We start from the raw sequence: 72089 nt of genomic DNA, 5'->3' as shown, positions 1-72089 counted from the left end.
CATTCAGCATGACCTGTCATGTGGTTTGATGCACCTGAGTCAACATACCACACATCATTGCTTTCTTCTGCACTTGTCACAGAATTTGTCATATGCTGCACCATAAACAAATGCTCATTTCTGTCATCACCCTGTCTACTAGAGGATGCATAATTGCCTTGCTGCAATTTTCCATTCATAATGTCATTCTGCTTTTTGTAGCAATCTTTAGCCATATGCCCCATTTTACCACAGTAGTAGCATTCAACATTGCTGTTTGCATTTTGGCCTCTCTGCCATCCACCACGACCTCTTTGGCTCCCCCTGCCTCTAGAGTTACCATGTCCTCCTGCATAGGACTGGTTTTCTTGCATTTGCTGCATATTCTGATTTCTACCACGGCCTACAGATCGGCCTCCTCTACCTCTGCCTCTACCTCTGCCAGCATTTGAGTAGAAGACAGTTTCTTTTGAAGTTCCTGCTGAAGAAGATGCACCACCATTTCTTTGCTCTTCAGAAATTAGAAGAGCAATCAACTCCTCAAAATCAGGAAATTTTTCACGGACGGCAATGGATGTCCGGAACTGTGCATAATCCTTTCCTAGACCATTCAAGGTCATAGAAACTAAATCGTCATCATCCACTGGCGACCCAATGGAAGCAAGTTCATCCGCAATTTTCTTCACCTTCATGTGGTAGTCATTGATGCTCATATTTTCTCTCTGCACATTGTGCAGCTCCTACTTGAGCTGCATTTTCCTGGCTTGCGTATTTGTGCTATACATTTTTGCCAAAGTATCCCATGCCTCCTTTGGCGTACTTGCATCCTGAATATGCACAATCATGGAGTCCGAAATACTGATAGACAGCCAGTACATAACTTTCCTGGCTCTCTCATGCCATCCTTTAAATGCCTGCATTTTCTGTTGATTGGGAACATTAGGAAGAACAGGTTCTTCTTCATTTCCTGTAATGAACTCCCAATAGCCTTTTCCCATAAGGAAATTCGTCATTCTAAACTTCCATGCCTAGAAGTTGTTCTTGTCAAGCTTTTCAGTGACAGTCTGTGAAAGAGAATCAGATGCCATTACAAAACACCGCAAAATATTCTGTCACTGCAAAAAACACAGCTTTTGCCTCACACGGGCAGATCTGCAAAACTGACGAAAGTGGTATTTCACCACACAGTCACTTCCTAGTGACGATTTTGCATCAGCAGGCAACAAGCATGAATTTGCAACTCCCAATATCTTTGCACACAGGCATACGATGCAATTTCTGCGACAACTTTTCATCGACTAGCCGAGCAGTGGTCGCACAGCCAAAATAGGGCCTTTTTTTGAGTGCTTGCGAAACACTTCCGCCTTCAAAATGGGCCCCGAGATGGCATCGAATCAGAAAAATAAAGTCACTCTCACCACACCGCGAAGGGCGTCTCAATCTGAGACAATGCACTCTTGCACTTCTGGCTGTGCTACTTGCAGAGATTTGCTCCCAAACTCGAAATAGGAAAGCAACACTGGTCCTCTTACCAGGACACCGCGAACTCGGTTTGCTTTACCACGAACAAGGCTCTGATACCATGTGAAGATAGTGGGAGAGAGGGAAGGAGTCTCACTTGAGGCTTTCTCACAAGCACAATGGGGGAATACACACAAAGGTGGAGGCTAAAAACAGTTTTCCTCTTCTTAGTTGTGAAGCCAAAAGAACTCTAGTACAAAGAAAATAGAAGAACCCTATATGTGGGTCTCAAACCAAACTCAACTAACTAAGGTGGCATACTAACTGAGCCACAAACTAGAGTAGATAAGGATAGCTGTCATCCAGCTATTATTCGTGGGCGGTGTACCAACCGCATCTCCAGCTAACAAGTCGGTGACATAAATACACAACAGTCACCCTGGCATATAGCGAGTGGAGCTCGATATCTCAACACAAGCATGCATCTAAGTGTGGTCATCTTCATAACCAGATAGAATACCTCATCAAAGTCCACACCCTTCTCTTTCTTGAACCCTTTAGCGACCAAACGGGCCTTGTACCTAGGCACATCATCACCTGTGACCTTTATCTTGTAGACCCATTCACATGGCAATGCTTTCTTTCCATGTGGCAAAGAAACCAAGTCCCAAGTTTTATTCTTCATGAGTGAACTCATCTCTGATTTCATAGCATACTCCCACTTGCATTGATCCTCGTGCATCATAGCCTCTCTATAGCAAGAAGGCTCCTCGCAATCAGTAAGCATCACATAGTCTACCCCTGGAACAAACCTATCAGGTAGTCTAAACACTCTAGATGATCTTCTCAAAGGCATTTCAACTTTTTGTCCCACCTACATATCAGCCACATTTGGCTCATCATTTCCACCAATAGATGATCCATCATCTACCCTTGATTGTATACTTGTGGGAGTACTTGGTGGTACCATTTCATGCACATTTGGTGCATGGACAGCTTGCTATCTATCAACATATGCAGGTGGATTCACATCCTAGAAAGTGATTCTTCTCATTTCCACATCCCTCATGGGTGCCTTATGCATCTTTTTCTCATTAAAGACTACATCATGGTTGCGTATGATCTTCTTTGCTTCTTGATCCCAGAGACAGCCCATCTCTCCACTTTCACCATAACCTAGAAAGATGCATTTCCTAGACTTAGGATCTAGCTTCTTTCGAAGCTCTTTTGGCACATGTGCATATGCCTCACACCCAAATATATGCAAATGAGAGTAAGAGGGGCTTCTTGCCACTCCATGCCTCTTCAGGAATACCACCATCCAAACTCTTACTAGGTGATCTATTGATCACATGCAATGCAGTCTTCATTGCCTTAGCCCAAAAACCACCAGAAAGACTTGCATTGGAAAGCATGCATTGCAACCTTTCTTGAATGGTACGGTTCATCTTTTCTGCAACTAGATTTTGCTTTGGATTATGAGGGGATGTGAGCTCCATCTTAATCCCCCGTGTATCACAGAATTGCTGAAAGTCTGAGAGAGATACTCTCCACCATTGTCACCATTGTCAGTCTGTAGGCATTTAAGCATTCTACCTGACTGATTCTCAACCAAGCCTAGCTATAGCATAAGCCCACACTTTCCTAGTTGCATCAACAATGAATGTTACATAGTATTCAGCCCCGCCTAATGATCGTGTAGGCATGGGACCACATACGTCTGAATGCATCAAATCAAGCTTTTCAAACTCTTTCTTTCCCCTTCTTTTATGGGTTGATTTAGTCTGCTTCCCATAGAGACAGTGCTCACAAAATTCAAAATCAGAGAAACTCAAATATGGTACATAACCCAAACGGCATAAGAGTTTCATTAATTCTGGCTCATGTGCCCCAACCTGCAATGCCGCAAAGAAGTGCTTAGTTGCTTGGTTATTACAACAACATGATCAAATACCCCTCATACATGTAAGGGATACAAAGTCCCACACTTGGCACCCCTAGCCAAAAGCATAGAGCTCTTCTAAATTTTCCAACTCTGAAAGCCAAAAGTGGTGTGAAAACCAGCATCATCTAGCTGACCCACTGAAATAAGACTCTTGGTCAACTTAGGCACATGTCTCACATGTTTCAAAACAAATGCAGACCCATTTGCAAAAGAAAACTTTATGTTACCTACTCCCACTATGTCACATGCATAGTCATTTCCAAGATGCACACAACCTGTCTTTCCACTGTCATAAGTGGAGAACCATTCCCTATGGGGAGTAACATGGAATGAAGCACTAGAATCCAAAATCCATTCCTGGGAATATGCATCATCTGAAGTGGTAAGCAACTCTGTAGATAAACTAGACATGAAGAGAACGTCATTGTCACTATCATGTGTGACTACATTGATCTCCTCGATCTTCACTTTTCCTTTGTCCTTCCTTGGACTCTCTTCCTTTTGATTTGCACCCGAAGTTGCATTCTTTTTCTTACCCTTTTGCTCTCTTTTCAGCTTGTAGCAATCCTTTTTCATATGGCCCTTCTTGCCACAGTGGTAACACTCAATGTTCTGTGCCCTAGATTTGCTACGAGACTTCCCTCTTTCTTGGGACTTCCCCCTGAACTATGATCTCCCCCTTTGCACATTTAAGGCTACATCCTGCTTGTTGCCATCCATAGATTTCCATCTAATCTCCTCAGCCAACAAGCTACCCACAACATCATCAAATTTCAGTACTCCACCAGGTACAAAGTTACTGACAGCTATACGGAAGGTATCCCATGAGGATGGCAATGAACATAAGAGAAATATTGCCTTAGTCTCCGCATCAAAATTCATCTTCTGAGCCTGAAGCTGGCTGAAAATAATATTGAATTCATTCAAGTAAGAAGTAATGGAGACCCCTTCCTTCATCTGCAACTCAAACAACCTCTTCATGAGGTAAACTTTATTAGAGGCAATTTCCTTCTCATAAGTGGCACACAGTTTCTTCCACAAATCTTTTGTAGTCTGCTCATTTACTACTATGAAATAAACTGACTCTGCAAGATGAAGTCTAATAGTAGACTTTGCTAATGCATCCAACTCATTCCAATCATCCTCAGACATATTTGTAGGCTTAGCTTCAATCCTTGCCAAGGGTTTAATCTACTTCTTTTGAATAAGCACATCCCTTATCTGTTCTTTCCACAAAGAAAAGTTTGTCCCATCAAACTTTTTAATGTTGAAAAACTCCTTTTCAGACATGGAAGAGAATGCCATGATGCAAATAAAGCAAAATCCCAAATGCTAGTGCCTGTAAGAGAGAATCACACCAAATACCAGGTGCACCCAAATGTGTATGCCACAATAGACTGAAATATCACCAAAACTCAAAGCTCAAAGCATCAAAAGATGCAGCTGACTCATGTGCATGTACTATGCATCCATATGAGAAAATCTGGTCCAAAAGAAAATGCCAACTGCAATGGCAATCCAAAATGCCAATAAGTGCCAAATGGCTCGAGCATAAACACCGTCCATGGGCATATGCATCAATAATATCTCATCCAAGAGAGCATAACACTATCATTGCATCACCTGCAATGTGTCAAAGCTGTCCCTCAGCATAAAATAGCATCCATGTGCAAAGTGTCCATAAAAATAGCATCCCAAAAGGCAATCTGGGCTTATTAGTGCATCCAATAAGGATTGCAATGCATCTAAATGGCCTATAAATCATCCATTGCAACCCAATGCACACCACAAAAGAGTGCACATGGCTCAAACTGCAACCAGAGTGATCTGCGTAAGGTATGCTCAAGAAATCATGGTCCCATGGAAAAGACCGCTACTGAAAATAGAACCTAAGATGCCTCAAAACATGGGTGCCATTGCATAATCAGACTTAGAAAGAAAATCTATAAATATCTCTCTTCTACCGAGAAATGGGAGTCAACACTTATCCACTGCCATGTGGCATAAATCTAAGGTTCAAAACCTTAGAATGAAAAATGCATAACAGAGAGACAAAATCGAATACATAGAGATCTATAACTCTGAAAATACTCCAATGAATCGCACAAGAACTGACAAGTAGGGGTTTTTGGGCATCCGAAATGCAATGGGACAGACGGTTTTCGAAATCGTGGTCTCGATCACTGGGTCCAACACACGAACTAAAAAACGTTTTTGGAAACAGAGCTATTTGTAAACTCCACCGGAGTCGAATGATGAGCAACATAGAAGTTTTAGGACCTCCTGAGTCCACCAGAATTGATAGATCTACAAATGAAATTGTTGAGTCGAGGCGGGTTGTTGCGCATGTTGAAGATGCAACTATTTTCATCATGACCACCGACGACGCAAATATGACACCACAACCTTGGCAGTGGATTTGCTTGTGTAGTGATCCTAGCTCTTAGGACTAGGCACTCATTTGCTGTATGATTAGCGATGCAATGTGGACACCAGACATTTTCTCACCGTGGATATGTTTGAGTTGGTGGCTGAGATAAGTGAAGTTTTTATTCCATGGCCTGCATCATGTCTTCTTTCAGTTGCATAGTCATGGCCTCGATTCCAAATTCAAGAATAAAGGTGTTTCCAAGCTCCTGAAGTGAAGTGGACACCAAAAGCAAGCAATAGTTGCCTCTACAAGTCAATACGGAGTCTCTGTCATCGAACAGAACAGGGAAAAGCTTAAAAAACGAATTTTTCTTTGAAAACACTTAACAGGCTCTCAAAACCGCTTCGCAAAGCCAAAGTGACTTTTCCAAAGGTTCCTCCAAGGTCTCTACACACTCGGATGCAAGTAAAGTCACCCACAAAGCTTCCCACAGAGCTTCTCCTTCCTCCCACAGAGCTGCTGAGCTTCCAAGCATTCACGCATGCTCAGCTAGATCACCCGGGCTCTGATACCAGTTGAGAGTACTCTCAACAGAATCAAGAACGGAAGAGGGAGAGAGAGAAATAGAGAGCCACACAAGTTTTCGTGGGTACAGAACACCCTAATCTTCTTTTTCATTCATTTATATATGTGTTTAATTATTGTACATAACTGAGGTAAAGGCATAGTGACCTTTAACCCCCACATGCTTTTCATGCCAATCATTCATTCTTTATCAGATGATCCAATCCTAGAAGGTTATGGTAATGCCACAAAAGACAACACCTTGCTCTTAGCTCCAACTCCACGAACCACTCCCATAAAGCCCTTGCCAAATAAGAGAAAAGAGGAATAGATAAACAACAAGCAAAAGAAGAGGCCAAGGCCAAAAAAAGCAAGACCATGAGGCACTCCAACACCTAAGGGGGTCACTCAAAAAACATGTAACATAGCACATTAGTGCATGGAGGGGTATTTTTAATAGGGAGACTTACGTGCCGTTTACATGCATGAGGGGATTTAGAAAATAGCAAATATGTGTTATTTATATGTGTAGATTTATGCAGGACCTGAGAAAATGTAAAAATACAAGATTAGGGGTATTATTAATACATGCTTGCTTGCAGATGCTATATGATATTTATCCCCCTGGGCTCCAATGGTAGCAACGAGCCCTTAAACAACAATAGGAGGAAGAAAACTACAAGAAGGAAGTAGCATTGGCCTTCGCACTAAGGAGTTCATATCTCTTGTGCTTGCAGCCATGGGCACTACTGTTAAAAAGTTCTAGCAAGAGCGAGCCCTCAAGAAGCTGATGTAGGAGTATGAAAAGTTGATTGACATTACTCTGGAGCAAGGAGGACAGATGCCTCTAACCTAGGATCATCAAAGAAACTATAGCAAGATTGCAAACATAGGAAGAACAGGGCCAGTGATAGCACAACAAACTTGCCACCCCACCTTTTCCCAAGTAATTGAGCACTATACCTCCAATGCCTATAACTTTGCAAAGAGCTATGCTGAACTTATGCGTGACGACAAGTTGGACCCACAAAAGGAGTTATTCTTCATGGAGTCCCTAATGGCCTTGGTAGTGACCGCACATAACCCGTTGGTAAGGAAAATGAATATATAGCCCATTGAACCAAGCATGGTTAAAAATCCAAATGACAAAGGCGGTGCTTCAGAAGGAAAAGGTTAACAGGATGATGGTAGAGGCAAGTGGCCACAAAGCAATGGACATTGGCAAGCAGCTGGAGACAAATATCCAAGAGATAGAGGAAGCCCTTGCCACCACTAAGCACTCCCAAAAGGGTACACTACAGGCCGACTATGATGCTCTCCAAAGGTAGGCCACTCTGGATTAGAAATAGTACACAAGGGCACAGGAGGAAAAGCTAGCCCTGGAAGCTAGAGTGGCTCAGTAAGCCTAATAGATAGAATGACTCCACACCCTCATTCAGTAGAGGCAACAACAGGATGGTCTGCACATCTATCTCTCCTCTGCAAGACCCAAACAACCTCCATGAGCAATCATTTGATGCTTCCACATGCACCTCTTCACTAGCTTTCACTCTCCGCACAGTTGAAGACACCTTCAACTATTTTCTCCACATCATCTCTACTATCTTGCCATCCAACACGATATTAATTTTGAGCACCCACTCTCTGCCCACGACCTCAATACACTTCTTCATCGTAAAACCCTCTTGGCTCATCCTATAATTTATATGGCAAACATGATTCAAACTAGCATTAGCTAGTTTGGTGATTGACCAGTAGCTTACCCAATGGCTCTAGGTGAAGTAGATGTCAATACAACATGGACTCTCATTAACTCTACTCACCCACAACCCTCTCCTTCTAATCTTAACATAGCACCTAATCCTGAGCCCATGTCCATTGTCATTGTTGGTGCCATTGACCCCTCACAACCATCTACCTCATAGCACACCATGGCACCACTCACCATAAACATGCAACAGTAGTAGTCGGTCCAACCGGCGGGTCAAAGACATGGGTACCAACACTTGTATAAGATTCTTAAGCCCATGTTCTTCTCGAATGTCGAAGGTCCATATGAGAAGGTTGAAATGGAGGAAGTCAATGAGCACCCACACAAAGAGGAGGAGAGGAGAAACCTCTAGAGCTAACACCTGACCATGACACTTGGTATGAGGCTATTACATCCTTTAGGGCTATTGAAGATGTGGCCGATGTCAATAGATGGAAGGCTAAGCTTCAAAGCTTTCACCTTACTCTCAAAGACATCATGGAAGTGTAGGCCCTCGCATAGCTGATCTAGAGAATTTTTAGGAACTGGGGGAGGGAGAATCTTATATTGACAAGAGTCAGCTAACAAGAGGCCAACCCTACACATGTACCCACTATAGACATAGCACCAGGTCTTTAACCTCAATGGCACATTCCATTTTTTAAGCACGAAGCTTTTTGGAGAACATACTGCTCTATTAGCATCTACCGACGTGTTGACCCAACTTATATGCCCCTGCGCTGACAATGGAATTTTGAAAAGATGCGAGCCTCAGATTTGAATATTGCATACAGCTTCCCTAAGGTCAACTTTTTGGAAGTGGGATCTTCTTATGCCCTAGCAGCTCAAATGGAGGAGTTCAATACTATCTTCATCTCACCAATAGTCATGGCCACAATGCATTTTTATGGCTGCTCATCATTTTATTGAGGGACATTCCTACTCATGAGCCCATGGTTATAGAAAATCATCAAAGGCTTCGTTCCAAACTTGTCTTCGACCTCAACACTGAGTCCCTATTTCCCAATTTATGCAGCTTTACATCCATGTTTGAAATATTCATGGTCATCATATACAATTCTTTAAAGACATATTTGAAACACACTTTTGAAAGCCTCTCCATCCAATCCACAAAATCTCCCATAGATTATTTCATTGACATCGCATCATGAACACTGCCCTCAAATCAGAAATCATGCACTGGACACAATCCAAGGATGGATTGTGAATAGGAAGGGATTGTGGAGAACTATGAGAAGTAGGAGAGGATGTGAGGAGGACTATATGATATCCACCTTAGAGCCATATGGTCCCAAGTGCTTGTTAAAAGAGAGCAAGAGAGGTGAAAGAGAGTATAGGGGTAGCCCTCCCTTTAAAACATGGATTATATAAATGGCCAAAAGTTTGACTTTGGTCTTCATTGTATACTTGCAAACTTTTGGAATACAATCTCTCTCATTCTCTCCATCCTCTTGTGAGTGAGACTTCTTGCTTTCCATTGTGTGTTGCCTTGTAATTGTTTGCCACACCTCTCCCTTCATGCTTCCCTTCTGTTCTGTAGCCCCTCCCCTCTCCTACCTTCCTATCTTCTCTTCCCCTTCCCTCTTAACTCTCATGGAATCACATTGACACAATCCAGTATTCACTTGAGTGACACAAGTGTTGGTTTCATGCTTGCAAAGCTCCCACAAGGAATTGCTCAGGAGTGGAGTCTCTATCGACATTCCTCCAAGATCCCTACAACATGTGAAGTCACTATCAGGCTACACAAAATATGGCATGAATTTGTAGAAAAATGTATTTACTTTACAAGCACAAAGATTATATATCCAAACCATATGAAATGTATTTACTTTATAAACACAAAGGTTAAATATTCAAACCATCTAAAATGCTTAAATTCAATGCACTTCCAAATTGTTCATATTTTTTTCAAAATTGTGTCAAAGCCATTTTGAAATTTCACAATGGCTACTTATCATGCAAGGTTCTTAAAAGTCAAAATAATAATGATGCCCTCATCTTGACTCGTTCTTGTGTTTTTGATTTAGGACTATGTGTGTAAACACTAATCTCAATAGATTTCTCTATTATTGTAGCTTTATTCCACTAATGTTTCCCTCCTAGCCTTAGTTTTCCTCTACATCTCTTTGCCCTTGAGGATTAACATGGATCCAAATTCTAATTCGGATTTATTGTTCTTGAGACAATTATTAGTCCACACAAGGATGCCTCTAGTTGATGTTGAGGCGACCTTGAATGCTCTTCTTTTTCTAGAGATTAGTTAGTGAGCAAGAGTAATTCACTATGTTCTTCTTATACCTATTCTCCACTAAGACCTCTAGAGGTCCCAATGAAAGGGAGAGAGCTCCATGGAGGAGACTTTTTCTCTTCTTTTTCCAAAGATTAGTTAGTAAGCACCACTTATTCACTATATTTTTCTCATATAGGGCTCCACCAAAACCTCTAGAGGTCCCGATGACAATCAAGGAACTTGAGTCTCCATAGTCCATGGAGACACCCATATTTGCAAAGGGAAACAAGTCCATGGAGGAGACATTTCCCAAGAGATATTGACTGTAAGATGTTGTCAAGACTCTATAGCTTGTGGCAGTGGTCCCCATCACAAATAGACTCTACTAGGGTAGCATTAAATAGTATGTTGTGTACTCAAATTGCACTAAATCCACCTCTCCCATTTCCTACCCAATAGTATAAGACTCCTCCCTCTATGCATGCTTCTAATGTCTGCACAATGTGGGCAGAGGGGGAGGCACATATTCCAAGATCACAAATAGTGTGTTTCATTTGGAATTAAAATTCAACACAATGATTACCACTTAACTAAATTAATATTAATTTTTAGTACAAAGCAATTTAACTCTTTAGGACAATAAGAAATTTGTCATTACCCAATTAGAGAAGGAGTTTGGAGTAAGCTAGAACCATACCATGCTACTCTTGGAGATGCAAGATCTCTTAAAGCATAAACATCAAATTATAGGTACAATTAGTTACACTTGACTTCAATTTGTTCCATTTAGTATACTTTTAAGGAAAGAGAGAGAGAGAGAGAAAGAGAGAGGAAATTAAATGAAAATCTTGTGTTAAAGTCTGTGCAAGACCCACAAGATCCATGATACTCGAAAAAAGGCAAGTACAAAATATAGGGTGCAAGGAGCTTTAGACACAACTCTATTGAACAAGGAAAAGCACTGACAAATTGCACGAGGGTGAGTAAACCTACCCAACTTAGTCTAGAGTTATTAAGGTGATGAAATAAAATTACAAAAATGTAGAACTAAAAAAGATGACAAAACTAGTACTAGAGAGCATGGATGTATGTGGTCCTAGAGAGGGTTACATATCCACTAGTCCCCATAGTGGTTAGTACTTGCTCCTAGATGCTAGATGTGTCTTCCTTTGAATCCCCATCTAGATCAATGTAGCTACAGCCTTTCATGTTGGGAGGGAGAGAAATGTCACCCAGAAGCATATGTTGTGTAGGAGGCAATTGAGGGATCTCATGTACGTCATTTGGAGAATGGCATAGAAATCTTCTTAACTCTACCAGGTGTCATCCTTTGTATACATCTTAAGAATTGTTTCTCCTTTATCTAGGTCAAACAGCCTATGAAATGGATTCCTATGCACCATGGTTCAGCTCAAGGACACTTATGTTGTAATCAAATGACCACTCGAGCTTGCTATTTCATTGAGAATGCCCTTGTCATCTTCTTTAGTAATTGAGCAAAGGCACAACACCGGTGCCTACTTCCATGTCTTTAGATGCCAACCTAGTAGTTTTAACCTCTTGCTTGTCCCCACCAGTATAGAAATCTTATTTAGCTCATCCCCATAGCTTGCTTAGATTAGATGGTGGCCTCTTCTATGATAATTGTAGTATTTCCCTAACCCTTGAGAGAAATCTTTCCCATCTCATTAGTGACCTCAGTGTGTTCCTTGGTTACCTCTTGCTAAGTCTCCACATTTACCTGTTTCTTTGTATTTTATTATGGCTTTAGTGTATCTCAACTAGCCTCTGGTGAGTTCTTGGCCACTTACCACTCGATATCCATGTCACCTTGCCCCATTACTAGTCCAAGGTTGACCTAGCCATCCAAGGTGTGTTCATGTGTACCTTTTTGTAAAGCCTCCACCACTGGTTCATTTCCTAGCTCCTTAGGATTGACTGGAGGATTATTGTCTTAAGACTATATTATTGGGATCTCCCCCTATGGAAGTAATAATGCGAATTGCTCATTTGTACACACTTTCATGTGGCTAAGGTAAATGGAGATTGCACTCTAAAGCATGAAACCAAAGTACTCCTTGCATGAAGCAATGGATCATTGGAGAAGATACACCACCAAATTTAGTGTCCCATGTGACACCTCGGCTAGAAGAAACTCATTGTTACTCTCATAATTATCCTTAGTTATGGTGAGATTAATAGATTCACTACCACATGGCATACATCTAGGCACTTGTGAACTACCAACTATTAATAAAGTCATTGTGGTAGCTCAGTATGGCTTGATTCAACTTCCATTGATCAACGTAGGAATCACCTGACCTTGCAAATCATCCAATTGAGATGTACCATTGCTATGAACACTGCTCAACCTAGATCACCCATTCCATCCAAGTTTGAGATTGGTTCTCAATGGTTCCACCTTTGCATTGTACAATATCATTAACATTCCCTTTTTAAATTCTTTCAAACAATATGCTAGCCATGCCAGACTTTCCTCCTCTTTAGTCTCACCTATTGTGACCATGCAGCTTGAATGTGTAACTCATCTAGTTGATTTATCTATACTTCAATAATCTCTTGATTGCTTCTAGTTCACCAAGATGATGATTAGCGACAACTCATAGACTTAGAACTAGAAACTTGAAAGGGAAAATAGATTCTAACCCAAAGGGCATCCAAAATGGAGTCGAATTTGTAGTGAATTTATAACCTATTTGGTAAGCCCATATGCGGTAGGAATCTTCATCCCAATCTCTTTGGTGTGTACTCACGGTCTTTGTGATTTAAGAGATTTATTTGTGGAATCAGCTTGTCCATCACATCATGGGAAGTAAGTTGTAGCAACTTAATGTACCACCATAAATTCTTTTGTTAATAACTCAAATTCTTCATTTATAAAATGAGTTCCCTAATCACTGACAAATTCATATTTGCATATTATATTCTTAAAAAGGAACTTGGCTATAGTTTGAGATGTGTCCCTTAAGGCTTTAGCCTTGGCCCATTTAGTGACATTACCTATAGCTGCAAGAATGTACATATTCTTTCAAGTGAATGGACCCAATAAAATTGAGGCCCCAATCATGGAATGCTTCCCATAGTTCACTTGATTGCAAATGAATATGATCGGAGGAAGGAAAAGATGAACCATTGAGCACTATGAGGATGGGCATCCTTGAAAGAGTACTTCATCACACCCACAGCTTGTAAACTTTTTGAGTAGTAAGCTTGCAACAAAAGTGACCTCCTACAAAGCTTGTATGAACCTCATTAAGTACTTTATCTCATTCATGTGGCAAAACCCACCTTCATAGAATGCCATCAACACCTTGATGATATAACTACCCACCAATCAAGCTATATTTCCAAGCCTTCAAGGCCACTGCTACCTACACATATCTTTTGGCATGTGCTTGAGAAAAGTCTCATGAGAGAAGTAGTGTAGCCTTTCATCATACTCAGTTTCAATGAAGTTAAGAGCAAACAAATGGTGCCAACACCTTAACGATCATTTGAGGCTAGCAACCTTGATAAAGAATAATCTCTTGCATGTAATTTTCAAGGTTTATGAATAATTTTGAAATTTAATTCCTATGATAATACCATCCATCTGACCAATCTAGCTTGGTTCACTATTTTGCTAATAAGGTATAGCAAAGCCTGATGATCAATATAAAGGATAAACTAATTTTTAAGAAAATAGTACCAAAACTTGTTCGCACTATACACCATGATAAGAGCTTCACACTTTTTCATGCTATAATTGCACTCAACTTGAGTCATGAGTTAGCTTGCATAATAGCATTTGGCTGAGACAATACAATACTAACAGCATATGCATAAGCATCCACATGGAATGAAAGATAAAATCCCACCTCGGTTGTCTAAGGATGGCTATTTCATATGCATGCTTCTTTAATGTATGAAATGCAATAGATAACTCATTTGTCTACTAAAATTTAGTGTCCTTGGCTAGCTCATATAATGGAGTTGCAATTTGGTAAAATCTCTTCTAAACCTTCTATAAACATTGATAAAATGCACAAAAGAACTTAATTGAGTTAGAGTCTCAAGTTTAAGCATATTTTCTATAGCCTAAATTCTACTTGGCTCAACTCTAATTTCTTCTTGAGAAATGACATCACCAAACAAAATACCAACTTGGACACAAATAACACTCTTGGTAGGATTAAAGAAATGCCTACTTGCATGCATATATCAAACACTTTTTCAAGGTAAGTGAGATGCACTGAGACAATAGACTAAACATAGAAGTCATCCAAGTAAATAGCAAGCAACTCGGTCAAATAGTCCCTGAAGATTTCTACCATGAACCTTTGAAAGGTAGGAGGTGCATTTCATAGACCAAATGTGTGTAGTCTCAATGGTGACTCACGTGTCATGGGGATCTTGAAGGAATGCTACCGGAGCCTCCACTCCAAGCTACTCTTTGTGAGAGTAATGCAAAGCATGAGCCATCCATAAGTGTCACTCAAGCAGCTCCCAGATTGTTGTAATGTGTTTCCACAAGAGAAAGAGGGAGAGGGGAGAGGAGAGAGGAGAGAGGGGAGAAGAGAGGGAGAAGGGAGGAGGAGAAGAGGAGAATGAATGGGGATGGAGTGGCAAACACAAAGGCACTACAAAGGAAATAAGGAAACACCCAAAAACACTCTTGAAAGAGAAGAGGGAGCTTGTATTCTAGACTTGTGCATCCAACAATGAAGACCAGTTTTCAATGAAGATCATGCAAGTAGTCTTTCTTGTGCACTGGGTTGAATCTTCTTGTGCTATAATATAGCAGAGGGATGTAGTGGATCCTTGTAATGGAATTGTTGTTGGAAGTATGGATGAGTGATTCTTCTGGAGCTGGTGGCACCTCAAGGTTTGAGTGCGTCGATTTGAGTACTTGTGACCATTCAAAGAAGGAATAAGGAAGAAGAAAAAGAAAAAGAAAAATCTAAGGGGCAATTTATTAGGAAGAAGGTGTTAGTAGGGTTGCTATTAGATCCTAGTGGTGTTAGCATTAGTAGGGCAAGTATATTGTATTCTTATGCTCCTTAAGTCCCATATTTTATTTGAGTGGAACTTTTATTGGATTCTCATCAGACTATGTCTTTTACTTGCCATGCTTGTAAGTCCAAAGTTTTGCATGACATTTTTCCTTGCTTCTCTACTTTGAAGTTCTTTCAAAATCCATTTTATGGATTATATTTCATTGAGGGCTTTGAATGTAATTATTTGAGCCCAATCAGGTTGTGGCACCATCAGGAGCTTTATTTTGTCTGTCATAAAATCTAGAGGAGTTTGATAATACACCATACAAACTCCTAAAATGAGGACTATGGTTGAAGAGGTTTGTAGCATTTGGGATCTAGGAAAGTCTTCCAAGCTAGAAGTAATAAGAAAAAGAGGAAGTCAAAATAGAGAGAAAAGGATGATTCGGAGTTAGATAACTGTGGTGCTAGTAAGGGAATGTTGAAAAAAGCTTTGAGGGTCACAAGAAACTCATCCAAACCCAAGTTGGTGTCATCATCTTCACCCTATAGTTGAATTCATCATCTAGAGCTACTTGTGGAGAACCACTTGTCATTCCATGTGTGAACTCAAATTCAAGACTCGGCTAACTTAGGTGTAAGTTAGTGCCTTGTTCTGTTTTGGCTCTCCTAATGGGGCTTGTTGTTGATGCTGATTGGTGTATTGACTTTCCATAGTGTTTGTAGCTTATCTTCTCAACCAAGGAGTGATTGGACTGATATAGATGTGATTTGCTAAGTGTACTATGCTGAGGACCTAAGGAGGACTAACTGTTTATTTCCACCTCTAGTCATTTTCACATAGGATTTCCTTGAAGCAAGTAAAGAGGCAAGACTCCCACATGTTTTATCTTTATTTCTCTTTATGGACACACCCAGGCCTAGCACTTGGAATTGAGTTCCTATTCCCCTAAATGGCCTTAGTACTTGTGAGTGCATTAGAAGGTAAGTGCAGTGACACATTGACCAATTCCGACCCAGACCTAGCAAGAACATCATTTTGTAGACCACCCAAGGAATATGAATTGTATTGCTATGGGACCTCATGTAAGTTTCATAATCACTTCAAAGGAGAGTCACTAAGACATCAATCAAGATCTTTGCAGGCCAGTAGTTGTCATCCCGTTGGCAACAACATTGCTTGAATTTCTTTGAGATCTTTGATTGCAGTAGCACGTTCTTGTGAAGCTACTCCATTTTTAGGAATAGGTTCTTGAAGATCTACTATTGGCATGTTCCATGTTGTCAATGTTGCACCATTGAATATTGCGGTCTTCAACATGGACCACTTCTATGATACTCATTGTAATAAAGTGATATATGTTCTATGTATCAAATGTGAGTAGGATTGCAATGTCTCAGAGATCTTTTGCTTTTGTTGAGCCCAAGTTTCAACTGAGAAAGTTGTTGGTGATAAAGATAATTTGTTGTTTACATTGGAAGGTTCTTTGTGGACTTCCATTGTGATGGGCATTGCTGGTATGGCCAATTCTTGCATAGCTACCTTGATGATAGATGTCAAATTTCTCAGCACAAAAGGTTCTTATGTGGCTCCCACAGTGGATTCTATTTGTGTTGTGGCAAGTTCTTGTGTTACTATCTCTTTTTTCAAGACAAGTTCTTGTGTGACTACTAGTTGCCCTAAAGATGATGCAATAAATTTACATGCCTTTTGATAGACTTGTGGTTGAGCAAGTGCTTGTGTTATTACCTTCCTTTTTGATACAGCTTCTTGTGTACTACTCAAGAGGAGGTAGATGAAGTCCCTCATGTATGATCCTCTTCCATTGGTGCTTTTCCCTTGTCCTTGCAAGTAGGTTCTCACTATTCTTGGCATCTTTGTAGAGTCCGTTCTTGTATGACTACTACTAGTACATCTGCACTCATTGATGCTTTTGTATTGATAGATTTGGGGCTCTGCTCCTACTATTGCAATGGCGATGTTGTGCATTTAGGCTTAGGGAAAGCATGGATGGGTTGTTGATTGCAACTTGGGTACTCATATATAAGAGTTTCCAAGGTAATATCCTTGGGTCTTGAGTAGTCTTGTGGGAACCCATTGGTAATGTACCTTCCTTGTTGGATGGCGTAGTTTTCTTCTTTGATGTTGAGGTTTGTTTTTACATAAAGGGGTGGCTGGCAATGGTGAGGCTTGATGTTTAGAGGAGGGGGTGGCTTTATATGTTGAGGTTTCTTTGGAATCCAAAAATATAATTCACCCTCAAAGAATCCTTGAGCCTTCAATAGATCCTTTCAGACCCATATTTGCTTGGTTGCCTTTTGTCTTTGTCTTCTTCCTTGGTGGTGTCCTTGTTGAGGTTGAGAAGTGGAAGTGGAAGTGGATGTTGATGTTGATGCTTGAATGTTGGGATGGTTGGTAGTTCTTAGCACATCTTGTTGGGTTGATCACCAAATAATCCTTTGTAAGTGTCTTGCATCCAGCTTTTACCAAGAATAGCAGCTACCATCAAGGAGCTTGTAGGAACTACAAAAAACTTGCAAGGCACAATGTAATTGTCCAAGGAAACATTCAACATTATAAAGAACCAATAACATTAATAGAGGTACCCTCTATGGATTGAATTTCAGAATCACATACTTGAAGGCGTACCTAGCCAAGATATTGAAATGTTTCCCAGGAGATGAGGTTATTGCTTGCTCGCTAATCTACCATGGCTTGTATTTGGCATGTTGCACCTGCTAGTGTCAGCTCTACCCAAAGTTGAGATGGAGTCATATCTATCTCGTTAGGATCAACAACATTATCAATTGTGGGTTCAACTTGATTAGGTAGTACCACTCTTATGGTGTATAAAGGTGTAATGGCAGTAGGTTTATCATTGTCAAGGTGCATTGTCTGAGTGCCTTTAGTAGTTGGTAGATCAATTGCTGCCAGTGCATGCATCCCATTTAGTGGGTCTTCTAGTTTGGGTAAAGGAGAACACCAAGAGTCTTCTAGACCAAAGTATTAGCCCAGTTTGTTGACTAGCACCCTTGGAAGATCTTGAGCTTGATTGGGAGATTCAATATTCTCAGGATTAGTGAACTGGTGTGCCACTATTTAACCATTTATTCAATCTAGGAGGTCTCTCCATAGAGTAGGATTACCCCATAATAGTGTCGCCATGGGCATCTTGATCTCAGTGGACATGAATGAGGCTAATCTTGCGATGTCTTGAGGACCAGTGATAGGTTCCCTACCTATCGATTCTAACTTTTCTAAGCCATATAAGGACATTTTGTCATCCTCCTTTAGTTGTTGCAAGGTGGGATCTTCTTCAAACATCCGTTGCATTAGAGTGGATCCCTCAATTGAAGGGCATGAAACACCTTCTTCATCAACCCTTTCAAGTATTTGTGAGGCTTTTGAGGCTCGAGTGGTTATCTCATGTCTTGGATGAACTGCATCAGTTGCACCTTGCTTTGCCTTGAGCCTTTGCTCACATTCCTCTTGGCACTTGTGTACCAATTTCTACTCTCAGTGAGACATTTTTTCCCCACCCATGGGTTGGGATATTCACCGTGACCCTTAGGTGTTGTGGCTTGGCCATGGATTGAGCCCCTTCTTGTTCTCTCATTTGCCTCATACAAGTGTTTGTTGCTAGTGCCATTTGAGAAAGTACCACCAGAGGAAGATGATGTTACTAGGGAGGCCGTGTCTTCATTTGACCCATCTTGGATGATGACCTTATTGTGTCCCTTCCCAATCTTTATTGTACCCTTGGTGCTTGCTCATGCTAATTCAATTGCCTCCCTAGGCTACGACGTGCTAGCTTTATCCCTTTTAGCTTGTTTGCGAAGTTATTTTTATTAAAGGATTTAGCTTGCAACCTCATGATTACATTCAAAAAAAATACTGATCACACTTGGCGTGTCTCAATGCTTAACAAATTATTGCTTGTGTACTTAGATAGCCTTCTCATCGAGAAATCCTTAAAAATATGGCCCACACCACACACGATGCATAGTGGCAGTGGTATATTAGACACTGGTGCACGTGTGATCGGCTGATTAGTTACTCCCTTGAGGGGACACTCATTGGATTAGTGGGCACCATGACACGTTGAATAAGTGGTTTTTTATCTGGGTTGTTTATATATCCCACTTTTTGGGAGTTGGTGGTAGTTGGTAGACCGGTATTAATTGGTCATCTTGCCTGACATAGCAAATTATAATGCTAGACCGATTTGCACTGTCACCATATTGGGGGTACCCATTTCCACTAAAGTTAGGTTCATGGTTGCCCCAATCACTAGGTATCTCTTCCACCAATATTTGATTTAGGGGAGTAATTCGTGGTGGTGGTGGTTGAGGTCCTAGTACTGGTGGGGGTAATGGAATATTTTGAGCCCTAAATTGCCCTTAACTGGCTGATGCGACTCCTTTAATTGCCAATTTTTCCTAATTGGAAGGATTGCATGGTGCATGCAATGTAAGATGTGGCCTTTGTTGATACATCGGTTGCATAATCACCCTAGGATAATGACATTGGGATATGTCATGATTTCCCCAATGAACACAATGGGCACAGTAGAGTGCTAGCCTTGCACTAAGATGGGGGCACTCATTAGTGTGATGGTTTCCATTGCATACCCCATAGCATACATTATCTCTTTGTGGAAATAGATGGGGGTTTCTAGGAGCCTCTTTCAATGTTTTTTCCTTCTATTGTTGGCCCAATTCATTTAATAGATTAGTGGCCAACTCTTCCATGGTTAGCACCTTGGGCATCATGCTTGCATCCTTAGTTGCTTATGAGGTTGAATCCTTTGTTGTTTGGGACATATAAGAGGAATCTAAGGATTTGCCCTTTTGGGGCTCTCCCTCATGTTATCCCCTAGGCATATTGTTGTCTTGCTACATAGCTCAAATGATGTGGGATTCATAGGGCATGGTAACATGCAATTAATAGAAGGTTTTACCATTATTTAAAATAGGTGTAACGTGTCATGTTTATTTCGATAGTGTAGATAGGTACCATGAGACTTGGTTCCCTGAGTATTGCTTGTGATATCGCTGGTTGGGCTCGCATTTGAGGCTCTATCATTGCCCTAGTCTGTCAAGCAAATGTGTTTAGCAATTCTGCTAGGTCTATCAATCCAAACCTTTCCATGATATTGGAAAAGATTTCCATTAATCTAGTTGTTACTGTAGATGGGGTGGGAGAGTGGAGATCATTGGGGATGTAGTGTAGAGCCACTAAGGTTCTAACATTAGAGGGTTCACCCATGTCTCCGTCATGACTCATAAACTCTTTTGAGCTAGATAATTCGCCTGGTGGTGGATCCTATAAGGAGTGAGAACCGACTTTTGAGATTGCTAACCCTAAGGATGCCAAGCTAGGTATGAAGGTCGACAAGATGGTATTTGAGGCATTGTCTTCAAGCTCAAGGTGAGCTTGTAGGACTCTTCCTGATCTCAACATCATGTGTTCATTGACACAATCATTTTGCAGAGGTGCTAGATTACAATTACATCCCTGCCTAATTTTTGTACTCCTAGAGCTATCCCTCTAGATAGCGGGATATAGCTAAGGCAACAACCGGTGGGATAGAGCTAAGGCACCGACCAATGGGATAGAGCTAAGCCAATGACCGGTGGGATAGAGCTAAGGCAACAATGGGTGAGATAAAGCTAAGGCAACAATTGGTCGGGATAGAGCTAAGGCAATGACCGATGGGATAGCAAGTCGGCGGGATAGAGTTATGGCACTAGGTCAATGCTTGTTTGACTAGTGGGATAATTGATTGACAGTAATTAATTAGCATGGTGGTACTGACATGTGTCAGTCTGAACAAGATAGCATTATGGCACCGGGTGAATACCTGTTTGACCAACAAGAAAGATGCCTAAGGCGACGGGTCATGGGGATAGAAACTTGTTTTTTTTTTGACTAGTTTTTGATGATTTATTATGCTTTTGAAGTTTCTATTCAGGTTTTTCTATGATGAGGGGTGTAAACTACCTACCTACCTACTCAATGCAAAAAACAACAAAAAAGAACAACATTTGAATGCAAAATGAGAGATTTCTTGAAGAGGTGATTGTCAATACTCAAAACCACTTCAATTTTTAGCAAGATTTCTCATTCTTGGTTGGCTTTTGTAAGTCTTGACACCATGCACTCAGCAATCTACTAAAATATCTTCCTACTAACTCAAAACACTAAAAAAGATAAAAACAAGCTTCAAATGATCCAAAATGCTTTCCAAAAAGAAAATGACAGCTTCTTCTTTTTTCTTCCTAAACTCACACTTCTCCACTCATTCCTCTTTTATAACTCCACTAACAATTCTCCAAGTTAAGCTTGAAGCAATGTGCAATGGGTAAATGACAAGAGAAGGCAAGTGCAATGCAAAAGCATACCTTGAACTCCCGGTAGCGGTGCCAAATATGTGTAGTCTCAAAGGTGACTCACATGTCATGGGGATCTTGAAGGAATGTTGATGGATCCTCCACTCCAAGCTACTCCTTGTGATAGCAATGCAAAGCATGAGCTATTTGCTGCAAGTGTCACTCAAGCGGCTCCCAGATTGTTGCAATCTGTTTCCATGAGAGAAAGAGGGAAAGGGGAGAGGGGAGAAGAGAGAGAGAAGGGGAGGAGAAGAGGGGAGAAGAGAGGCAGAAGGGGAGGAGAAGAGGAGAATGAATGGGGATGGAGTGGCAACAAACACAAAGGCACTACAAAGGAAATAAGAGAACACCCAAAAACACTCTTGGAAGAGAAGAGGGAGCTTGTATTCCAAACTTGTAAATCCAACAATGAAGACCACAATCAACCACTTGGCCTTTTATACATGTCACTTGTTGAAGGGAGGGCCAACCCTATTCCCTTTATACCACTCTCTTTCCTCATTCTTTTACAACCATCTTGTGCCTATTTGGATCCTAGCTCATCAATCCTAGCTCTATGGACTTGCCGCTATCCATAAAATGATATCACTAACTAGTGGTGGCATATTGTTAATGAATTAGTTAACAAAATGCCAAAACCATTGGGGCATAATCACTCCACTAAGTAACAAAAGCAGTTTTAGTCTGATCCTTGAGTGCAATAGAAATTTGATCGTAGCCACTATATCCATCCATAAATGAGTACATCTCATGTCTTGCCACTTGGTCAAGAATGCCATCTATAAAAGGAATAGGAAATGGGTCTAGTATGGTCTGGGTAGTCAACTTTCTGTAATCCACACATACTTTGAGTTTGCTATTTTTCTTTGGTACTACTACAATTGGAAACAACTAGTCACTTCTATCAATGGCATAAATGGATCCTTTTTTAATAAGATTATCTAGCTTGGCTTTATCCTGGTTTGCATAATTAGGATTCATTCTATATCTTTGCTATCTGATAGGCTTTGCATATCTAGCAAGTGGAATTCTATGTAGACCATCTCTAGAGGGACCCCTTTTAAATCTGTATAACTCTAAGCAAAGGCATCTTTACATTGCATAAAATAGGTCTTTTACTACTTAAATCTAATCATCAACCACATGGGTGTTGATACTAGTGTTTGTGGTTCCTCTTCTATTCCCAAATTTAATTCTTATGTTGGATTCAGAATCAATTTCTCAAAATTAACCCAAGTAACTATTCTCTTTTAGAACAATTTTAATAGGATTACAATAACAAAAGTAGATTTTGAATTCAACTTTACAAAAAAATTCCATTACTTCGCAAATAAAGAGGGCCAGTTTTATTGGGGGGGGATTTTAGTTAGGGGGATTTTAATATCCCTTGAATGTACATGATATATAAGGTTTCTTATAGTGCACCTCTCAAGCTTCTCCTCGGCTTGTAGCTAGTTACTATAGAAAGAATTCTTTGCAATATGGAGCACTCTTCAATAATTCAGCCCTAGTGATGCTGATCTTCATATTTAGGAATATCTTCCCATGATTTTTCCATATCTGGACTTGAGTCTCCATCATAACTTAATCCATACTATGACTTGCTAGTGGAAGCTTTAGATGATTCATCAAGTCATGGCATCACACTCAAATCAGGAGGCAAGTCTACAGCTTGTGCTTTGCCCTTCAACTCTTGGGATATGTGAGATGCAAATTGCTTCTATGCCTTCTAGCTGATGTCTCTTGATGTCAATGGAGGATCTTTGGGCTTTGTGACCGAGCAACTACATTAGCATCCACCGAGTTTTGGGGTTTGGCAAATATAACTTGGCATCTGGGTCATCTTTCCATATTACTTCAAGATTAATTTTGGATGCTCTTGCCACATTGGGCACTCGGCCTTAGTGTGATTACCATTGTAGAAGTAATGCCAAATTTGTGATGAGGCTTGGTTCTTCTCTTTACCATTCTTACCTTGCTTGGGTTTAGGTGGGAATCCATCCTTTGCCTTAGGCTCAGTTTTCACTTTGTCCATGTCTCTGCAGTCCTCTTCATTGCATATGAGTAGTTACACTCATCATGACCATATTTAGTATAGGTTTCACAATATTTTTTTCAACATTCATTCTCTATATGCTCATTCCTAGAACACTTGTGTCACAATTTTTCATTTGATATTGGTTTCTTTCACACACCATATCCTTCAAGGTTTCTTCATTGTTAACTTTAGCTTGTCTAGTTTTTTGCAAGCATTCTCTTTCACCACTAGCTTCCACCTTTCTCTTTGACTTCTTCTTGTGGTAGGTTTGCTTTTCTCCAATGCAACAGCTCAATTTAGTAACTCCTTGTATGATTTTCTTGGGTTGATAGTTTTTGGAGATCTCATATCAATCTGAGTACAACTTGCAATCAACCATGCATGCAATGATGACTTATCATCTAGTGGTATGTTGATTGATTGATGAGATCTTGCATCCTCAGCACAAAATCTTGAATGGATTCATTCTCCTTTTGTTTCATCTCGCTAATATTTGTGCAAACATTTTCTTCATTAATCTCCTATCTGAACCTTTGAGAAAGCCTCAGACATATGTTTCCAATCCTTGTGTAAATTGGTTAAACCACAACTTCAATAGGCATGGCTGCCTTAATAGATTGCTAACTTGGGGCCCTTGGTATGCTCCTCATCAACCACACAACCTTCCTTGTGATGTGCATCTTTTTGTCAATAATCAGTGTGAAAAAGCTCATGATGATGTCTTCCAACAACCATTGGTCAAGGCACTCATCTTTTAGTCACAAGTACCATGTCTACCATTGGACTTGATCATTGATGTTGAGTATAGCCACACCTTGGTATTGCTATAGGACTCAGTCTCCAGTTATTGATGGTGGTGTAGCAGGACTAGGTGTCTTTTGATTTGATGCTGCTCTATGATGAGAGCCTCTACTAGCTCAATTGAGACCATGGCTTGATTCTTGGTTTGAAACTTAGTCAACTCCATGGCTCCTTCCTTGCTCTACCTCGAACTTGTGGACATATTTCTTTGTATTTCATAGCTTGTTGACACTTTTCTTGCCTTTACATGAGAGTTTTGTCTTCTAATTGGGGATGTGCACTCATCATGGCTCATTCCCTAGGCATACTCATCATTGGCCTCCTCAGAATCTATGCATTTCATTGATGACTACTTGGAATCCTCCTAGCAACAAACAAAATGGAATATTATTTAATCATGGAAATGCCATGTCAGGTGCATCTGTAGGAATCGAAACGAAGCAATTACCGAATCCACCTATCATCGCCAGCGTAACCAAAGGGAGTGTCATTAAAGAAGTGCGATTATTAACACATTATGAGGTTAATGATTTCCACTAGGAATTTAATGCTCGGGTTATGCTAATTCCATACCGAATAGTACTAAGAGTCATGTGCCCATTACTCCAGCTATGGCACCAGAGATTGAATGTGGAGTACCTATATCTTTGTGGTTCATGGAAAACATCCATCTTTGTGCAAAATGGTTCGTTTCTACATAAGTGTTTTTCTCCCTGTGTTCGATATTTATGGAAATTAGGGAGTAAAAGCCTATTGGAGCCATTCCCAAATTGAATTTTCGAGCAAATTTGAAAAAGCTTTGAGAGCGGGGCCTCCTCGAAGCCTAGCCTGACCATACCTTTAGGCTGAAGATTCTAGTTTTCAGCATTTGATGTCGGCTTACTTACCACCAACTCCTTCCCTGGATTAATCGCAGACAGAGGGCCCAAAGGCGGGGCCATGTACGAGGATCGATGGCGCCAGTGACCCGCTCTTCAATCTCCTAGTGGCCTGAAGATGAAGGCTCCCTTGTTTCTGGGCTACAGTGGCCCAAAGACAAAGGCTCCCCTATTTCCTGTGGCAAAGGTGGCCCGAAGGCTCCATCGTTTCTAGGCATAGGTGCTCATATGAGCATGGAACATGGTTCAAATGAGGGATGACGTTTTTTAAGGTATTGTGTACTTGTGCAGCGTAGGCCTCGCCTTTCTCCATCATAGCAGCCAAAAGTGGCAGCTCCTCCTAAAGAACCCTCATCATGAGCCTCTCGATCGACGAAAGATCGGCCATGGTATTTCTCACGAACCGTTTCGTCGAATCTTGCCCTCTGTTATTGTTGCACCTATATGCTGCAGTTTCTTCAATAACATCGGGTCAAAAGCGATGGGATTCTCCAAGAATTCCAAGAAGTCGAGGCTATCCCCATCTTCTAAAGGAACAAGCGGTGCTCTCGGAGTCTCATGCAATGTCGAAGAAGGCAACATGTCGGAGTTGCGGTGCTGGGGAATAGCCAACAATCTTCAGAGTTTTTGACAACATGCAAAAGCCTTCCACATGAGAAAGGTATGAATCGTTCTATCACTGGTCGAGAATCGGGATTGCATTCCATCATGCCGGGGGCAGGGCCACTGGAGGAAGGCCCAACACCGGAACATCAAGAGGGCTTCCGCCTCTCCTAAAGGCTTGTAATTGCCTGAAAATACTGCTTTCGGTTTCCAACAGCAACTAGAACTCGCATTGTGTAGGCTCTATTTGCCCAATTTTCTCGAGAATTTGGAATCCGGAGCTATGAGAGGACTGGCATGCATGTTGGAAGAAGCTTTGGAGGTATTCTATTCGAGAGCTTCGTAATCTGATCGTACACTCTATACATCACACCGTAGCGGAACTCACTCATCGATCGGGAGGTCCATCTCACTCATCCTTTTTATTATGATTTCCATGGAACCAGGTCCCGATGCAATAGTCAGAATCGGGCTAGTAGTGATAAGTGTATTCCCGTATGTCTTCGCACACTACATTTGTCGCTGGACGTCGTTTTGTAAATCCATGCATCATGCAGGAGGAGCCGTATGAGGTGAGAATCTCAAGTACAGTTTTGAAGCGGTAGGTGATTCTATCCATTGAAAGCATTGGCGGAGATGAAATTTTGAGTCCATACTTTTCGAATGTGAACCATTCGGAAAGGGTTGGTAATTGACCAGAAATCCGATGAATCAAAGACAAGTTCTGGATTTCTACCTTTCCTTCTACCACATCGTGCTCAGGGAGTTGAAGAGAGATAGTCCATCAGGCTGATCCTCTTTGCAGGCTTTTTAGAGGACAACAACAATCCGAAAAATTTTGTGACTGCATTGATCTCCTCGATCTTTACTTTTTCTTTGTCCTCCCTTGGACTCTCTTCCTTCTTATTTGCATCCCAGTTTGCATTCTTTTTCTTATCCTTTTACTCTCTTTTCAACTTGTAGCAATCTTTTTTCATGTGGGCCTTCTTGCCACAATAGTAACACTCAATGTTCCGTGACCTGGATCTACTATAAGACTTCTCTCTTTCTTGGGACTTCCCCTTGAACTGTGATCTTCCCCTTTACACATTTAAGGCTGCATCCTACTTGTTGCCATCCATAGTCTTCTGTCTAATCTCCTCGGCAAAACCAAGATACCCACAACATCATCAAACTTTAGTACTCCACCAAGTGCAGAGTTATTGACAGTTGTACGGAAGGTATCCCATGAGGATGGCAATAAATACAAGAGTCTCTGCATCATCAAAATTCAACTTCTGAGGCTAAAGATGGCTGAAAATAATATTAAATTCATTCTCATAAGTGGCACATAGTTTCTTCCACAAAACTTCCGTAGTCTGCTCATTTACTACTCTGAAATAAACTAACTCTGCAAGATAAAGTCTAATAGTAGGTAGACTTTGCTAATGCATCCTCATTTCAATCATCCTCAGACATAGCTGCAGGCTTAGCTGCAATCCCTTCCAAGGGTTTAATGTGCTTCTTTTGAATAAGCATATTCTTTCCACAGAGAAAAGTTTGTTCCATCAAACTTTTTAAAACTCCTTTTCAGACATGGAAGACGGTGCCATGATGCAAATAAAGCAAAACCCCAAATGCTAGTGTCTGCAAGAAAGAATCACACCAAGTACTAGGTGCACCCAAAAATATCTGCAATAATTAAGGGTAATATCACCAAAAACCCCAAGCTCAAAGCATCAAAATGTATCTGACTCGTGTGCATATACTATACATCCATATGAGCGAATTTGGCCCAAAAGAAAATGTCAACCTGCAATGATAAAATAATGATAATTCCAATGCCAATAAGAGCCAAATGCCTCAAGCATAAACACCATCCATGGGCATAAGCATCAATAATGTCTCATCCAAGAGAGCATAGCAATGTGTCAAAGCTGTCCCTCGGCAAAAATTAGGATATGCGTGTTATACATCCATCAATAAAGGCAATCTGGGCCTATCAGCACATCCAACAAGGATTGCAATGAATCCAAATGGCTTGTAAAGCATCCACTATAGCCCAATGCAAACCACAAATGAGCGCATACGGCTCGGACTACAACTAGAGTGATCTGCATAAGGTATATCCAAAAAATCACAATCCCACAACAATGACCGCTAGTGAAAATAGAACCTGGGATGCCTTAAAACATGGGTGTCACTGCATAATCGGACTCAACAAGACAGTCTACAAATATAGCTCTTTTGCTGGAACTCTAAAATCCCAACCAATGGATGCGAAACGGGGAGTCAACCCTTGTAGTTTACCAGCAATTAAAAACCTTACGTAACTTAGACCTTAGCAAAAATGCCAAGTGTCACCTGTGTGTGAGAAAACCTACAACAGGGAAGCGTTGACACAGAGATCTATAACTCGAAGAATCCTTCACCGAATTGACCAAAAATTCGCAGACAACAGTTCTAGCACGTCCCTAATCCATCAGACAGACAGATCTAGAAATGGTGGCCTGTGCGAGAGGGTCCAAACCACGGGAACCCGGACGTAAGAAGAGCTCACAAAAGATCAAAATGTTTGATTTGAGGGATTTTTCCTGCTCCTGCTCCTTCTCACAGGCTGGCAGGAGGCTGAATGGAAACCTGAAAATGATTTGGAAGGCAATGGGTTGGGTAGTTGTAAAGTCGCGAGATGACCGAAGGTGGTTTCATGAAATAGACTCAAAGCTTTCACAAATGCTCATGAAATGAGCAAAATGGTCCAAAAACCAAAGGATGGCACCACCCACAGCAACCACAACTGATTGCCCAAGAAAATCGGCCACCACAACTCAAAACGACTCACTCTGTCTCAAAAATCATCACAAAGCTCCAAAGCCACGTTTTTTGCTCTCAGAAAAATCACCCAAAGCTTGGAAAACCACTCCAGAGACTTCCAAAACCACCAATAGGCTTCCACAAGGTTCAAATACCACCTGGGTAGCTCAACAAGCATCCACAAGCTTGCTCCGTCCTCCCAGAAGCTACTGCAACAGGCTTTGGGCTCCAAGCACATACACGGGCTCTAATATCAATTGAGAGATCTTAACAATGAATAAGGATGAGAAAGAGGGAGAGCCAGAAGAGAAAGCAACACAAGTTTTGGTAGGTGCAGAACACCCTAATCTTCAATGTCATCCATATATATATGTGTTTGAGTATTCTACATAACCGAGGTTAAGGCACAGTGGCCTTTAAAACACCAATTACTTTAGAAGACTTAGATAGACCAAATGTATGGGCTGGAGTGTTGGACAATGCATCAACCACAGCATTCTCTTTACCAAGAAAATGCTGAATTCAAAATTCCAATGTTAATCGGTATAACTAAGACCTTGCAATGCATCCATAAAGAATGATCAAGATTTGCAACGCATACATAAAGGATGATCAAGATTTGCAAGGGATGATCAACAGATGGATCTTCTTACCTTTGATTTGCATCTTATAGAGAAATTCAACCAACCTGAGATGATCTTTCCAAGAAAAGAAATGGATCACAAAATGCAATCCCGATATTTTTGGATGCAAATATCATGCCCACCTTTTCTTCTTTGAAAAGGTGCACATCTTATCCTACCCTGCACATCTTATCCCTTCCCTACACCATCATTTGCCCCTCAATCTGAGCTAAAATTTGCCCCTCAATCTAAGTTTAGCTTGCATGAGTCATGATTTGCAAAACTTTTTTGAGATTTCTTAGTGCACGCATAGATTGATCTTATCCCATGACAAGACCAAATAAATGGCAAGGATTTTATGCTCTCGACATAAAGGCTATCCATGCTCAAGTATTTTGGTGCAAATCTAACTTGGCTTTAAGCCCAGTTTGCTGATTTACTGTTCTAGTATGATAGGAAAAGATCGGCCTTGGAGCCAAAAGGTTTGTTGTGACGTCTTAACATTTTACCTCTTAACATTTTACCTCACCCAATAGAAGTTTGCAAATCTTCATTTTAATTTTAAGGAAAGATTAGCCTTGCAACAAAAGGAAAAACATAAAGGGGGGACTTCGTTGTCATAGCTTACATTTATCTTGCCCAAAAGGAAGTTTGAAAATGTTCGTTTAAAGAGGGACTATTGCAATTACTTTGTGGCCAGTCCCACGTGTACCCAAAAACTTTTCTGCACCTTGCACTTGTATGTGATGATATCTTGAACAGAATCCATACATCCGAAGGAGGGACGTTGGAATCAGTCCATATGACATGCACAAGGTTTATGCAACCATGACCTGATTTTGTGGTATAAAAGATTGTACTGAACGTAAAGCCAAAGATTGTGTGGTATAAAAGATTGCACTGAACGTTAAGCCAACTGGTCTGCCACAGTGCTATCCAGTATCAAATATACAGCCTGCTGACCCTAAAGCTATAAAATGAATTAAAATTTTGTATAAATAATCAGCGATTTGTCATAATAAAAGCCCTCAATAAGGACTTCATAACTTAAAGGAGAGAGTAGAGATATTGCGGAAAAATGAACCAATTTATCTTTGGGTTGACAGGTTTACAGCTAATGTAGCATGAGTTCTTCCAATAACCATTATAAGCTATGCATCTCAGGTAACCAGGTTATATACCAGGAGCTCATATAAAAGCTTTAAGTTGATTTCAATTTCCTTAAAGAAAAGACAAGCTCTTCACACTGCTTGCGGGTGTCATCAGGGCTGGTTACTATAGCAAAAAAAAAAAAGAAGTTTAGTTGTCATAAAACAAATTATTAAATGTTCATAAGGGTTGATTTTCTTTGATTCTGAAATACAACCGCACATTGTTTTTGGGGGGGGGGGTTTGTGGGGGTGAGAGAGAGGGATAGAGGAAAGCATTTTCAAAGAATGCTTTTATACAGTCAAGGGTTTCATCTTAGTGTTTAAAAAAATCCAAAACACTAATACATGTCAACTGTAAAAATATCCGAAATACTAATACATGACAATTGTAAAAATGCATTCAATTAAACAAATATGAAGCATACCAGTATGACCTATTGTCTTGCTTGATGAGAATATCTCATAATCGTTTCCTCCCTGATAACAGCAAAAGAATTTAAAATCTGACATTGGTACATCAACTTTTCATTTCACACCATACGTCAAATAAGACAGCATTATTACAATGCTAGCATGAAATTTACTGAAGAGGGGAGAGGGTGGAAGCTAGAAACCAGTATCCTCCTTTGACAAACCTAACAAAATCCTCTGCCTTTCATGTGAACAAGCACTCAGACAAATGATTGCAGGTGATTGGATGCTTGAGAGAGAGAGAGCGAGAGAGAGATAAGTATGACAATATGCATACACGTGCGTGTGCCTGTATGCGTGTACGTGTGCCCGTATGTGTGTGTGTGTGTGTGTGTGTGTGTAATTTGGCATACTTTCCTTCTTGGGATAGCCAAGCTGTAATATAAAGCATCAAAATTTCCACCTCATTGTTTGAGGTGTTCTACTTCTGCAGAGAGAGTTCCACATCTTCTTTGGTTTTGTCCTCACTCTAGAGCACTCTTGGACAGCATTTCCCACTGTCTTCGCTTCAGATTCCCAGGTCATCGAATTGGGAAGTTTTTCTGGTTATTTGGCAGATTGACTCCGGCACAGGCCCAATATTCTCTCTTTTTTCATTGGGTCAGATTTTGGGTGTTTTGGACTATTTGGAAGCAGAGGAATCAGGTCTTCTTAGGCAATCCATTGCTTCAACCGTATGAGTTTTTTAGAGCATCATTACGGCAATCTCTATATGATGCTTGTCATGAGAATGACTAAGATGTATCTTCTTTATAAATTCAGTGGTTTCACACAAAAAAAGTGTGTCTGTCTGTGTGTAGAGATGGGTGAGCTGCAGGCCGAGCTATGGCATCCTAAGGGGATTGGAAAGATCCTTACCGCTCTGTGGGCATTCCTAACTACTAACCACTAACTGTAGTTAGGGATCCTAACTCTGGTTAGGGGGGAAAACCTCTAAGGAGGGAAAAGTGCCCCTAACTCACTTATTAGTCATACATTCGTCACTGCCATGAATTATGGCGATAATTCGAACAGGCCACTGCATGTTGACTCCATATAGTCCAATCAATTTTGGTTGCCTATATACATGTCTTTTTACCTTTGATGATGTTTGGCAAGAAGGATATTGCATGCTTCATGTCCACTCTTATGGAGACCTAGCGGTCGAAGCATGGCCATAAGAGCATTGGTTACTCTCAATGGAGCACCTCCATTCGCTAAACATATATGACAGTCTAAATATCTTGAGCATTCCAATACACATTTTGGCACATACAGGGAAAATGATGCTGGAATTTATGCAAGGTGACCAGCCTTGGGCTGCTATGATTCATCACTTGCTTTCACATTTGACCACTAGCAGCCCACTCATTGGGATATTCTTCTAGGTATATCGATGGCAAAGTTAGGGGATGCCCCTACGTGGAAGAAATACTCTCTCATCTTAAATGGCACGGTTGCGACTCTCTTGATGGAAATCCTCGCATGCTGAGAGTTTTCATTGGTCAAGGGTGTTTGATCACCCGATGGCCTTGCTGGAGCCCAGACACTCGTATTTTATTCAGCCCAAAAAGATCAATTTTGTGGGAGATGTGCTTCATGCTGATGGTGCTTTACTATCTTTTCCTTCAATAGTCAGACAGCATGGTTTGGGACTACATTATCAACCTCTTTGGCATTATCTTTCTCTAATGATTCAATTGGTGTCAAAGCTTGAGTTCACTTACCGCCTTAAGGCCCTTCCAGGTTCAGGCAGCAGTCGTCCATTGTTGTGCTGAGGTCACGGTTGCCAAATTGTATAAGGTTTTAATTCCTCCACCTTGGATTTCAGATCAAGAACATTTAATTTGGTCTATGAATCGTAATGCAAAGTGGGGCGGAAAAGATTGAGGCAGTTTTGGAGCTGCAAACTTCCTCTTCGCCAACATGTTTTCTTGTGCCGTGGAGTTATTCCATTTGGCCAACTCTTAGCGCATAGACACATTGCTCCTGTTGTTTATCACAGATGTCTGTCTCCAAGGGAAACTCCACAGACGCCGTGGAGTTTCCTACTGCTTGCTTTGGAAAGCATTTTTGGCTATTCGGGATCCACCAACAAAGGCAAGGGTTTGATCCTTTTTTCACTAGGGTTCGTTATTAGAGACTTTGGGCTCTATGGAAAGATAGAAATCATAGAATCTTTGGTGATCCAACTTTCTCCAAGTTTCATTTCTTCTAAATGTCACTATGGCAATCATTCTTTGATTGTTTGCGTGCTCGTCATATAGATTATCCTACATATTTGCCTTACAATGATATTTTTTGATGCTGTAATTGCATGCTCCTATTTGGGGATTATTCTTTGAATAATAAACCTATATGGATTTCACCAAAAGAAAAAACGAGTGTGTGAGTGCACGCACACGTGCGCATGCGTGTGTGGTTGTGTCCTCGGGCTGTGGGCAGCTCTCCCTTGGATGCCATTCTGGCCATGTGTCACGGGGACGTGAAAAGTGATGTAAAGTTTAATGTAACTCAACCCAAGGCTAACCGTGGTTAAGTCTAGTAATAGTTTGGCTGTGAGGGACTAGCTACAAGAAGTGCAAACTTCCTAGAAGTTCCTAGGAGCAATTCCTAAGTGCACCCACTAGGTCCTAGCTGCAAGGCATAGGCATCTCAGAGGGATTTTTAAGTTGGGCCCAAGGACAACCAACGTTGTCCTTGGTATGGTGGTTAGGACTTTAATGAAGGGCCAAGTGGCATGCATGCAAATGCATGTGCTTCCCCCAACCTACCATCTCTCTGCCTCTCTCCTAGAGCATCCTCAGTTTTGCAGAAGCCCTTGGAGCACGTTGCTGCTGTTCTGACGCCTGCTCCAACTCTTGCACGCAACCCGAGGCTGCCCGACTGTTGTACAACCCTTAGACGTGATTTTTTAGGCAACCAAGGCTATCGTACAAGCTGTACGCAATGTCCATACAATTGTACAAGCACTGTGGTGCGAGATTCGAGGCGGTTGTACGGATTCTAGGCGCGGATCTTGAGGTGGTCACAATAGGGCACGGATTCCGAGGCAAATTATCCTTTCAGCGTGGATTCTCCTAGCCATAAGGGCAGATTTGTGGACCCTAGCCTCTCCAGCTCTTTGCTTGCCCTCCTTTTACCTTCTATCTATTCTTTCTCTCTTCTCCCGGAGGCTGGAAGACACCTACATCCTGCTGGGAGCCTGGTCAGGGGATAAGCGCAAGGACTGAGATCGTCCCTCGACGTGAGGACTAAGCTCGCCCCTTTGCCACGGACGGCAGGTATTTTATTATTGTCTTCCTTTCGATTGTCATTTTCTCATTTTGAAGTTATCTGCAGTGTTTTTCTTTGTTTGGAGTCCTTTCTGGTCCCCATAGGCTTAAGCAAGCACTCAAAAGCAAAGGGTGTACCTAGGGAAAGGCCAGAGGGCCAGTGTGTTGCATGTAAAAGCCTTGAAGCTGCTTTGAGCACAATTTCCTAGTGGTTTGGATGCTTGGATGCCATTCAATTGGGTCAGGTCAGAAGTGAATGCCTAAGTTTGACTTACCAGTTGGATTCTAGTGGTGCACTGTGGAATAGATGCCTAGAAGAGAGTCAGAGGATCTCTAGAGAGGAACAGTACAAGGGTGAGCCCCTGATATAAAGCATTTCTTTTTTTTTTTGGCAAAAAAGAGACTTCTATTAAGTAAGAAAGAAACTCGTTAGAGCAAGCTCTGAGCGAAAATACAACATCATGAAATCATGAGGATAAATAAAACCCCCCTCAAAGTGAGGTGGAAAACAACCAAGGCTGAGGCTGAAAGTGCCACCTCAACCCTGTAAAAGTCTCAAAGAAGAAAGGAGAGTCCTTCCATTCCCTGAAGAAAGAAGCCCTCCTAGCTGAGGCTGCACGGGAGTCTCCCTGTATCCTCATCCAAATGGCCATCAAAGTATGTACAGTATCTGTCCAGATACTAGCCAAAGTGTGCGAGGGATGAACCTGAGTACCCTCCATAGCCTCTGTACATCTGGCCCTCCAGATATGCCAGAATGCTATGCTCGCTAGAATCTCCCAAGAAGTATCCACCGAGACATGTACATCTGTAAAAGAAAGGCGTGGTACCACATCCAACGAACAGGACTCAATCTGATGACGTCGAACCAAAATGGCCCGAGAGGAATCAAGTCTCTCATAGTATACCTGAGGCCCTGTAAGAGAAAGCCAGGCCACTGAGCCCCATGTCAAAAAGAATGGGGAGTGGGCAAAGTGACTGAAAATCCTGGCTACCCCCATCCAAATCATCCTCGCCTTTCTACAGTCCCATAAACAATGCTGAATAGTCTCCGAAGCAGAGAGGCAACGAGGGCAAGTAGAGTCAGCTCCGAACCTGGATCTCCAAAGGTTCACTGCAATCCTACCATGGATAGAAAGCCAAAAGAAAAGAGTGATCTTTCTATTCCTGTGGAATTTCCAGAGTCTCCTCCAGAAGCACCTCTGCAAATCCGCAGTGATATCAAATGTCTCCCAATGAGGAACTCTGGATGGTCTCCATTCAGAAGCATTAAATAAATACCGAAAGGGACGCCCACATGATGTATGCAAATCTTGGGATGCAGCCCGGTATGCAGATAGGGATGCAATGATGGGCAATACTTAGAATATGCCACAGATGTAGGGAGTGAGACCCCGAATGTTTAACCCCACCATGAGTACGGGTGGTATGGCTCAAAATGCAGGAGCAATGATGGCTCCGCCCTTTTTACAGCCCCTCGTTTATGATAATCTTACCCCTAAAGGCAAGCTGAAAGATTATAAGGAGGGAGGGGCAGCTGTGAAGTTTAAAACCTTCAATGGGATGCAAGACTGATAGAAGGCTTTGAACATTTGTGCAGCAATTTGATGCCGCCTATTCAGGTGGACACTTTACGGAGTCTTCCAAAGTTCTAAAGGAACCACCTTCTTGAAGGGCAATGCACTCCAATGGTGGACCAATTTACTTTTGCATGGCAAAGCACCTACCACATGGGTTGAATTCAAACAGGTATTCTCAGCCGCATGGTTAACCATTACTTTCGAAGTGGATATCATGACCGCATGGTATAAGCTAGATGCTGCGAATTGCAGAAATTTGGAAGACTACAATAAGAAGTTTTGGGAAGCCCTGTTGCCACTGGATTCTTACAGGCATGTACCGCTGTCCGAGCAAATTGAAAGGTATTGTTGCGGGCTGCCAAAAAAGATTCGGAACTATTGCACAAAGACAAGGGTCTCCAACATGTCCCAATTGATTGAGAATGCCACTACGGCTTATGCGCTCATGCACGGGAAGGATACTGGGTTCAAAGGTAGCCAATAGGAGACACCAAAGTCAAAGGGCAGCAAAATGGAATCTCCTAAGAAGTTCAGAATGTCTTTGGTGATCTCAAATTTTCCTTGTTTGGTTTTTTAAAGCGTTCTCTGCAGCAATCCTTCTTTGATTGCTTGTAGACGCACTGCATAGATCATGATGTATATCTAGCATACACTCAGATTTTCAGTTGATGTGTTTTCCACTGCCTCGTTTTGAGGTTGCTACTCTTGTAATATAATCAATCAAAAGTTTTCACTAAAAAAAAGTGTGTGTGTGTGTGTGAGAGAGAGAGAGAAAGAGAGAGAAGCCAAAGGGTTGCATGTATGAGAGATGGTGGTGGTGTTTTGTGTGTGTGGAGGGGGGGGCAGCATACCTTATACGTCTTGTCCCCAAAGAAGTGTATTTCTGTGAAGTCACTTTCCACATATCTTAAACAGTACGTTTTATCCCAGCCTTGAGGGAAGACCTGAAAGATTGACACACGCAAAGCATCCATGAGCATTGCCACTGCCCCAAATGAATCTCAAAAACCAAACCTTCACATCTGGCATAAGTAACGTACATCAAAGCTGATCTGGCCACCAATTGAAAAGGTCAGATTAAGGTGTGGGAATTTTTGCTCTAAGCAAAGGACCATCTTTTGACGCACTTGATGGACCTAGAGAATCACAAGATATAAGGAATAAATTTGTGAGAAGCCTTATTTCTATTATTGCAAGGGTAGTATGCCATGCAATAAACAATGTACAATATGGCTAGATGACATGAATGGCAATGTTTAAGATTGCACAACCTTGTCATACTGTTCGAATTCTTCGCGTTCTTCTTGACTGCAGTTACGACCTATGGGGGACACATTAAGCATCCCTGATCTGAATTCAATAAATGTTCCCCTACAAGATTCAAGTTTCAAAAATATAAATTATAAACAAAAATGTTGAAAAGAGAGAGACTGCGGTCCCAGCTTGACGAGTACACTACATTTCACCTCATGATGCAAAATCAAGACTCACCTTTTGATTGGGATATCCAAGTCCGCAATGTAATGCAATGTGAAATTAATGAATTCCTGCAAAATAATTGTAACAGACGAAGACAAGAACATGAATGCTTGTGAGCACTCCCTCTTTGTTTACATGGACGGAGGAAGAGAGAGAGAGAGAGAGAGAGAGAGAGAGAGAGAGAGAGAGAGAGAGAGAGAAGCAGAACAAAGGCAACGGAGGAGGGGGAGAAAGGAGGGAAGGGGGGAGCTTTCCCTTAAAAAATAGTATCATAGTTTATTTAATTTAATAATAACAGGTGGAAAATCCCAAAAATCACCATCCAAGTTCCCCCTATAGAGGGAGTGCTAACAAAAAATAATTTTACAATTTCAAGTTCTGACATCAGGTTCACCTTTAATTTCTCCTCCCCAAGGAAAGCCTTCAGACTCTGCAACAGAAAGAATCCAAATTTGCTTTAAGAGAAGCAGGTTACAACAGATTGCAGTGCTCTTGCTTCATAATAACGAAGATGTCACAGCAGGGGTTATTTCTGAATGTTTTTACAATCTGTGAAAAAGTTTTAATTGCCTTTGTGAAAACGATTAAATGGAAAAGATTCTCTTTAAAAAAATTGCATTTCTAGATCCAGAAACGCTGGAAGCCATTATCAGCTACAATATGACCACCAGGCATATATATACATACTGTATTTCCTATGACTTGACCATCTTTGTAGGCCACAAGGCCATTTTCTGAGAAAACATATTCATAGTCTGAGATAGCTGCAAAACAATTGACATGAAAGTCTCAAAACTCTCTCTCTCTCTCTCTCTCTCTCTCTCTCTCTCTCTCTCTCATGCAATCTCTCTCATGTTAATAGTGATCAACAGTCCCAGATCCCGGAGGGTCTCACACAGACTTTAATAGAATCATATCATCTCTCTCTCTCTCTCTCTCTCTCTCTCTCTCTCTCTCTGTGCAGAGGAAATGGACAAATGGAAAGTAGAAATACAGCTCCAATTGGGGATTCAGCTACGTATGATGCAGGAGGAGATGACCCAAGCATTGGCTGCCAAGACCAGCCAGCATGCCTCATTGATAAAGGAATTGGAAACTCAAGTTGCCAACCTTAGAGTAGAAATGAGACATTGAGACACGCACACAGCTTGAAGGAGAGATTCAGCAAATGAAGACCCTACAAGCACAAGAGGAAAAGAAGGCATGGAAGGCATTGGATGTGTTTATACAAACAATGACACACTCAAGAAGGACATGGCTGTCTTATAGGCCACTATGAAAGGGAAACATGATGAATTCTCCCAACAAAATACCAAAGGGAAAGCAGAAATGTTGGAATGGAAAGAGGTAGTTAAGAAGGGCACATCAACCCCAAAGGAGGAGTTCATCTCTGATGCCCTAGAGGAGAAGAGAATAAAGAGCAAAGCCTTAAATATCCTTTGAGGCAGCTTGGAGAGTGGACAAGCCCTGTGCACCAATGAGGCCTATGGTAGTGGATTTTGGACAGTGGAAGATAGGTCCACCTTCATGAGTATGAGGGAAGCATTGAAGGGGACCAGGACATATTTGGATGATGACCTCACGCTTTTGCAGCAAGAGCATCGGAGAGAGGGGATGGTCCGAGTGATGGCAGCGAGGCAAAAGAAGAAATGGTCTGCATACAAAGATGGTAAAGTAATTATACAAGAGAAAGCAAAAAGGGAAGAAAGGGATGCGGACAGCACATCACGGTGTCGGATGGGAACACAAAACAGACTGAGTATGGCTGTATGGAGCTGTATGACACCCTTTGGTCTGACTTAGAGATCTACACTGATAGAGATGTCGTCTTTTACACTAAGACACACGAGAATCCAGAGAGACAACTACACATGGCGATAAGGATAGACCTAGGGGTAGGCTCACAAGAAGGAGATGAGGAGAGACAGTCGGGCACGAGTTCTTTGGGGTTTAGCTGTTCTTTTCAGATCACACTTGAGACCACTCGTATCTATATATACGACATATGTGGATACGAGTCCAGCCACCACAGTCGATTTTCATTGTTGTGTGCTACTTTCCCTTGGATACATCATCTTATGCGCATGAGGTCACAGCCCATATGAGACGATATATAATGATATCATATTCTTCAAGCAGGGAGATATCCTCCTTCTAGGTGACTTCAATGCACGTACGGGGGGCAAGCAGGTGGGCCTACTAGATTTTGGATCGAACCCCCTCAAAGTACCAGAGATGAACCTAGCAGAGCTATAGTGAGGCAATCACAGGATGCATCACATGTGACAGGATATGGGAAACACTTACTAGAGATGGGAACAGTACACGACCTAGTCATATATAATGGTCTCCAACGATGTCTAGAAGGCTTCCCGCATGGAGGGGGGACAAGTACAATGTACTACTTGATGGGCTCCCCAGCTTTTGTATTGTGAGTACATGACCTACTGTGCCTCCCCCACCTCTTGGTGCTGACCGGCTAGATGAAGTGATCCACTCTTTCCGAGGAGGGGACTCCACTAGTGCATGGGGGATCCTCTCTGAGGAAAAGCCACCTATCCCCATCACAAATCCACCAGTGTTTGGCACACATATGCGACATCGCTCTACGACATCCCGATCCACTCACCACCTGATATGTCCTCCTTGCCCACGCCTGCCACATCCATCCTATTCGCCGAACTAATATGCAAGCTACTTTGCGTCGTCTCAACAACCAGAGAGCCCAGGACCATGAGGGGCTATAGAATGAGCAATTTGCACATGGACAGGATGTCTTAGCCACGATCTTAGCGCAAATGTTCAATCATGCTGTATGCCATAGTTTTCCCCCTACTTGGAGTGCCACATCATTATGCCGATACATAAGCAGGGGATCCCATGGACACTCGGAACTACCACACTCTCATGATTGGTCACCCACTAGCCGAGATTTACCGGTTGGAGTTGGAGAGAGATCAGCTCCTACATAGAGGCACATGGACAGCAGGCTTTGGGACAGGTTGGGTATACTCTACCCTTGGCCACATCTTCACTCTACAGGCCATCATCAAGGAGGCGAGAGCAAGATCCCAGAAAGTCTACGCTTACTTTATAGACTTTCAGAAGGCCTTTGACATGGTTTTGTGAGCCTGTAAAATGAGGAGACTTTTGCAGATGCAGATTGCAGGACTCATGATTTGGGAGTGATGAGCCTATATGAGTCAGTCAGAGGGAGGGTACATGCCCCAGGAGGATTGTCAGACTAGATTGACAGCATGATCGGAGTGAAGCAGGAGTACCCTCTCCCACGGACCCTCTTTGAGCTCTACATTGATGAGATCACGACCATCATTGACCACCTAGGAGGTGAGGGATCACTGCTCGCTGATATGATGATACAGATACTACAGTTCCAAAACCTTCTCTCCTCCTCTATCATCCCTGATGAGGAACTTCAAAGAGCAAGGAAGATTCGTCAAACTGCTAGAGAGAAAACTGTCTTAAATTTTGACAATTTCTTTCTTGAGAGACCCTTGACCATCAAAGAGCTCAAACAGGTTCTTATGGTGATGGCTGATGGTAAGACCCCAAGGGAGGATGGCCTACCCATTAAATTCTATAAAGCTTTTTGGGAGGTTGTGGGGCCCTACCTCCTTCTCTGGCAAGAGAGTGTTAGAGAAAAGGCACTCCCTAGCCGTATTAATGGAGGGGTTATTAAGCTCATCCCCAAAGATGGACCCAAAAATGAGCTTAAAAGTTGGAGACCCCTCACTATGTTGAAGTGCAGCTACAAAATATTTGCCAAAGCCTTATCTCTTAGAATTCAAAAGAGAATGGATACTTGGATTTTCCAAGAGTAGAAAGGGTTCATAAAAGGAAGACACTTGTTAGAGGTCATTATTAATATCTGGGAGTGATGTGAATATGCCAAGGAGACCAAACAGAACAGGACATCTGCTTTCTTAAAGTTGACTTTCACAAGGCCTATGACATGTTGGAATGGGATTTCCTCATTCAGTCTTTGCAAGACATGGGGCTTGGTCCTCTTTTTGTTTCTTATGTGAGTCTTTTACTAACAAATGCCTCAGCTAAAACTATGCATTAATGGTGAAATGAGTCAACCCTTCCCTCTCAGCAGGTAAATAAGACAAGATTGCCCATTGGCTCCTTTACAATTTGCCATTGCTACTGACTCTTTAGGCTGGCTTATCCAAAGTCAGGTTAAAGAGGGAGCAATTAGAGAAATAGAACTTCCTACTGGTAACAGTCGGTGTGCCAATATTTTGCAGATGACACCAATCTCACACCAAGGAACACTGTGCAGGATATATAGGGAGTAATGAAGGTTTTCTGCAAAGATTACCCAAGCAAAAAGTTTCCTAGCTGCCTGTTCAATATTAGTAACACCCAAACCACCTTCCTCTTTAAGTTTGATGCAGAAGGACCATCTGACCTTGGAGATTCCAGAGTCGCCTCCCCACAAAAAAAATCTGTACAATCTGATGAATCTGTCCAAATTTGTCTTTGAGGGGGCCCAGCAAGAAAGATAAAAAATGAAATAGGATAGATGCAATGATTAAGCACTAATGTCCTTCCTGCAAGATTAGCCTGCCTGGAACCCTCTCCATTTATCCAATTTCTTCTGGAACCTGTCCATGAACCAGTCCCATCTCTGCTTCATTGTGATGTCAAAACCCATTGGGATGCCCAGTAGCATGAAAACAGAACCTTTGGGTATCTTGAGATAGCCTAGGTCCTTTAGAAAGACTTGTTCTTCCCACTTGAGAGTGGAGTAGTCAGTCTTGGCATTATTAATTTTGGACCCGGAGGCTTTGCATGCAACCGTGAACCCTGCAAGGCTAAGGGGAGTCCCCTGTGGCAATCTATCTGGAAAGCCTTTGAGGAGATCAAAGCACAAATAACTTTTTCTGGTAAAGGGGCTTTCATGGCAACAGACTCAATCTGGGTTTCTGTTATTTTCAAGTCATCTCATCTTATTGATAAGGAATTTTGGACTGCCAGTACTTTGTTCAAAAAAGGGCTCCAAGGTTAGGGGCAATTGTGGAACGAGAAGCTCTCCAGATGGAAAACTTAGCAAGAGATCAAAAGGGAGTTTGCTCTCACCAATCAGTAGCAAAAGGGGGTTTCTGTTATTTTCAAGTCATCTCATCTTATTGATAAGGAATTTTGGACTGCCAGTACTTTGTTCAAAAAAGGGCTCCAAGGTTAGGGGCAATTGTGGAACGAGAAGCTCTCCAGATGGAAAACTTAGCAAGAGATCAAAAGGGAGTTTGCCCTCACCGATCGGTAGCAAAAGTTAGTGCTAAGCAGATTGGATCTGTGGAACAAGGATCTTCAGTGGAAAGGGGGTAATCACTTAGTGTACAGTAGAGAATTTTGTTGGGTGAATGGTCCACTATTTTCCGCATTCCCACCCAAACCTCTGACATTGATTATCTGTTCACGATACTAAATGCCAAATGGAGACTGTATGATAGCAGAGAAAAGTGGAAGGAAAGGTCTCCAAGGTGTGGTTAAAGAAAATACTAGAAAAGATGTCTGCTCTTTTATGGCTGCTACTGCACAAAGCTATATAGCCTAATGTGAGAAGCTTGAATATTGGAAAAGGTGATGGTAAATGCAAACAATGCCCAGGTTTAGATGAAGATGTATTCCACCTTTTTATTGCATGTCCCCATGCTAGAAAGGTCTGGAAAATTATTCACATGGAAATAGGGAAACCCTTACGTTGGAAGGCCATTCTTCTAGGGGATGCCTACAGGAACAAGCAAGACAAATGGTCACAGATCAGGGCTCATGCCTTATGGTTCATTTGGCTCTCTAGGATCAATTTTCAATTTAATCATGTTGTTGTTGCTACTGATGCTTTCTTTCTTGCTTGGTGGGACAGGGAGAAAAGGGACTTTCAGGAATGATTGAAAGTCTCAACCAAGCTCACAAGCAACTCAACCAGGACCTTGAACACAAAAGTAGATGCCACCTGAGTTCTCATGCCAGGGCTTTCAAGCATTCTAATGAGATGGACACTGATGATGCTGGTCAACCCCTTCTGCTGGACAGTTCCCTACTACTGGACATACCTCTGCTACAGGCTTCCCTTTCAACACAGGTCACCCTACTGAACAACTGCTATCTCATTCTTCTGGTTTCCCTGCTGGACCCTCTGCTGGTGGACCTCCTACTAGTAATTACTTTGTTCCCTCCTTTGGATAGGCTGGACATGCTACTGGACCACTTGGTGGATGCTCTATTGTTCTTGCTTCTAGATTTGCTGCTGGACCCTCTACTGGACCCCACACTGGCACCACTATTGGACACTCTACTAAACCCCCTCCTTCAGGACCCTCTAATGGACTTGCTGCTGGGCCCTCTACTGGATTTGCTACTGGTATCTTTACTGGGCCTTCCATTGAACGTTGTGCTGGACCCTCTGCCACTGGAACCTCTGCCTCTGGATCTTCTAATGCTTATTGTGATAGCCTCACCTCAGGCTGCTGGTCACCTTGCTGGACTACATGGAGTTCTCCCCGCTGACAAATTTCAGTAGCCCTAGTTCAATGGGGGTTTTTTCTTATCACATAGATATGATCTACCTCCTATTCTTCTCCCCTTGCCCTTGGCTGTTTTATGGAAACAAGGTTTTGTAATGACTATATCTTTTGATATAATATAATATAAGAACTTTCTCTGTTTTTAAAAAAAATGTAGGTATCGTGGACAATGAAGAAATGTGTGGACCTCATCGTCTATTTCATCTATTTCAAACATTTGGCATTGTTTGTGAACCTTGTCTTCTCTTGGGTTTCCCCCCCCCCATCTAACTCTTTCTACCAAGGTCACATGAAATAGGTTCGTCTTTCATATTGGGTGCCTCTTGTAGGTAGAGGTGTAGTTAGCAGGGAGGTTACCTTTATGGTTGTTTCAGCACAAGAGGGCCAAGAGGTACCTTAGGAGAGGGAACTATGTAAGCCAACCCTCATGGAATTGTACTAGATAAAGTGGAAAGATCTTTGGAGAGATGCAGTGGTATATGTAGTAGAATGTCTGCTATGCCAGCAAATGTAAGTGGAAAGATCTTTGGAGAGATGAGGTGGTATATGTAGTAGAATGTCTGTTATGCCAGCAAATGTAAGTGGACAACAAGCCTCTGGCTGCCTTGTTACAGCATTTGCCCAATAGGGAGAAATCATAATGGGAAGTTATTGCAAGGTTTCCAGCATATCTTTGCTACATCACTACAAGCTCTCTCACCCTTGAATCTCCAGAGTCTCTTTATGCAGCCATCCAAAAACATAGGATCCTATGCAATGGGAGACTTGGAAGAAGATCGAAACACCTTTGCCCATATTGCTAGCTGAAACAGGTCATAGGTATGCTCCCTTTGGAAGGTGAAGCATATGCCAGCATACCCACTATCTGGCCACAATTAAGACAATGGATGCAAATCAAGTCTGTTATAAATCCAAATCCTTGTATGCTTTTTACTGCTTCTAGACTAAGACCACTGTTATTTCTAGCCGTTGGAGATGGAGATGCATACGCTTTTTTCTCCACATAACTCCAAATCGTTGAGCCCACGCCCATGGACTGATCAGAAGCGGAGTGATTCCTCAAGGAGGGGTCTTAGGCGTGTTCTTAAGGAATTAAGACCTCCAATCGATTCTCAGTCAAGCTTGCACGGAACTTAGATTACTAACGAATGACATGACAAGAGTTATTCCCTACTAAAGAAATATATTCCTACTTCTACTTTTAGTTTCAGTTTCAACATAAGATTCTTAGGGGTGCACTAGACACCTCTACATCCCTTGTTATGTAGGTTTCATTGCATCTGGATTCTTTCAGTCTCATAGACCCTTTGGTCTGTCGTAGAGGCACAAAGAGGGGCTGAAATGGATGGAATTATGGGGTATAACCGCTGCTGATATCCCCGAAGATGCATGTGAAATCAGGGAGTTAGTGACGCAGAGAATGCTACAGAAGCTATGGCAAGAACCAGGGGCAAAAATGCAGTTTTATAAGCAGGAAAGCAATCCGATGGACAGCTATGGAATGCAGAAATACATCGGGGAAGACATATCAATATTTAAAAGACATTTAATCTGTAAAATCAGAACCAGCTCACATGATCTCGAGGTGGAGAGGGGAAGATGGGCAAGACCCAGGGTACCAAGAGAGGAAAGAGTATGTAAAATCTGCCCCGCAGGAGAAGTAGAAAATGAGCAGCAGATACTCCTAACATGTCGAGCATATGCGCAAATCAAAGAATGTTATGAGGGCAATAGAAGCAACCTGAAATCCCTACTGGAGTGGCCAGCCAAAGAGCTAGGCAACTACATAAAGGAAATTTTAGAATATTGCAACAAAGTACTTGGTCTAGCACACAGGCTAGCACAACAAGTACTCACTGCATAGCACATTTATGCTTTTATTTAAGCTATTTTATTTCAATGGACGTAAACAATCACTACTTGTTGATGGTGATCACTGTCCCATAGATCCTGAAGGGTCGCACGAGGACGCTAATACAATCATATCATCTGTGTGTGTGTGTGTGTGTGTGTGTGTATGTGTGTGTGTGTGTGTGTGTGTGCTGGTGTGTGTGTGTGTGTGTGAGGTGAGCGTGGAGCGTGGTGAGAGAGGTGGAGACGAGCCTCATCTGCATTCCGTACAGACGCCCTGCCTGTCCGTACATCCGTACGGCAGCCGTGTGCTCACCGTACAGCCGTACGGTCTGATCCGCCGTTCCCTGCGTGGCTTTTCGCAACCCTGCCTCTGCTTTCGTTGTTTCGCCGTACCTTTTCCTACACCTCTTCCGTCCGTACATTCCCGTCTTCTTCCGTACAGCCTGGATTCCTCGCCCATTTTTACCTCTTCGAACAGCTCTTGCGTGCCTGCTCGATACCCCTATACAGCTCAGCTTCTTCCTTGCAGCCCTTTCCGTGCAACCGTACTTTCCGTACAAGTCCCTGCGTCGTCCTCTTTTCGTTCAGCTCGCATCTCTAGCTTTCTCTTTGTCCGCACAGCCCTTCTCTGCTCTGCCCTTCTTTCAATCCTGTCCTTCTTCTCTTCATGGAAGATCAATTCAAAAGCTATTCTCGTAAGGAGTCGACCCGGGACTCCAAAAGACAACAGGTTGACTTTTCTACTACAGATTCGGTCGATGCTCACTATGTCTTTGATATGCTTAAAGATGAATTTCAGTACAGCCGGAAGGAGTGGGCCAAACCTCCCCCAGCCATCAAATATAAGTTGAAGCTTCCATCATTGGTTGCTCCTCTTCGAAAATTCTCTCAGCAAGCAGTTATTATCTTCTTTCCAGGAAAGCTACCTTCAGCAAATGATGTGGCTCAATGGGTTCAGGCATTGTTGGGAGGCTGCTTTGTTGAAGGGGTGTATTTTGCTTCTAGGGGTTTTTATGAGGTGCACTTTTCAGACGCCTCATATCGACAGCAGATTTTGGAGATGTCGCCCCTTTTCTATGGCAGACAAATGGTGCATGTCATGCCATGGTCGCCAAACAAAGATTACCACAGCCTCATTCGACATCATTGCCCCGTATGGGTTGAGGTGGTGGATTTTCCAGATTACATGAGGGCTGAGTTACCAAGTTTGGCAGCCTCTTTGGGGCAAGTTGTTTGCCCACCCCGCCCTTCGGGTAATCGCAATCGCTTTTGTATTCTTTGGGATACAGATCACCCCACCCCTCCTTCCATTGCGGTAGAAGTGGAGGATGTTCCCCTTGGTGAAAAATATTTTGACTTGAAATGGGGAGTTTTTGCAGGTGCTTGTTTCACATGCCATAAGTTTGGCCATTTAGCCTCACAATGTCCTGCAGTTTTGCATCAGCTTCCTCCCACAGCTATTGCTCCAGAAAATACTCCCCCTCCGACTTATGCTTCGGGGTCTAAGGCTATGCCTACTAAACTGGGTGATGTGGCTCTTAAATCTGTCCCTTCCAAAGAAACTGTACTTCAGGTTTCAGCTAAGCAAAAGGATAAGGGTAAGGGCAAAATTTCAGAATCTCATGTCTCTCCCCAAGGTGCCTGGCAGCAACCTAAAAAGGTTTTCGCTCTCAAACCACGTCCACTACAATCTCGCCATTGGGATGCTTCAATTTTTACCCCTGGTCAGACCTCTTCCCCTGCTGACAGCCTTGCTTCTCAACTGTGGGTTGATGTGCTAAAAAGAGGCATCCCTGTATGTGATAATGATGAGGATCATAGAGCTAATGATCCAGGAGCACAGGTGGATGTTGATGTCATGGCTGAGGCCTGACAGTTTACACTCTATTCTGCCTTTTGGTTTGACTGTACATATCTTTTATGTCTACTTCAATTACTTGCATTACATATAATGTTCAGGGTCTTTGCAATGCAAATAAGTGGAGACTCTTCTGGCATTATGTACATAGAATGCATCCCGATGTGATCTCCTTACAAGAACACAATCAACATTTCTTGGCTGGTCAGCAAGGCCACTATGCTGGTTATGATATTTTTTATGCTGGTACAATGCACTTTTCGGGGGTTTGCATGCTTGTAAAACATGATATACAGCCCACGGTGGCACACAATGATCCTCAAGGTCGATGGATGGTGATCAGGTGCACCTGGCAGGATACTCTCTATGAAATAGCATCTGTTTATGCCTCGCAAACTTCTGCGACTAGAGCTCAAATGTGGGATTCCCTCAAACAATACCCATGGCTTTCCAATGCTTTTTTGTGTGGAGACTTTAACAATTCGCCTGCCCCCCAAGATAATACTACTCATCGCTCTCACATGATCCCCACTGAGTTCCGACATTGGGAAGATATGCTCTCATCTCTCCATGCTGAAGATCTATGGCTCTCAACAAGGGACACAGATATGGGTTATACATATCATCACAATGCTTTTAATCATTACTGGGCTCGACTTGACAGATGGTATTTGCTGCATGCTCAGCAGTATGCTGATTTTACATGCACATTGCGGATTGATCACTCCCTCCTGCTATCTGATCATTTCCCGGTATGCTTGACATTATCAATAGCACGTCTGACAGATGATATGCCTTTTTTTGGTCATCGCTTGTTCCATGTTAATAGTGCCTACTTGCTTCATCAACAATTTCAGAACATGGTGAGAGTGGCTGTCCGTCCCCTCCTCTCACATGCTCAGGAGGATATGGATTTTGCTTGGATCAGCCTTGCTCATCGTTTACAGCATCGTTTACAGGCTGTTATTCAAGACTATGGACGGAGTTACATGGAAAACCTTCGGCTCAAGATAAAATGGGCTCAATCCCACAAGCAGCAAATGGATGCAATCAGTTCTCATAGGCAGCTTACTTCTTCTGAACAGGATTCTTGTGCTTATGCGGCTCATATCATCCATCAAAATGATCTTCGCAAATTAAAGAAGTGGCAAATCCGCGCTCGTATGAAACCCCTTTTGGATAAGGGCTGCTCCTCCAAAGCCTTTTTTAAAAGTCTCCATGCGGATAGGCGAAAGGAGGATATTTGCAGGATCAAGAAAGCTGATGGCACCTGGACCACTTCCAAATCAGACCTGGAATTGCAATGTTTTAGTCACTTTCAGCAGCTCCTTTCTTCTCCACCTGATCATTTGATGCAAGTAAATGCAGTCAGGTCTCAATTTCTTATGCATGTTCAGCCTATAGTATCTCGGGAACAGGCCCTTACATTGGAGCAGCCTTTTCTGCTTAGTGAACTGGAAGATGCTTTGAGTCATCTACGCAAAAGCAGCTCCCCTGGTTGGGATGGACTGACTGTTGAATTCTTCCGTGCATTTTGGGGTGATCTCAAGATTACTCTCCTTCTAATGATCAATCATGCTTGGGCAGAACAATCTCTACCTCCATCCTGGAAACATGGCCTTGTAAAATTGATTCCCAAAAAAAGGTTGTGTGAGACGATGGCTGATTGGCGGCCTATTTCCCTCATGCCTGTCATTTACAAACTCATTGCTAAAATGATTGTCCTCAGGGTTCGCTTCCTCTTGCAAGCAGGACTTCATCCTAGGCAGTATGGGTTTGTCCCCAGGAGGCAGATCACTGACAATATCTCCAATGCCTTGCTTGCGATTGAGTATGCTAAATATTCTAAACAAGATGTTCTCATTCTGCAAGTAGACATTGCGAAAGCTTTTGATACTGTCCATTGGGATTTCATCTCTCAAACTATGCAAAAATTGGGATTTGGCTCTCGACTTGTCCACATCATTTACTGGCTTTATTCTCATGCCACTGCACAGTGCTTGCTTGGTGGTGGGTTGTCAAGAACCTGGACTATGACTCGCTCAGTGAGACAGGGTTGCCCTTTCAGCTCCTTACTGTATGCCATTGCTACCCATCCGTTACTCTTGCATATGGACTATCTGGCAGATACAGGACAGCTTCATGGTTTGCAAATTCCAGGGGCAAAGTCTTTTCTTGCACAGGCCTATGCTGATGATTCATTCTTCATGCCAAGGAATTCTCAAAGTGATCTTTCTTGTTTGATGCATACACTGAATGACTTTGGTATAGCTGCTGGACTGCATATCAATTTTCAGAAATCAAAACTTCTAGCTTTGAAAGAAGCTGATTGGCATGCACTGTTTTGGCCAGGCCACATTATCTCTTCCTTTACTATTGTCAGACATCTCGGATACCCCATTGGCTGGAATATTACTCCGCAACAACAGCTCAAATGGGTGCTTCAAAAGATCAATAAGAAGCTGGAATACTGGCATTTGTCCACTTGGCCTCTACATGTTCGACTCCGGATAGTACAGTCCATCATTATGGCATATGTGCAATTTTATCTGCCTCTTCTTCCTTGGTCTTTCAAGCATTTGGCTTCTTATATGTCCCAAGCTATGGAGATATTTTGGAAAAGTAAATCTCTTAAAAAAGCTTTGAGACTACTACCTATGCTGTCTATTTGTTCACCCAAGACTCATGGGGGGCTGAATATTCTCAATCTCCAGGTTCATATGTTGGCAAGAAAGAGCACTATGATTGCTGATTTTTTTCAGCAAAACCAACCATGGGCTATTATGTTAGCAGCTATGTGTGGAAACATGGCTTCCCATGCATATGGGCATTGGATTACAGATCACTGGGAAGCAGTTTTGTCTAATTTTCAGGGAAAAATTCCTGGTTGCCCTGTTTCTACTGCTTTTATTCATGATTGGAAGAGAATTCTTTCATATGCAAAATGGACAGGTGCTTCCTCTCGTCATGGCAATTCCTTTCGATTGGAAAGCATCCATTGGAGCAAGGTGTTTGCATCGCCTCTCGCTTTACAGGCACCTATCAAAGCATATAATCTCATGAAATTGGGCATAAGATTTGTTGGTGATGTTGTGGATCAACAAGGCTATACACTTTCATTTCCACAAGCTTGCAGGACATTTTCCTTGGGTCTGCATCATAGATCCATTTGGAGAACACTTTCAATTATGATGCAGCCATTTGTTCCGGTTCCTCCACTGTTTGCACAGGACAGATTAATGGACTGGAATTTGACTTCCATACCTCCTGCTGCATACACACTTTCGATACACAATCTGACTGCCTCGAAGGTTTACAGATTTCTTCTTCCACAGCCATGGATTGACAAGCATGCCAACACTCTTTGGAATTTGGATAGGCCTTTATCTTGGTGGCAATCCCGTCTCATGAAAATCTGGAAAACAAAATTGCCATTGAAACAGAGGCTTTTCTTTTGGAGATGTATAGTGGGAGCCTTTTCCATTGGGGTGAAATTGGCAGCTCGCCGCATTGCTTCTCCTTTCTGCCCCCGTTGCTCTCATCCTCGCGAGACAGTTCCTCACTTATTATGGTTTTGCCCGCACTCTCGCACATTGATCACTCAGGTTTCTCATTTACTGCGGCTTCGGTTCCCTTCTATCAGATTTGGGAAACTTTTCTGGATGTTTGGATGCTGCTCATCTCAGATGTCTCCATTACTCCTTTTCTTTCATTGGACTCGCTTTTGGGTATTATGGACCATCTGGACACAGAGACTGCACTCTAGGATGGGTCAACAGTTTCCTCAGGCATATATTTTCTTCAGAATGTCCCTTAAGCAGTCTTTACATGACAGTATTGCTGCAAGGGATTTGGATGCTACTTGCCTTGAAGTGTTCTCTACTTGTTTTTGAGTTCTTCTATTGGGCTCTCTTTCGGAGTTCTTTGCTAGTGTGTGGGAGACCTCCCATATTGTAAATTTATGAGCATATAAATACAATGGATTTTACCAAAAAAGTGTGTGTGTGTGCAAGCTACTCTTTGAGGGTAGAGAATCTCTTTTGGTCTAAAGTATTCCACCCACCTTTGGCCTTACAAGAACCCCGACGTTCTTATTTTCTCTCCTTCAAAGGCATTTCATCTGTGGCGGATGTACTTCATGATGATGGCACAATTCTATCTTTTTCTTTGGCTGCTCGCAAATATGGCTTGGGAGCTCATTATCGTCCTTTATGGCATAAAATTTCAGCAATGCTCCAACCGTACTTGCCGATACCTCATTTAGAAATACAGCATCGGCTTGAGGATTGGATTTTACGCTCTCCTTCCTCATATGTCCGTCCTTTGAAGCTTTCACATATCACAGTGTCATCATTGTATAGAGTTTTATTACCTCTACCTTGGATTTCCAACAGAGCAAATACTGTTTGGCATATGGATCGTCCAATGAAGTGGTGGAGAAAAAGGCTGCGTCTCCTTTGGCATTACAAAGTCCCTCTTCGACAACAGCTTTTCTTATGGCGAGTTCTCCTTGGCATTTTTCCATCTGGACAGTTACTCGCACATAGACATATTGCTTCAGCTGTTTGTCACAGATGCTCGCACTCTACTGAATCAGTGCTCCACATCTTTTGGTCCTGTCCAAATACTTCTGATCTCATTGCTCTCATCAGACAGAGGCTTCGACAGCGATTTCCTACTGTTACTTTTGGCAGATTTTTCTAGTTGTTTGGTTTTCATCCCCAGAGACAGGGTTTTGATTTATTTTTTATATGGGTGCGATATTGGACCCTATGGACTTTATGGATGGATAGAAATCATAGAGTCTTTGGTGATCCACTATTTTCACCCTTTCTTTTTTTCAAACGATCTCTACAACAATCATTCTACGATTGTTTTCAGACTCGTTTGATTGATCAGGATGTGTATACAGCCTATACTGAGATTTTTTCTTGAGTAGTAGCTACTTCGTTTTTTGAAGCAGCTATGAATGTAATTATTATATAGAAATAAAAGCTTTCTTCTCACAAAAAAGTGTGTGTGCAAGCTACTTCGTTTTTGAAGCAGCTCAAATGTAATTATTCCATAGAAATAAAAGATTTCTTCTCACAAAAAAGTGTGTGTGCAAGCTTAGTGAAAAAATCAAGGCATTATGGTCTATGTTATTTGTGGTTATTTTCATTGTGGATTCAGCCCATTTTCCATACTATGATTGGCATAAACACACACACACAGAGGCACACATCTATAAAAAGGTCCCAATACTAACTTTTTGTCAAAGCTTGTGAGATAAAAGGTAAGTCTCATTCATTAGTCAGAATATGAGTGTTAACTTGTAAATTCAATAAGAGCAAACAGAAGTAAAAGACTTGGAAAGCATGACAACAATGATTACTAAAAAATTGATGAAACTGCAAATAAGTACATGTTGTATTAAGGGTCAATCCTACTCCAGGGAAGGTTTAAAGGTGACATTCAACTTAGAAGACTCAAGAGAGTCAGATTTTATGACCTTGGTCTCGATGAAATTGAGAACTGAAGGGAACGTGTGTCCTTGGTTGGGAAAGACAAAGCCTTAGAAAATCATGACCCAACAACCACAAAAGCATGAACAGTTGTAAATAGAGAGTCCAATATTCGCAAGACCTCCGTTGGTTGATTTCATTGAGCATGGGGATACAGGACCAGGCTCAATTATGGAGACCAGTTAATCTTTTCTTCAAGCCAATCAGTCTGATGTAATAGAGAGCTTTCAAGCTGTTGTAGACAAAGATGCTACAATGGTGTGGAAACTTTACAACAGCTGCCAATTGCTGGGCCTGAAACCTGTGCTCCAGTTTCTAGGCTTAAACACTTCTTAAAATCCTGTTTCTGTCAGAAGGCCCTTTAAGCCTAGCTGATGCCTCCCACTTTCTTACAGATGATAATTAGTTGGGCCTGCACTCTAGTGGATGCCCACATCTCCTTCGTGCCAAGGAATTCCATTAGACTGGAAAGCCATCTTAAGAGGGACAACTTGGCACACCAGGACTGTTAAGCTGCTCAATATTGATAAGACTGCCAAAAATAATAATTAAGAAGGACCCATATACAGACCAGATTTCCCAAGTTGTTCACATATCTTGGAGAGGTCGGAACCACCAACAACACCAACCGCAACTACCTGCATCAAGTATCATACAAACTTACTTTCAAGTACACATTTAACTTCAACGATAAATGTTGCACAAAAAGGAAAAAAGATCAACAGCCAAACATTTAGATGCGTTAAACAACTGGACAGGTGATGAGTCATGTCTTTACTATGAGCATAGCCATTACGAATCTTTCCCCTCCTCGCCTACATGCATGTGCCTGGGCCTCGAACACCCCCTTCAACTCATTTCACACCCAATTTGGAGCTTGGGCGCTGAACAGCTAATGAGGAAATATCAAAGGCATGATATGGTGAGGAGTGACAAGCCTTGTGAGTTCTTCACATTACATTAACTAAATGTAGCATAACAAATATCTGCAGCAGCTTGATGGCCAAAATGGACCGCTTTAAAGACCAAACACGCTCTTCCCGTTTGGCACACTGCACAATCATGGTACAAAATACAACGAGGAAATTTGTCAAAGATCTCAAATGCATATTTGTCAAAGACCTCTCGTGCATCGTCCATACTCACACACTTCACATACATATCCAGCAAGGTGGCTACCATGAAAACAGAAAACATGACTTGAATCCATTCTTTACTCCTTGGGAGTGGATGGCTCTACTTTTGTCCAAGAATACTCTTCAAAAATTTCCCACCAAGTTGCTTCCTGTCTTCCAATGCTGTCAAGTGCCTGCAAGCCTTCAGGGCATAAGATAGGTTGATCACTGCTTTGGATACCCTCCTCATGCATTCGTGAGAACAGCTCCAAAGCCTGTGCACCTCTTCCATGAGACAACATCACGCATTGGCATGCTGTCAAACACGAGGCTCTTGAAGAGCAACCTCAACATCCACTTGTGCATATGTAAATGCATAATGGAAAAAGGGTCCTTATGGACTATATGAGTGTGAATATTCCTTAGACCCAAGGGTTGTATATCACAAGTTGGGCTGTCCCCACGACGGCTCAGGAGATCCGATCCTTTATAGGCTGGTGTCAAGCATACAGCTCACACATGGATAGTTTCTCAACACACGCACCCCCTCTTACAGATTTACTCAAGGGGGTAAAGACATGCAGACAAAAAGTTCAAGTCACAAACAAAGCTTTGCAGGCCTTCCATAACTTGCAACGACTGGCCACGATAGCACCAGTTATGAAGATCGCCTCTTGAGAGGATCCATTTCTGGTGATCACAAACGCTAGCAATGTCGCCATCGGGGCAGTGTTTCAGCAAGAAGATAGGCCCATTCAGTTTATGATAGAGAGCTCCTCGGTGTCATCCAAGCATTAAAACATTGGAAGCCTTTCCTATACGGACGGACTTTCATAGTTAAGGCACATCACCAAGCCCTTAAGTGGCTTCAGACAATGCCTAGTCCGCAATGGAGCGATCGGCAACAACGGTGAAGCCAGATATTCCAACAATTTGGGGGAATGATTGTAGGCCATCTTCTCCCAGTTCTAGAAATGCCCTATGAGCCCTAGTATGTGCCTTGTAGCCATAGTTATAGGCACTTAGTTGTTATTGTGCCTTTTATGCCACATAGGACACTTAGTCCTATGTGACACCTAGGACACTTAGTCCTAGGGCCTAGGTACAAGTACTATGTACCTTTCTTTTCATAAAACAACACACAACTCTAGTTGACGTGATGGCTGAATCTATCGACTCTTTGCACCTTGCACTTGCTCTTTCATCTAACGATCCTACAGTGGTATCAGAGCGGCATTCGACTCGTGTCCTGCCCCCAGATTTGCACCAGTTTCCTTCAGCCTATCTGCTCCTCCATCCATACAGTCTGTACGACTGTACAGACGACAGTACTCACAGCCTGCACACAGGACGTACCTCCATACAAAAAGTCCCCGTACCAGCTCTGTACTACGCTCCGTACTGTGCCATACATCTTCCTACAGGCGTACAGAAGGTCTTGTAACTACTTCATACTGCATTTCGTACTTGCATCGTCGTACAGCCACATGGGAACGTACCTACATCCGTACAACCATACCTATTATTCCGTACACCAAGCTTCCGTACAACAGACGTACCTGTTCTGTACAGTCTCCGTACATTGTACGTGTATCGTACATTGGATTCCGTACTGCGCTAAGTACTGTTCCGTACAGTGGTACTTGTCCCGTATAAGAGCTATCCGTACAGTGGTACTTGTCTCGAGATTTCAGTAAAGTCTTTGCATGTGTGAAGTCACATACTTGACATTCTCAGAATTTGGGGCTTTTTTAGGACTTTTGCTATCTTAATCTTCCTCTTACTGTTTCAAATCTTCTCAAGTCATTTCAACAATTTGGAAAGCCTACATCTTGAGGTCTATATTTTGGGATAGGTGCACTTTTGCAGTCAATTTGTGGACAACAAGTCCTAATTTTGCAGTTGCAAGCCTTGAGGCTATTTTTTGGGATTTGATCTGCAATTTCTTATTTGATTGCAATACATTGGATCAGATTGGAGCACATTGAATCACTTTTGCAAGACATTGAGTCAGATTTTGAGAAATTGAGTCTTTTCTGCAGGACATTGAGTCAGATTCTCATACATTGGGTCACATTTGCAAAAATCTCAGCAAAATTTGGGGCTTTTCTGCATTTGCCCTCTTTTTGGCCTATTTGCCCTCATTAAATTTGAGGCTTTTACCAAATTTGCTGTTTTTTTTGCAGTGAACATTGTCTGACACAGTCACACTTGGGTCAAATTTGCATTTGCCCTTTGATTTGGGGTAGAAATTTGCAGAATATTTATTTGCAGATATTTGCTGTCATTTTTGGACAGCCAGCTCTTTGCAACGATAGCCTTGAGGCTTTTGGGTTTTCAGGTCTTTTTCAGGGTATCCCATTTGCAATGGCTGGCAACAATCAAGATCTATTTGGCATTCTTCATGAAGGTGATAAGTTGGATGGCACCAACTATCCAATGTGGTCTTATCCCATGAAACATATTCTTGTTGCAAAGCATTTGTGGAATATTGTTTCTGGGGTTGATCTGAGACCAACCAATGCTATAGTGGTTGCCTCTACTGCTGGTCCCTCTGCACGGGGTGCTCCTCCTGATGCCTCATCTTCTAGCACTCCTGCTACTGCTCCCCCAACTCGGGAACAATCAAGATGGGATGCAAGAGATGCGAATGCACATTCCTGTATTGCTTTATCATGCAAGAGAGACATTATTCCACACATCCGGTCTTGCAGGACAGCAAAGGATGCTTGGGACAAATTGGCTTCTCTTTATTAGATTCACAATGACGCACGTGTTGCATTTTTAAGAAGACAGTTGCAGGAAGTCAGTATGAATGAAGGTGATTCTATGGATGCATATCTGACAAAGGTAAAGGATCTCATGGAACAACTTGCCAATATTGATGAGGTGGTGCCAAATTCTCAGCTTGTCAGTACCACATTGAATGGATTGCCAGATACATATCAAGGGTTTGCTACAACCCTTTGGTTAGTGGCCATGGGTAATCCAGACCACTACTCTTTTGATCAGCTTTCACTTTGCTTTTGCAGGAAGAGCAAAGTCGTGCTAATAGACAAGCCATTGATCTTGATCATGCATTTGCTTCACAGCAGACAGGAAGAGGCAAGGCTTCCGAGCCTATGGGCAAGCCTAAATCTGCGCATAGCGGCTGCAATTCCTCCCATGCATCTAAAAATGCAGCAGATAAGTCGAAGAAGAAAAGATGCAACTATTGTCGCAAGCCTGGACATGACATTTCAGAATGCAGAAAGCGCATTGCTTCGGAGCAAAAGAAAGCAGGATTGACAGTTAATGCCTCACATGCAATTGAATCCCACGAGCCAGCAGATGCTTCACATGCATATGCTCTCCAAGATGATTGGGCATGGGCTGTCCATTGCTCATTTGATCCCTTCAAAGTTGATACACTCTTTACTTCTAATGATGCTCAGTCTTGGTATTTTGATAGTGGTGCTTCCAAGCACGTCACATCTTGTAGACAGTTGTTTCATTCTTTAGCCGATGCACCTCGAGGGAGGACTGTCACATGTGCTAATAATGCTTCCTATGCTGTAAAAGGAATTGGAGATGTGCAGCTCACATCCATTTCAAGCCATCCTGTCACTTTAAGAAATGTTCTCTTTGTGCCTGGAATTGAAGTCAACTTGATTTCAATTTCAGCAATTGCCACTTCAGGTTTCAGAGTGATTTTTGATGGCTACAGATGCCTACTTTATGATCTTCATGATGACAATGCCATAGTTCTCACTGGCACTTTGCAAAAGGGGCTTTATCACCTTGATCATCACTCAACTGCACTTTCTATTGAAGCATTTGCTATTAAGATTCACAGCTTGCTGAAACTCATCTTTGGCATAGGAGAATGGGTCATCTCAATTACAGAGCTCTTGCAAAGCTACATTCACAGCAGATGGCTAATGATGTACCTCAAACTCACACAGTTTCCAAACATGTGTGTGAGGGTTGTCTTTTGGGTAAGATGCATCGGTTTCCTTTTCAAAAAAATTGTCCAAAACTCTCACAAAGGAAATTGCAGCTAGTACACAGTGATGTCTGTGGCCCAATGAGGAGAAATGCCGTTGGGGGTAACAAATATTTTATGACTCTCATTGATGACTTCACAAGATATTGCTGGGTATATCCTTTAAAAGTCAAATCTGAAGTGTTCTTATGCTTTCAGAGGTGGCTGAATATGGTTGAGAATGAATCAGGATGCAAGCTTGTCACCCTCAACACGGATAGGGGGGGAGAGTATATGTCAAAGGAGTTTGATGCATTTTTGCCTTCACGGGGCATTGTTCACTCATACACTACTCCTTACACTCCTCAACATAATCCTGTTCCTGAAAGGAAGAACAAGTCTACCATGGAGATGGCCAGATGCATGCTTAAGGCCAAGTCTTTGCCCAATAAATTTTGGGTTGATGCAGTAATGTGTGCCAACTATGTGAAGAATAGATCACCTACAAGGGCATTGAAGACTGTTAACCTTATGAAGCATGGAAAGGCAGGAAGCCTTCACTTTCACACATGAGAGTTTTTGGGTCTCTTGCATATGTTCATGTATCATCTCAACTGAGACATAAGCTTGATGACAAGGCAATCAAATGCATATTTATTGGTTACAGCCAGGAGAGCAGAGGGTATAGCTTATACCAACCAAATACTGGGAAGATTATTGTCAGTAGGGATGTAATCTTTGCTAAACATTCGGCTTCTCCTCTCGTGGACTGCAAAGCTAAGCCAGAAGTTGACATGTTTGATGCCTTTGAATCTTGGTTACCTCTGCCTTCCTCAGAAGAGGACTTCGACCAGCAACATGAGCCTCCTGCAGGCCTTTCAACAAGCAATGATCAGCCACTACCCCATGCTGATTTGCAGGTTTCTCTTCCAGCACAAAATGATCCCACTATTCATGATGCAGTGATTGAAAAAAGAGCTGTCAATAGACAGCAAAGGCAAGTTCCCAAATGGCTTCTTGATACGTTGAGGGACAGCAAACAAGATCAGCCTTTTGCTGCCCGGACAAGATCAGGGAATAGACAGAGGCATGGTTGCTTTCTTGAGTTTGCACTCCTTGCTACAGCTTGCAATGAAGAGCCTCTTGTAGAATCGTTGAATGAAAAGAGAGTGCAAGGTACAAAGAGTCGAAGAGTCACAGCCGTCACGTCAATCTTGAGTAATGTGTAAAAACAAAGTACATAGTACTTGTACCTAGACCTAGGACTAAGTGTCCTAGGTGTCACATAGGACTAAGTGTCCTATTGGGCATAAAAGGCACACAATAAACTAAGTGCCTATACTAATGCCTACAAGGCACATACTAGGGCCTATAGGGCATCACTAGAACTTAGAGAAGATGGTCTACAAACCCCCCTCCATGGTATGGGCTGAAGTATTCTGTAAACGTCTCAGAATACCTGGTATTTTCTGATCAAGGTGGCACATGTTAATCCAAAAGGATATAGGTACCTATGAATGTACAAGGTATCTCAGATCATGTAGCAAAGGGAACCACATGTAAAGCCTGGCGGAAGACTTCGAACTTGGGACGAGGAACTACCTTTGTAAACAAATCTGCTATGTTGTCCTTTGTGGGAAGATAGGACAACTCTATGTCTCCTACTGACAACCGCTCCCGAACATAATGATAGTGAACTTCAATATGCTTGGTACGCGCATGAAACACTGGGTTACGCGAAATGGCCAAAGCACTCTGGCTGTCAACGTAGACCATAGTGGAGGATGTTTGGAGAATACCAAGATCTGTAAGTAATTGTCGAAGCCAGACACACTCTACTGTAGCGGTGAAAGCTGCCCTGTACTCAGCCTCACAGCTAGATGTGGCAATTGTTGGTTGCTTCTTGCTAAGCCAAGAGATACATGAATTGCCAAGCAAAAAATAATTGCCAGTATGTGACACTCTAGTGTCAGAACATCCTGCCCAGTCACTATCCGTGTAAGCATGCATGGTAAGTGAGCCCTAATCACCATAGAAGAGGGCTAAATTCTGAGTGCCTTTTAGATATCTGAAAACTCTCTTCACTGCCTGCCAATGCTATGAACTGGGCATGTGCATGAATCTACTGAGCTGAGATACTGCATACTATAAATCAGGTCTGGTGTGAAATAAATAAGTAAGGCATCCAACAGCCTGCTAATAGATAGTGATATCACATGGTGGGCTCCCATCATGAGCTGAGAATTTGAAGCCAGATTCCACTGGAGTAGAGATTGGCTTGCAATCCTCGAACTGAAAACGATCAAGGAGCTGTCCAATATACTTGGACTATGACATCATGATAACCCCCTTAACATGAGCAAACTGAATGCCCAAATAATAGTGGAGCTGTCCCATGTCTGACATTTCAAAAATCTGCTGCAAATCAGCCTTGAAAGCTGCAATATGCTGAGTATCTGGGCCCGTGATGAGCATATCATCCACATATAAAATCAGCACTAGAAAATCAGACCCACTCCCACAGACATAAAGAGTGGGTTCTGTGGGGCTATTCTGAAAACCAAGGGATAGTAAGTGTGCATGAATTTTGGCATACCATGCCCTTGTTAGCATTATATGCATCTCCTGTCTACAGTGTACTTGTGTGCACACTGCTCTGAGTGAGGGCTTCTTTGTGGGTGTGCCCGCCCCTCGTGAGGTTCTTTCATTCCCGGTTCCACACTTGTATCTGACACTACTTTCCATCGGTCGGAGGCTATTCCTACACTCAGAGGGGGCACCCACGAGACAGGGCCGAGGCTGGCCGACCAGCTCCCACGCAGCAGGGGGGGGCCAGAGGGGGTAGGCTGGCCGACCAGCCCCTGGCCGACCAGCTGGTCGGCCCAGTTGGCTGACCGACCAGGCTGGTCGGTCTAGGCCATCTGGCCGACCCTCCTGGCCTTCCCTATAAAAGGGTCTTTCCCTTTTCCTCATTTATGCACTTCTTCCAGCAGCTCCTCAAGGCTCTTGTCTCAGCCTGCTCCTGGCCATCTTCACCGGAGCCTCCCTTCAGCTGTTCTGTATTACTGCCCACGCTCCCTCTGCAGATCTTCTCGTTGCAGGCCCCTCCAGCCTTCTTGCTCCAGGCTCCTCCTGCCTCCTCGTTGCAGGCCCCTCCAGCCTTCTTGCTCCAGGCTCCTCCTGCCTCCTCGTTGCAGGCTCCTCCAGCCTCCGTGCTCTCAGGCTCCAGCCTCCTTGTGCCCAGATCCTCTGCTCCAGTACAGCCCCTTCTGCAGCTCCTGTTTCTCATCCTGTTCAGGACTCCTTGTATTACAGTTGCTGCCCTGGTTTATGGGCTAAGTTACAGCAGATCTGTTTGTCGCACATCTTGTTGTCTCTAGTATTCTCTGTGTGATTCTGTAGCTTCAGTTTGCTTACATCTTCCGCTGCCACTCTTGACATGGTATCAGAGCACTAGGTGCTCCCCATCCTCTTGGTTACTGAAGCTTCCACCAACACCTGGGTGATTTCCTGGTTAGCAGTCTATGTTCCTCTTGCCCCGAGATTGGCACCTTGGTCACTACTCCCTCTGGTTGGCATCACTGCAGGCTCCTAGTTTGCTGGTCGGCATCTTCCTAGGCACATGTCTTGTTGGTCGGCAGTACCTCTTGTGCACCAATTTTGGTCGGCATCCATCCTGTCCCGAAGCCAAGCATCAGTCGGATCTTTTGTGAATTTATTTTGAAATTTTGGACCTAGTACCATGGACTATCAATAGCAGCCTACTGCTTCATCAAGAGCCTTTCCCCCCCCTTCCTTCATCGCGCATCGGGTCGGCTCCCGTCTTCACCCGTACGACTTTATTCAGGGGTTTCTGGGAGAACTTATTGGCTCTTGATCTTTGGGTTCGATTGTTCTCTGTTTGGTATTGAAACACATGGGGGGCCTCAGCCACTCAAGAAATCATCAGTCCTGTCTAAAAAGTACGGATCTCCACACCCAGATACAGATCCCAATCCTTCCCCACTTCTCCGAAACTCAGAAGATTGATGGTACTAACTATGACACCTGGAAGGATAACATCGTCGCAGTTTCAGAGGGGGACAGGTTCTTTCCTTCCCGGTTCCACACTTGTATCTGACACTACTTTCCATCGGTCGGAGGCTATTCCTACACTCAGAGGGGGCACCCACGAGACAGGGCCGAGGCTGGCCGACCAGCCCCTGGCCGACCAGCTGGTCGGCCCAGTTGGCTGACCGACCAGGCTGGTCGGTCTAGGCCATCTGGCCGACCCTCCTGGCCTTCCCTATAAAAGGGTCTTTCCCTTTTCCTCATTTATGCACTTCTTCCAGCAGCTCCTCAAGGCTCTTGTCTCAGCCTGCTCCTGGCCATCTTCACCGGAGCCTCCCTTCAGCTGTTCTGTATTACTGCCCACGCTCCCTCTGCAGATCTTCTCGTTGCAGGCCCCTCCAGCCTTCTTGCTCCAGGCTCCTCCTGCCTCCTCGTTGCAGGCCCCTCCAGCCTTCTTGCTCCAGGCTCCTCCTGCCTCCTCGTTGCAGGCTCCTCCAGCCTCCGTGCTCTCAGGCTCAAGCCTCCTTGTGCCCAGATCCTCTGCTCCAGTACAGCCCCTTCTGCAGCTCCTGTTTCTCATCCTGTTCAGGACTCCTTGTATTACAGTTGCTGCCCTGGTTTATGGGCTAAGTTACAGCAGATCTGTTTGTCGCACATCTTGTTGTCTCTAGTATTCTCTGTGTGATTCTGTAGCTTCAGTTTGCTTACATCTTCCGCTGCCACTCTTGACAGCCCTGGGTGCCTGCTTCAAACCATAAAGGGCTTTTCTAAGCCAGCATACCTTGTTTTCGAATTAACAACCTCAAAGCCGGGAGGTTGTGTGACATAGACTTCTGCCTGCAGATTCCCATGAAGAAAAGCAATTTGATGTTAAGCTGGTGCACTTGCCAATGATGATGGGCTGCAATGGCAATGACACATCTAATGGTAGTAATCCTAGATGTGGGAGCAAATGTCTCCTCAAAGTCAATGCCTTGTTGTTGGGCATAACCTTTTGCAACAAGACGAGCTTTGTGGCGTTTTATACTACCATCAGATTTTCTTTTTAATTTGTGGACCCACCGGGTACCAATGGCATGCTTGCCGGGAGGAGGATCTACTAATTCCCATGTGTCATTTTTGGCAATGGATTGTAACTCAGCTCTCATTGCATCCATCCACTCTTTGCTGTCAAAAGCATCTTTATGGCACAGAGGCTCTTCATTGCAAGCTGTAGCAAGGAGTGCAAACTCAAGCAAGTGACCATGCATCTGTCTATTCCCTGATCTTGTCCGAGCAGCAAAAGGCTGATCTTGTTTGCTGTCCCTCAATGTATCAAGAAGCCATCTAGGAACTTGCCTTTGCTGTCTATTGACAGCTCTTTCTTCAATCACTGCATCATGAATAGTGGTATCATTTGGTGTTAGAAGAGAAACCTGCAAATCATCATGGGGTAGTGGCTGATCATTGCTTGTTGGAGGGCCTGCAGGAGGCTCATGTTGCTGGTCAAAGTCCTCTTCTGAGGAAGGCAGAGGTAACCAAGATTCAAAGGCATCAAACATGTCAACTTCTGGCTTACCTTTGCAGTCCACGAGAGGAGAAGCTGAATGTTCAGCAAAGATTACATCCCTACTGACAATAATCTTCCCGGTATTTGGTTGGTATAACCTATACCCTCTGCTCTCTTGACTGTAACCAATAAATATACATTTGATTGCCTTATCATCAAACTCATGTCTCAGCTCAGATGGTACATGAACATATGCAAGAGACCCAAAAACTCTCATGTGTGAAAGTGAAGGCTTCCTGCCTTTCCATGCTTCATAAGGTGTAACAGTCTTCAATGCCCTTGTAGGTGATCTATTCAGCACATAGTTGGCACACGTTACTACATCAAGCCAAAATTTATTGGGCGAAGACTTGGCCTTAAGCATACATCAGGCCATCTCCATAGTAGACCTGTTCTTCCTTTCAAAAACAGGATTATGCTGAGGAGTGTAAGGAGTAGTGCATGAGTGAACAATGCCCCGTGAAGGCAAAAATGCATCAAACTCCTTTGACAATCAATCATATTCAGCCACCTCTGAAAGCATAAGAACACTTTAAATTTCACTTTTAAAGGATATACCCAGCAATATCTTGTGAAGTCATCAATGAAAGTCAAAAAATATTTGTACCCCCCAATGGCATTTCTCCTCATTGGGCCACAGACATCACTGTGTACTAGCTGCAATTTCCTTTGTGAGAGTTTTGGACAATTCTTTTGAAAAGGAAACCGATGCATCTTACCCAAAAGACAACCCTCACACACATGTTTGGAAACTGTGTGAGTTTGAGGTACATCATTAGCCATCTGCTATGAATGTAGCTTTGCAAGAGCTCTATAATTGAGATGACCCATTCTCTCATGCCAAAGATGAGTTTCAGCAAGCTGTGAATGTGAAATAGCAAATGCTTCAATAGAAAGTGCAGCTGAGTGATGATCAAGGTGATAAAGCCCCTTTTGCAAAGTGCCAGTGAGAACTATGGCATTGTCATCATGAAGATCGTAAACTAGGCATCTGTAGCCATCAAAAATCCCTCTGAAACTTGAAGTGGCAATTGCTGATATTGAAATCAAGTTGACTTCAATTCCAGGCACAAAGAGAACATTTCTTAAAATGACAGGATGGCTTGAAATGGATGTGAGCTACACATCTCCAATTTCTTTTACAGCATAGGAAGCATTATTAGCACATGTGACAGTCCCCCCTCGAGGTGCATCAGCTAAAGAATGAAACAACTGTCTGCAAGATGTGACGTGCTTGGAAGCACCACTATCCAAATACCAAGACTGAGCATCATTAGAAGTAAAGAGTGCATCAACTTTGGAGGGATCAAATGAGCAATGGACAGCCCATGCCCAATCATCCTCGAGAACATGTGCATGTGAAGCATCTGCTGGCTCGTGGGATTCAATTGCATGTGAGGCATTAACTATCAATCCTGCTTTCTTTTTCTCCGAAGCAATGCGCTTTCTGCATTCTGAAATGTCATGTCCAGGCTTGCGATAATAGTTGCATCTTTTCTTCTTTGACTTATCTGCTGTATTTTTAGATGCATGGGAGGAATTGCAGCTGCTATGCGCAGATTTAGGCTTGGAAGCCTTGCCTCTTCCTGTCTGCTGTGAAGCAAATGCATGATCAGGAATAATGGCTTGTCTATTAGCACGACTTTGCTCTTCCTGCAAAAGCAAAGTGACAAGCTGATCAAAAGAGTAGTGGTCTAGATTACCCATGGCCACTAACCGAAGGGTTGTAGCAAACCCTTGATATGTATCTAGCAATCCATTCAATGTGCTACTAACAAGCTGAGAATTTGGCACCACCTCATCAATATTGGCAAGTTGTTCCATAAGGTCCTTAACCTTTGTCAGGTAGGCATCCATAGAATCACCTTCATTCATACTGACCTCCTGCAACTGTCTTCTTAAAAATGCAACATGTGCCTCATTGCAAATCTGATAAAGAGAAGCCAATTTGTCCCAAGCATCCTTTGCTGTCCTACAAGACCGGACGTGTGGAATAATGATTCTCTTGCATGATAAAGCAATACAGGAATGTGCATTTGCATCTCTTGCATCCCATCTTGATTGTTATTGAGTTGGGGGAGCAGTAGCAGGAGTGCTAGAAGATAAGGCATCAGGAGGAGTACCCCCTGCAAAGGAACCAGCAGTAGAGGCAACCACTGTAGCATTGGCTGGCCTCAGATCAACCCCAGAAACAATATTCCACAAATGTTTTGCAACAAGAATATGTTTCATGAGATAAGAGACCACATCGGATAGTTGGTGCCATCCAACTTATCATCTTCACGAAGAATGCCAAATAGATCTTGATTGTTCCCAGCCATTGCAAATGTGATACCTTGAAAAAGACCTGAAAACCCAAAAGCCTCAAGGCTATCACTGCAAAGAGCTAGCTATCCAAAAATGACAGCAAATATCTGCAAATAAATGTTCTACAAATTTCTAACCCAAATCAAAGGGCAAATGCAGATCTGACCCAAATGTGACTGTGTCAGGCAATGTTCACTGCAAAAACAGCAAATCTGGCAAAAGCCCCAAATTTAATGAGGGCAAATAGGCCAAAAAGCGGAAAAGCCCCAAATTTTGCTGAGATTTTGCAAATGTAAGCCAATGTATTGTTATCTGACCCAATGTCCTGCAAAAGTGACTCAATGTTCTGCAATCTGACCCAATGTACTGCAAACAAACAAGAAATTGCAGACCAAATCCCAAAGCCCCAATGTTCTTGCAAGAAATTGCAACCAAAGAAGGTGAAAACAGTTGAAAGCCCCAAAATTGCCAATGTCCTGATTCACAGCCAATGCCAACAAGTACAGATTCTGACAACAATTTCACACGTGTGAAACTGTACGGAATACCTGGAGCACGTACATGCTGTACGGAGTCTGTACGGAGCAAGTACATCTCTTGTACGGAGCACTATACATCTACTGTACGGGTGCAAGTAAGGAGCAAGTACGATGCACAGTGTACGGAACAATTACGAGACCTACTGTACGGAAGATGTACGACGCAATACGGGATGCAGGTATGGAAGATACGACGCAGGGACGTTGTACGACACGCAGGTACGTGCTTTGTGCGGGCTGCGTGTAATGGCGTCTGGATCTGCGGTACAAAAGTAGCAATAGATGGCCACGGGTACTGCAGAGGGCCTCGAAACAGCTACAGTTGAAGCCTACAAGCAGTCGCCTCAGCCTGGGAACAACAATGAGGCACTTTGTGGCGACGAAAAAGGCTATGGAAGCCTTGGACAGCTGCTGGAGAGAAGACGTACAAGATCCGTACGTATCTGTACGAAATTCGCCTTACTCCCCGCTTGCCATTTCCCTCGATCTCTCCTTCGTAACTCCTCTTTCCTGCCTTTCCCTCGATCTCTCTTTTACTGATCTTTTCCATATACCCATGCTCATATCGCTGCCAAAGTAGTTCCACACCTCAAAGTCTTCCTTCCCAAGCAATAGCAACAACATCATGCAGCTGGCTAGAGTGAAGAATCTGCGCGATCAGATGACTACAATTGGCATCACCATCACCAGTGAGAATCTAGCACGAAGGTGCATACGGATTCTCCCACCAAAGTATGACAGTCTTGTTACGATGCTGAATATGCAGAACAGAAATCCATGTCTCAACTTTGAGGATTTCAGTGCAATGCTTCTGGAGGAGGAGATGCATCAAAAGAGGAGGATTGGAGAAGATTCGACTTTCTATGCTAGATCAAAGAAAGGTAAGTATAAGGACTCTGGTAACAGAAAACCATCAGTGCAATGCTTCTGGAGGAGGAGATGCGTCAAAAGACGAGGGCTGGAGAAGATTTTTCTTTCTCGGCTGGATCAAAGAAAGGTAAGGGTAAGGGCTCTGGTAACCCATCTTCTTCTAATGATAAAAAGATAAAGAAGAAGATCAAGTGCTTCTATTGCAACAAGGCAGGGCACAAGCAGAATGAGTGCCAGAAGAAGATTGCAGATTAGAAGAACGGAGTAAAGAAAGAGTCCAGCAACAACGCATAGGCAGTACCAGTAGAGTTATTCGTAGCAATTGAGGAGATTTGCACGGAGGCACTTCATGTACCTGCGGATGAACTGTGGATTATTGACAGTGGTGCATCATGCCACATGACCAGTCGGAAGGATTGGTATACCTCTCTACAGCCGGTAGGGAATGACATCCTGGTAGTAGTCAGCAATGATGCAAAATGTCCAATAAAAGCAAAATGTACAATTCCTCTCAAGCCAGATGGAGTTGTAAAATAGTTGTCCGATGTTTTTTATGTGCCAGATATCAAGAGGAACTTGTTGTCCGTTTTTGCGATCACGAATCAGGACCTCAAAGTTCAATTCGATGAAAAGAGTCTTTGCTTTAATGGCATTTTCAGCTTCCATATTAATTTCAAGTTGGCTTTCCACCAAGAGATAGACTTATTCAGATGCCAAAGAGAATTGGCATGATGAGCAATCCATGGAGGAGGTAAAATCAATCTATAAGCCTGTATGGAAGTCAGTAAATGCAAAGGTTGAGAGGATAAGCCTGGACTTGAAGATTGAAGATGCCAATCTTGAAGCCTGTCTCTAACTGCCAATGGTGGAATCTGTACAAAAAGGAGTAAGAGATCCGCAATAACTTTCCTTATGGGTCTATGATGCATCCCAAGATTGTATTGTTAACAAGTTGCCGGAAACTCCTAGTAGGCTCACAAGCCATCAAGCCCACCAGTGCTCTATCTAGAGAGACTGGATGGCAATCTTCACTTGTTGTTTATCTTCCAGGCAAAGTGTAATCCAAACAGCTGTGGGAGTCAAGGGAGCTACCATGAGAGCCCCTCTTGTCAGGCCAAAAAGAAGTCACGACCAAGATTGCGTTCCCCGGTACCAAAACAAAAAACTACGCCTTTGTAGCAGGAAGGAGGAAGAGGCGGGGAAAACAAGGAAAGGAGGGATGGAAAAGTGGGAAAAAAGGGGAGGGGTCTGCAGAGAGCAGGAACCCCAAAAAAAGGCCGAAGCAAGGGAAAGAGCAGGGAAAAGATGTCCTGCTTCAGTCCCACCAAGGTCAGGCAGCCAACCAAGCTGATTCAAACCAGCCAGACCTAGAAAAGGGAGCTCCCTCAGCCTTTGGTGCAGCACCAGCAAGAAGAAACACACCTCGAGCAGCCACAGCCAGGCAAGGGGGGGGACACAGGCCCCCCAACCACGAGCAACCGGGGGGAGCAGCCGCAACAGCATCTGCCAGAGAAGCAGCTGCTGAAGCTGTGTGGCAGAGGCGCAGGAGCAGCGCATGATTGGGCGCTGCAAGCAGCGATGGCGGAGATCACAAGGGGGCAGGAGGAGTTCATGACAGGGGGAGGGGGGAGGGAGAGATGGAGTCGAGAGGCGGAAGTGGGCAGGGGCGAGGAGGAGGGAGGGGCTAGCAGGGGGAGCAGCAGCAGAGGGAGCAGTTTTGCAAACCTTGAGTTAGGACTTCCAATCCACTGTCTACATTTCCACGATTCCCATCCTGCCCAACTGTTGGTCAGATGGAACTCTTGATCACCAGGGTGGACTGCTAACATGGGTATTTGCCCATGTAATCTTCTTTTCCTTTGTTGGATACATCCTACCCAGTCGAGGCTGTATGATTATTTTATTTAATAAAGAAGGGGGGGAGGCGGGAGGGGGGCGGGAAGGAGTGGCAGGTCATCTACTGACCCATCCCTATGCTTTGTTCAATCCAGATCTAATGAACCCCTTGAACAATACAAGAATATGGGACATGATTCATACTCCCTGATACAGGTGAAGGCATGGAAGTAAAACTTACTTGGCGTAATTCCTGTAGAAATTTGAGCATCTCCTGAGTCGCAGCCTGTTCATCCCACAAACATTGAAGATCTTCATTCCAGACCATGACCTCATACCCACACAATCATGACAAACGAGCCAGCAATCTATGTACATCAATGACTTTGGAGGAGGTAGTATAGGCAATTCGTGCCCATTTATTATCATGTTCCTGTGCATGTTTTGGCTTTAATGAACGCCTCTTAAAATCTCAATTGAAGCTTCACAGGATTCATCTTCAGAAAATGCACTTCGTCTCCAAAGGAGTCATTTTAAATCGTAGAAAATGCAGATGGACGGACCTTTCTCGGTAAACTGAGGGTTCCATCCACGTCGAACAGGGCAATAACCCCAGGCTTGCGGCCACCCATAGCAAACTGCCAAGTGAGAAAAGAACGTCAAAAAATGCATAGATCCATATCAGATAAGATATCAAGCATGCATGATGAAAACGAGCATTCTCCATATCAATTTTTGCCGATCTGGACCAATTCAAGTTGTAAAGTAGTAGATCTGATGCTCTAGGGATTCCAACTTCACCACCTCGTGTCGCTAATTGAGATTTGTGTCCTCTAAACCGAATCAAATGATTCTTTTAAAAATGTAGTTATTTACGTGATGCACTCTTGGAGAATTCACCTCTCAGTTAGAACTATTTACAATAAAAAGGCAGCCCTTCAGTAGTGTCACGTTCCATTATAATAACCTTCCTCAAACATAAGTAATTAATTGAGCCAACCTTTGTAAGTCACCGCAAATGGTAGACGGTATATCAAAGATTCACAGCCACGTCTACGAAAGCCAGAACCAGACATAACTTACTTACATGACAGGAGAGTAATGTGATTGGAAATCTGACTTTAGTGGCACAGGCTCTACAAAAATCAGTGAAGAAACGCGCACAGGCTGTACGAAAGATTGATAGGCATCAGCAGGGTGAGCGCGTTTGAAAGCAAAATCGATCAGCAAGCTGAAACGAATTGCAATGGAAAGCTAGCATTTTGAGACCGAGAGCTGGACGTACTGCATCGGATGCTTACCTCAAAGTAGCCAAAAGATGCTGGGCGAAAGACAGCGTAAGATACAAGCAATGGAAGAGAGAATGATAGCTCAAAGGCGGAACGTAAGTGATGCTGCAGTTAGATCTTGGCTTAGAAAAGCGCAATCAGTGAGAGTGTGCATCGTGGGGGAGTTAGCCAGTCGTGTCTCACTCCACCTTTTCAATGCATTACGCTTTTTTTTTTCGTCTGTAATTATTAGCACTCCCTCGTAGCTGTTTTGTGTGAATATCCACGTCATCTTTGGCCTTCCCGGTCTTATTGCAGGGAGATTCACCCTTCTAAGAAGCATTTGAATTCTTTGATTTTTTATGACTGACTCTTCGAGGGATGAAAATAGCAAGTGTAACTTGAATTTAGAAATTCTTTTATTTTTTATGATTTATTAGCGCTGTCTCGCTAGGGGCAGGCTATAGCAACGAGTTTGCTTATTCGTCTAAATCGGTCTAAAGCGAATCAATTTGCCACTTTAAAGAAACTTTCTATTGTTGTCTCTCGCTTCTTCCCCTGGTTGCTCTTTGATTTCTTCTCGCCTTCCATCTCCAATCTTTTCCCTCCATAGCTGCTTCCCCAGCTTCTAGGTCATGCAGCTTCTCGCTATGCTTTCCTGCTCCCTTTTTCTCATAGCTACTCATGACAACTGTGCTCCTTCCCAAGCCTCTACGTTATTCGCACATAATGCCCAAAGCTTCCCGTCATCATTCCTAGCTCAGCAGCCGCAAGCTTCCTCACCCGTTGTCTTCTCAAAAGCACCCAAAGAGCGAACATCCAACAACATGGCCTCCTTTCGATTCGGAGTGATGGACTCGAGTGGGCTCCATGCATGTGCCTGTTGCTGCATCGTTTGCAAGGCATAATAATTGTTACCACCATATTTGCTGCCTCCTCTCTATCTCTCGTACATTTCAGGGTCAGTGTGATCAGCGATGCCTTGGATCTATCTGCCTTGATGCTTCTTCATTCGACTCCCTCTGCGTCAGAATTTAGTCCCTGCAGAAACTCACTATTAACAACCAAGATTGAGCACTCTCACATCCTTTTGACCAAGACGATTGAACGGGAGAGCGGGATGAGATGAGAAGCGGGGGGAGATTGGCAGGGAGGAGATGGAAGCTACTCGAGGGAGATTGGCAGGGAGGAGATGGAAACTACGAGAGAGATGTTAGGGAGGAGATGGAAGCTGCCAGGGAGCATGGAGGAAGAGATAGAGCAAGGAGGGAGACAAGGGCAACAACGACCTTAGTTATGTAAGGGCAGTGCTACCGGCACCCAATGCCTCTTGTTTCCTTCCATGGAAATCTTATTTCCTTTCCTCTCTCTCTCTCTCTCTCTCTCTCTCTCTCTCTCTCTCTCTCTCTCTCTCTCTCTCTCTCTCGTGCAAAGTA

The 72089-nt window shown here is 42.9% G+C and overlaps 1 protein-coding gene across 2 annotated transcripts; it reads right to left on the bottom strand.

Annotated features, from left to right (window-relative positions):
- Positions 1 to 30267: 30267 nt before the first annotated feature.
- On the bottom strand, positions 30268 to 70879 carry PMM (phosphomannomutase). 2 transcript variants are annotated; one of them, XM_087394197.1, is made up of 13 exons: positions 70687 to 70879; positions 70473 to 70552; positions 69949 to 70023; positions 69627 to 69671; positions 53727 to 53793; positions 38073 to 38149; positions 37780 to 37815; positions 37398 to 37453; positions 37178 to 37277; positions 36947 to 37042; positions 36758 to 36850; positions 31027 to 31078; positions 30268 to 30725 (listed from the first exon to the last, which is right to left on the bottom strand). In XM_087394197.1, the coding sequence occupies exons 3-13, from the start codon at positions 70015 to 70017 to the stop codon at positions 30652 to 30654; spliced, it is 765 nt and encodes a 254-aa protein (XP_087250323.1). In that variant the 5' UTR covers positions 70018 to 70023; positions 70473 to 70552; positions 70687 to 70879; the 3' UTR covers positions 30268 to 30651. The 2 variants fall into 2 exon arrangements, with proteins under 2 accessions (XP_087250323.1, XP_087250324.1); XM_087394198.1 differs by lacking the exon at positions 70473 to 70552.
- Between the last annotated feature and the right edge of the window lie 1210 nt (positions 70880 to 72089).

The sequence above is a fragment of the Dipteris shenzhenensis genome, chromosome 23 (assembly GCF_047967505.1).
Source record: "Dipteris shenzhenensis isolate YYH24624 ecotype China chromosome 23, Dip_SZ_1.0, whole genome shotgun sequence".
Classification (NCBI taxonomy): domain Eukaryota; kingdom Viridiplantae; phylum Streptophyta; class Polypodiopsida; order Gleicheniales; family Dipteridaceae; genus Dipteris; species Dipteris shenzhenensis.
Note: the sequence above shows the minus strand (reverse complement) of the source record. Positions and strands in the feature narration are given on the sequence as shown.

Excerpts from the sequence above, each read along its gene's own strand:
- PMM (XM_087394197.1), bottom strand. The coding sequence starts at position 70,017 with ATGGGTGGCCGCAAGCCTGGGGTTATTGCCCTGTTCGACGTGGATGGA. Across the intron at positions 37,043-37,177 it reads AATTCGAACAGTATGACAAG|GTCCATCAAGTGCGTCAAAA; the intron begins GTTGTGCAATCT and ends GTGATTCTCTAG. Across the intron at positions 30,726-31,026 it reads CAAGACAATAGGTCATACTG|TAACCAGCCCTGATGACACC; the intron begins GTATGCTTCATA and ends TTTTTGCTATAG.